At 32.8% G+C, this 62,939-nt stretch overlaps 9 protein-coding genes and 1 non-coding gene across 12 annotated transcripts; 8 read left to right on the plus strand and 2 right to left on the minus strand.

Moving 5' to 3' along the window:
* The first annotated feature begins 7,020 nt into the window (after positions 1–7,020).
* LOC11410094 (isoflavone reductase) lies at positions 7,021–8,895 on the plus strand. Its single transcript, XM_003612005.3, has 5 exons — positions 7,021–7,434; positions 7,516–7,650; positions 7,790–8,027; positions 8,125–8,328; positions 8,551–8,895. Exons 1-5 carry the CDS (start codon positions 7,219–7,221, stop codon positions 8,712–8,714), a joined length of 957 nt encoding a protein of 318 aa, XP_003612053.1. The 5' UTR covers positions 7,021–7,218; the 3' UTR covers positions 8,715–8,895.
* Positions 8,896–10,497: 1,602 nt separating this feature from the next.
* LOC120575764 (uncharacterized) lies at positions 10,498–12,713 on the plus strand. Its single transcript, XM_039834627.1, has 4 exons — positions 10,498–12,081; positions 12,173–12,283; positions 12,359–12,391; positions 12,531–12,713. The coding sequence occupies exons 1-4, from the start codon at positions 10,765–10,767 to the stop codon at positions 12,711–12,713; spliced, it is 1,644 nt and encodes a 547-aa protein (XP_039690561.1). The 5' UTR covers positions 10,498–10,764.
* Positions 12,714–12,773: 60 nt separating this feature from the next.
* On the plus strand, positions 12,774–14,654 carry LOC11405660 (replication factor C subunit 3; the record flags this gene model as incomplete). Its single annotated transcript, XM_024783504.2, has 7 exons — positions 12,774–12,980; positions 13,376–13,512; positions 13,613–13,708; positions 13,900–13,969; positions 14,064–14,138; positions 14,246–14,291; positions 14,485–14,654. Coding segments are annotated over 7 exons (693 nt in total), but the record flags the coding sequence as incomplete, so codon positions are not given.
* LOC11407543 (putative F-box/FBD/LRR-repeat protein At1g78760) lies at positions 13,537–18,169 on the minus strand. The gene is made up of 4 exons (XM_024784695.2): positions 18,116–18,169; positions 17,100–17,756; positions 16,711–17,003; positions 13,537–13,984 (listed from the first exon to the last, which is right to left on the minus strand). Exons 1-3 carry the CDS (start codon positions 18,167–18,169, stop codon positions 16,908–16,910), a joined length of 807 nt encoding a protein of 268 aa, XP_024640463.1. The 3' UTR covers positions 13,537–13,984; positions 16,711–16,907.
* A 6,311-nt stretch (positions 18,170–24,480) lies between these two features.
* Positions 24,481–29,347, plus strand: LOC11406524 (soluble inorganic pyrophosphatase PPA1). 2 transcript variants are annotated; one of them, XM_024784461.1, is made up of 9 exons: positions 24,481–24,721; positions 25,627–25,773; positions 26,279–26,307; positions 26,573–26,638; positions 27,438–27,545; positions 27,650–27,715; positions 28,228–28,348; positions 28,766–28,847; positions 28,996–29,347. In XM_024784461.1, exons 2-9 carry the CDS (start codon positions 25,647–25,649, stop codon positions 29,036–29,038), a joined length of 642 nt encoding a protein of 213 aa, XP_024640229.1. In that variant the 5' UTR covers positions 24,481–24,721; positions 25,627–25,646; the 3' UTR covers positions 29,039–29,347. The 2 variants fall into 2 exon arrangements, with proteins under 2 accessions (XP_024640229.1, XP_003612058.1); XM_003612010.4 differs by lacking the exon at positions 24,481–24,721 and adding an exon at positions 24,723–24,796.
* Positions 29,348–31,108: 1,761 nt separating this feature from the next.
* On the plus strand, positions 31,109–35,159 carry LOC11408072 (gamma carbonic anhydrase 1, mitochondrial). The gene is made up of 5 exons (XM_003612012.4): positions 31,109–31,349; positions 31,492–31,635; positions 33,958–34,083; positions 34,175–34,326; positions 34,557–35,159. The coding sequence occupies exons 1-5, from the start codon at positions 31,235–31,237 to the stop codon at positions 34,830–34,832; spliced, it is 813 nt and encodes a 270-aa protein (XP_003612060.1). The 5' UTR covers positions 31,109–31,234; the 3' UTR covers positions 34,833–35,159.
* A 749-nt stretch (positions 35,160–35,908) lies between these two features.
* TRNAE-UUC (transfer RNA glutamic acid (anticodon UUC)) lies at positions 35,909–35,980 on the minus strand. Its single transcript has one exon. It is a non-coding gene; the product is annotated as a tRNA-Glu (tRNA).
* A 987-nt stretch (positions 35,981–36,967) lies between these two features.
* Positions 36,968–37,770, plus strand: LOC11430932 (uncharacterized). Its single transcript, XM_003612014.4, has one exon. It carries the CDS (start codon positions 37,116–37,118, stop codon positions 37,491–37,493), a length of 378 nt encoding a protein of 125 aa, XP_003612062.1. The 5' UTR covers positions 36,968–37,115; the 3' UTR covers positions 37,494–37,770.
* A 1,600-nt stretch (positions 37,771–39,370) lies between these two features.
* On the plus strand, positions 39,371–44,024 carry LOC11410095 (uncharacterized). 2 transcript variants are annotated; one of them, XM_039834309.1, is made up of 4 exons: positions 39,371–39,667; positions 40,492–41,199; positions 41,433–41,867; positions 43,204–44,024. In XM_039834309.1, exons 2-4 carry the CDS (start codon positions 40,494–40,496, stop codon positions 43,380–43,382), a joined length of 1,320 nt encoding a protein of 439 aa, XP_039690243.1. In that variant the 5' UTR covers positions 39,371–39,667; positions 40,492–40,493; the 3' UTR covers positions 43,383–44,024. The 2 variants fall into 2 exon arrangements, with proteins under 2 accessions (XP_039690243.1, XP_003612063.1); XM_003612015.4 differs by having other exon boundaries at positions 39,372–39,667; positions 40,413–41,199.
* A 7,235-nt stretch (positions 44,025–51,259) lies between these two features.
* On the plus strand, positions 51,260–54,705 carry LOC11426465 (mannan endo-1,4-beta-mannosidase 7). Its single transcript, XM_003612017.4, has 5 exons — positions 51,260–51,762; positions 52,075–52,272; positions 52,660–52,782; positions 53,321–53,526; positions 53,947–54,705. Exons 1-5 carry the CDS (start codon positions 51,433–51,435, stop codon positions 54,404–54,406), a joined length of 1,317 nt encoding a protein of 438 aa, XP_003612065.1. The 5' UTR covers positions 51,260–51,432; the 3' UTR covers positions 54,407–54,705.
* The last annotated feature ends 8,234 nt before the right edge of the window (positions 54,706–62,939 follow it).

The following is a 62,939-nucleotide window of genomic DNA, read 5'->3' on the forward strand; positions in this document are numbered from 1 at the left end:
AATTAGAAGGCGTGCTTGTGTTATTTAAGAAAATCTCAAGGGATGTCAATGTAATTTACCCTTTTATCATTAATGTTGACTTTATCATTAGTTTTTTCTTATTTTTTCAATTCATATAGCATTGCAATGCGCTTTGATGCATACCCCCGCTTCAAATTAGCTCGTGCGGAGAGCACGGGTTTGTTGCTAGTTGATATAAATAATGTGATTGATGTCACTTTCAGTTAGCCCCCAAAACTTTGCATAAAGGGTGATTCACTGTCAATTAAAATTTCTGAAGATTTATACCAAGTAGGGTTGGAAAAATACAAGAACGAATTGCATGGTAGATTTAAGTTGTAAAGGAGGATATGCCACCATGGTCGTATCTGAGGTAGGATAAAGAGAACGACTGTACTAGACTTCAAAAAATAAGTTCAAAAAAATACAAAAATAATACTTAAAAGTTTAGTTCTTTGTTGGCACATATCTAGAAATGCTTGTAGAAATTGTTTTGTATGAGCATTTAAATATTAAATAAAAAATCATAATTTTATACGAAGTTTGATATTTTTATTAGATTATTTCTTAGCGTAATAAAAACCATCATTTTCAAGTAAATTATTTTCACACTTTAGAAATTCAATTTTTTTATATGCTTATTATTTAAGACTCAAATTGTAGATTTACCCTTAGGACACCAAAATCTTAGAAACGAACATGTATGTCACTCAAGTCGGATGACCTTCAATTCAAATTAGCCAAATTATTGAAATCATTATGTCATTGAAAAAATGATACCACTAGGTAAGGGTTTTTACGAAATTTCATTTAGTTTCTAAAGAGGGTTTAAGAAGGACATGGATTATGGGAGCACAATCTTTGCATTTGGGTATCTTGTCTTTGCTTCGATGGACACCAGATTTCAGTTTAAGGAAACGAAGACAAACAAATGTAGAATGTTGTTATCTCCAGTTATACTTCCTTCAATTTGTGAGTAAGTAAAATTATGGCTTAATTACCTATTTTGTTTCTTTCACTGAATTACATAAAACATGTGACATGTCTAAAAGAAATTCAATTTGGCTATCAACATTGTTGAATGTGACTTAAACTTTCATGTTTGAATGGTGAAAAAATGGTTTGCTATTGTCCAATATGAAAGGCATATCCGGTGGTGAGGCGCAAGGCATACTCTGGGTGTTTTTATCACATTTCGGTTCTGTCCCACATGCCTTGCGCATGGAGCAACATGCAAGGCGCATCCTGGATATGCTAACTTGATGCAAGGTGCCTACATCAGGTACATCATCTATGATTTCCAGTTTTCTCATTCTTTTGTGATTAATCTTATGAAACTAAAGAAGATAGCTCTTAAGTATCTTAGAGGCTAAAAGTAGAGGGTCTTTGTGTGAGATTTTTAGGTTGGGCGGGAAACACATTGTAAATTTGAATGTTGGCAACAAGTTATGCAAGCTGAACTTTCTGCTCTTGAGACTCCTGGTACATGGAAAATTGTGGATTTACCATAAAATGTGAAACAAATAGGTTACAGATGGATTTATAAGATCAAACATTATGTTGATGGATCTATTGAGAGGTACAAAGCCAGACTTATTGCAAAAGGGTACAATATTTGATAGAAAGACTTGATTATTTTATCGCATACTCACCAGTTGATGTAATATTTTAGAAAAATAACAATATTGTATTTTGTTCTATTGTTTGCACATTTCACATTTGTGTCACTAGTGTTCAGTTTTGAAAATTTTACATCACTCTATTATTTTATTGTTGCCCGTGAATGGGTGACTCAAAAACTTATTTAAAACACACGTCAGGATGGACCGATCTATACCACATGAAGCAATTTTATTTATTTATTTTAAACAATGTACCTTTTGGACATTGTGTGGTCACAAATTCTTCAAAAATAAAATTTAAATTATTTACACATATGCAAATGAAAAAATTAGAAAAAAAAGAAGCGATATCTTTTATTATCATTTTTTTGAAGAGACTAAAATGAATTATATTACCACCACGAAAGTCTTCCTAGCACAAGGGATGTCAAGGAATAAAAACCTCAAAGTCAAACAAAATAATAAATTACAACAAGGCAAAAGCCATCACCACAAAACAACCTGAAACAACACAACAATTATCCTATGCCTAGTAAAGTGAACGAACTAAGCCACCAACCATGATAGTTAAAATGAAGAGTAGCATACTTCGCCTTCAACCACTTGAATGTTAGCAACTTAATCCTATCCACCACCTGCATAATGGCGCTATCATTAGCATTAAAAATTATGTTGTTTCTTTCCTTCCATATTTCCCACATAGTCGCAAACCAAATCACCTGAAGAATAGATTGCCTCGACTTAGAGCCACCGCTTAAAAAACTGAATTGAATAAAATGCCCCGAAACATCTAAAGGCATCGCTGTAGCTATACCAATCCATTGATATATATAATTCCAAACCGATCCAAAAAGACTACAATGTAAGAATAAATGGTTTTATGTTTCAACAAAACCGCATCCACCAACACAAATTTGAGCGTCAAAATCTAAAACATGACGCCTATGAAGATTAACCTTTGTAGGAAGCCGGTCACGAAATACACGCCACGCAAAAAGCACCACCTTCAAAGGGACATCCTTATGCCAAAAAGAAGGCAAACGCACCACATTATCAACATGAACCTGCGCCATGAGAGTAGTGTCTGCACTTTTTACTGTATAACAGGAAGTAGGATCCGCGTTCCACTTCCAAAAATCCTTTATGTGAACCTGAAAAGAAACATTTTGAAGTAAAAGCCTAAGCTCCCCTACCGACTCTTCCTCCCAAGCCCACAGCCTACGCCTCCACCTCCACGCCCCACCCTCCTCCTCCCACCCTAACGCTCTCATCGCTGCAACAGACTCCTCCTTTAGAAGCGACAACTCATACAACCTACTAAATCTATCCCGAAGCGACACTCGCTTCACCCAAACATCCGTCCAAAACAAGACACTAGACCCATCACCCAAAGAACGACTAATATTATTATTAAACCAGCCCTCAGATCGCAAGGCCACTATACTTCGCCACCACGCGGAACCATCACGACCTCCACTACACAAGTGACCGCCCTCCAAACCATTTCGCGCCGCTAACACCCTAAACCACAGACTATCCCTATCCACCAACACCACTTCCCTAATAATGCTAAATTAAATTCTTTAATTCTCCTAACCCCCAAACCTCCAACTTCCTGACTCCGACAAACAGAATTCCAATCAACCCAAATAATTTTCCTGTGGTCTGCACTCCCCCCCCCCAAAAAAAATTATTTAAAATAGATTCAATAGAAGAAACAATACCTGACGGAGCCTTGAAAAAAGAAAGAGCATAAACAGGCAGGGACGATAGGACGGACTTCAGTAGAACCAACCGGCCACCCAAAGACAAGTGTTTCGACTTCCAACCCAACAATCTAGACTTAAGACGGAATGATTTATATTTTGTATATGTACCTAAATGATTTGAATTCGTGGTTGTGACCACACAAAACTTATCCGACAGAATGATCAATAGACTATGTAGACAATTGAAATATATTAAATAATCATTTTCGGATATCCCTTACTTTGTAGAGGTGTCAAATGAATTGATCCGACTCAGTCCGGACTGAGAGGTCCGACTACATAATTTGGTCAGAACGACCCAACCCATTTGTAACTGGACCGCATATTATAGAGCCCGACCTGATCTATAGGTCATGGACCAACCCGACCCGTTTATTTATTTATTCACTTTTTTTTCTTTCTTTTTTTTTATGTATTTTTTATATATTAGTTACCCACAACAATCTTTTTTCTCAAATATGATTGGATGAACATAGAAATGCAAATAATTTTTACATTAACATTAAATACTAATTAAACTTGAGATTTATTCCTTCAATTGATTCAATTAATAATTTATAAACTTTAGAATTTTAAATCTTTGAGCTAAATTTATCCGATTTTATTAAGTTTACTTATTTAATTTTTTTTTTTATTAATGACTATTAAAGCAGTTGATAAAGTCTTAAAAAATATAGCGTTTTTAACAAAAATCAAATGGAAATATTGATAGTGGACCGGTCCGAAGCCTGATAGGTTAGCCCGACTCGGCCTATTTTTATATGAAAATTACTCTTCTTCCTTTTAAAATTGTTTATTCTCTTAAGATCGGTTGACCCGACTGAAAATGTGATTGAATCGATTTTAAAAGTGTTAGCAAGAGTTAACTACCGCTGAAAAATACCTAACGTGAGTTAACTTCCGCTTATATAAGAGAATGATCAATTTTGAAAGGAATAAGAGCAATTTTCTTTTTATATGGGTCAAATGAGTTACGGTCAAAAAAGTCCGAAAAATGCTCTTCTCTCAAAAAGATTTGCTCACTTCCAACCAAACTTACAAAAATACTCCACATAAGTTAAGTCACACATATATTAAACTCAGCATGACTTAACTCACGTTAAAAATTTAAACTGAACTGCAACATAAATTAACTCACCTTAGTTTTCTTTCTCAAGTTTCACATGAAAATCTTGCTCCTGCTAAGATGCTTATTTAATTATTTAATATATTGCTGTTGATATGATTGTGTGTACCTGTCGCAGTAATGCAAAGTAGAAGGTATCCAGCATGACCCATACCATGATGCTAGCAGCAGTACACACGTGTGTTGTTAGGACAGCAAGAGATGCAATGGTCCATACACCCATTTAAACCATTATAAGCATTGGAGGAGCAAGATTTTCATGTGAAAATTGAGAAAGAAAACCAGCGTCAGTTAACTTACGATGGGATTTAGTGTGAGTTTTTAGCATGGCTTAAGTCACGTAGGTTGTATTCCAGTATGATTTAAGTAAGTTGGGTTTAACACTTGCGTGATTTAACTCACGCGAGGATATTTTCAAAAATTTGGTTGAGAATAAACAAATCTTGTTGAAAAAAGAGCATTTTTCAAAAAGTCCGAATGCATTTTGGGCCGTCTTTTTTAGATCCAGCCCAAAATGTGTTAGTTTTTGCAATCTCTACCTACTTGCCATCTCACTATTAACAACGATTTATCAACTAAACTAAACAATGCCATTTTTTATACATGCACTAAATAATGTGATTGATGTCACTGTCACACAACCCCCAAAACTTTGCATAAAGGGGGATTCATTGTCAATAAAAATTCCTAGGATTTATACCAACCAGGGTTGGAAAAATACAAAAACAAACTGCATGGTAGATTTACGCTGCAAAGAGGGATATGCCATGGCCGTATCTTAGGCAGGGCAAAGAGGACGATCATACTAGTTCTCACATAATAACTTCAAATTTAGATCTCAAAATTCAAAAATAATATTTAAATATTTAGTTCTTTGTTGGCACATATCTAAAAATGCTCATAGAAATTGTTTTGTATGAGTAATTAATATTAAATAAAAAATTTCAATATTTTATATGAAGTCCAATGTTTTATTAGATTATTTCTTAGCGTAATAAAAACTATTATTTTCAAGCAAATTTTTTTCACATTTTAGAAATTCAATTTTTTGTATATATTTATTAATTATGATCCAAATTGTAGGTTTATCTTTAAACCACCAAAATCTTAGAAACGGGCTTGTATGCATCTCAAGTCGGACGACCTTCAATTCAAATTAGTCAAATTATAGAAACCATTATGCCGTTGAAAAGAGGCTTTAAGAAGGACCTGAATTCTGAGAGCACAGACTTTATATTTGGGTATCTTGTGTTTGCTTCAGTGGACACCACACTTCAATCTATGGAAACAAAGACAAACAAATGTACAATGTTGTTATCACCAATTATATTTCCTTCAATTTGCAAAGAAGTAAAATCATGGCTTAATTACATATTTAGTTCCTTTCACTGAATTACATAAAACATTTGACATGTCTTAAAGAAATCCAATTTGGCTATCAACATTGTTGAATGTGACTTAAACTTTCATGTTTGAATGGTGAAAAAATGGTTTGTTATTGTCCAATATGCAAGGCATATGCGGTGGTGAGGCGCAAGGAGCATCCTGGATCTGCTGACTGTGCGCAAGGTGTCTGCATCAAGTCCAATATCTATGGAATTTCAGTTTTCTCATCCTTTTGTGGTTGTGAAACTAAACAAGATAGCTTTTAAGAATCTTAGAGACTAACAGTTGAGTTGAGGGTTTTAAGTAAGATTTTTAGGTTGTGAAACTCATTATAAATATTTTGGAGATTAAAAGTAGTTGAGTCTCTTGATCACAAAAAGATATAGAAAAATGGGTAAAAATTAGATTGTTCATAGAGAACTTGTTCAAGCTAATTTTTTATAACTTATTTTTATCATTTGTAAGAATTAAACTCATTTATTGGGAATTGGAGAGTTGCATTTTCCCATATGTAGGTTATTATTGTTGGACCAAACTGAAAACCAAATCTTGATGTGTTTATTTCTCTACTCTCTTTATTTTGTTGTTGTTGCTTTGATTGTGGATTTTCTTTACGCTTTTTTGTTACATCGACAATTATAAAAAATTAACAATCTATTGAAACTCATTTCAAGCGCTCTAAGTGTTTAAGAACAATTTATGTTGAGTGATTAAACACATTTTTTTTTGTAATAGCTGTATATATCTATCAAATGAAGACAAATTCTTTGTATTTTTTTCTTTTTATTTATTATATTTACTTTTTGCTTAAAAAAAACGAAGAGAAATTCAACATGCAGGTTGTGTGGTGTCATTGTTGAAAAATTGTGAAGTATAGGTTTCAAGTTGAATATTAAAAAATCCTTAAAAAGTTAGATGTATCATCGATAATTTGGATTATAGATGGATGATACGATGGATACATACTCAACCAAATTGTTTTCGTAAGCTGAGTTTTTTGTATATATATATTACAACTGACTAGTAGTATGTTTTATGCGGAGTTAATAGACTTAAGAGAAGGTGTCAATCTTGACCAACAGGGGCTACTTCTAATTCAACAATAATGGAATATTATTAAATTTGGTCACCAAAACACACAGAGAGTAGTAGATAGATGGAAGTTGGTGGCAATCCAAATTAGTCCTATAAATATCAAACAAAGTATAGTTTATTCATAACACACTCACTACTACTTTGGTAACTTACTCAGAACAAGAAAAAACAGACACACATAAACACACTTGTTTTTTTACTAAAGTTATTTTTTCTTCCAATGGCAACTGAAAACAAAATCCTGATCCTAGGACCAACAGGAGCTATTGGAAGACACATAGTTTGGGCAAGTATTAAAGCAGGAAATCCAACATATGCTTTGGTTAGAAAAACACCTGGCAATGTTAACAAGCCAAAGCTTATTACAGCTGCTAATCCTGAAACCAAGGAAGAGCTTATTGATAATTACCAATCTTTAGGAGTTATTCTACTTGAAGTAAGTGATTTCAATTTCTGAAATAATTTTATATTTTATACTAATTAAATTTTTCTAATCAATATGTCTTTGACTCTGCAGGGTGATATAAATGATCATGAAACTCTTGTTAAGGCAATCAAGCAAGTTGATATTGTGATTTGTGCTGCTGGTAGACTACTAATTGAGGATCAGGTCAAGATTATTAAAGCAATTAAAGAAGCTGGAAACGTTAAGGTGAGCAAATTTGTCACTACACCACACTAAATAAGTTCAAATAAGTCAATCTAAATAAACTATTAAGTAATAGCTCCTTTGCTGGTTAGATTTCGGCTTGTTATATTGAATGTTGGTACTAAATTTCTTGTGTCTACAGAAATTTTTCCCATCCGAATTTGGGCTAGACGTGGACCGTCACGAGGCAGTTGAGCCAGTTAGACAAGTTTTTGAAGAAAAAGCGAGTATCCGAAGAGTAATTGAAGCTGAAGGAGTTCCTTACACTTACCTTTGTTGCCACGCCTTTACCGGTTACTTCTTACGTAACTTGGCTCAACTCGACGTCACTGATCCTCCTCGGGATAAAGTTGTCATTCTTGGAGATGGAAATGTGAAAGGTAGCAAACTTATTCACAAAACAGTTTTAGTACTAGTATTCTACTAAACATACATCATTCAATTGTTTCAACATTTGCCTTAATTTTTTTTTTTCAGGAGCTTATGTCACTGAGGCTGATGTTGGGACTTTTACCATTAAAGCAGCAAATGATCCCAACACATTGAACAAAGCTGTCCATATAAGACTCCCCAAAAATTATTTGACCCAAAATGAGGTTATTGCTCTTTGGGAGAAAAAGATCGGAAAGACTCTTGAGAAAACTTATGTTTCAGAGGAACAAGTTCTCAAGGATATTCAAGGTCAGTAAAATAAACGCTTGACAAATATTGTTAAGAATTTTCACACCGTTAATCATAGTTGATAAATCGTTAAAAATATTTGATTTTAATTATATCTATTTTAATAGCGTACAATATCTGACGGTGCATCAAAATTAATCTTTGAGTGTTTATGAGTGACATGTATGTCATTTTACAACAATTTTGTAAAATTAATCATGAAATATGTTACTTGCTATGCAGAATCTTCATTTCCTCATAACTACTTGTTGGCATTGTATCATTCACAACAAATAAAAGGAGATGCAGTTTATGAGATTGATCCAACCAAAGATATTGAAGCTTCTGAAGCCTATCCTGATGTCACATACACCACTGCTGATGAATATTTGAATCAATTTGTCTAAGTTTGTCTTCCTGGGAATGTTCAAAAAGACAAAGATGATTTCTTTTTAATAGTTTCACAGACTGTGTCACATCTGTGTATGTTTCTTGTGTTTGTTTAGTTTTGTTCTCATTAAATCCCTCCCAATTGATGTAATATTTTGCAAAATTAAAATAATATTGTATTCTGTTCCACTGGTTGCACATCTTTGTCTCTTTGTTCAAAGTTTTACATCACTCTTCTATTATTTGTGGCTGCTCATTTTCTGCGTTATTGTAAAGGGCTAACTCCAAAAATAATCAAACGCACGCAAAATGGACTCACACTATGATCAATTCACTAATTAATTAGACAAGTAGAAATATAATAAGAACTAAAAAAATAAATAAGAACAAAAGAAATAGAAATATTAGGAATTTGTTTATATATATGCATTGACAATGTAAAAATATTTTTACACTCACCAAATCACAACTTTTAGATCAATAGAAGCATTTGACTTTTATCTTAACCACATTTAAAGTCACACACATAATATTTTTTTTTTTGTTACATGAGAGAAGGGAAAAAAAAACAAAAGAAAGAAGAAAAAAAAAAAAAAAAGCAAAGAAAAACTACGTCCTAATAAAGGACACTCCAATAGCATCAGCTAGTAAAGCTGAGGATAGACATGATAATGGTTGGTGTATCTGAGGTTTGAATCTCGACCCCTACATATATTATGCAATATCTCTACCAATTGAGTTAAATTCGGGGACAAAGAGACCAATGCATTTAATACACAACTTTTCATTAAAAACTTACTATTTAAAGTGCTTAAAGAGTGCCCCGGAGTGCCCCGGAGGCACTCTTTAACAAGACCTATACTTTAATATTATCACTAATTCATTCACTATAAGATCAACTTGGTCCATCAAAATTTCCTTCCGTACTTCTTCATTACATGTTCCTTACCTAAAGATTATTAATATTGTCCAACATTGTCTTCCAAACATCTTCTCAACCATTGTTATTTGTAAGTCTTGGAATGCTTTTCTGTTCTTTTAACAAATGTTGTTTACGTAATATTGTTACAGACAGTGGTTTGACATTTGGTAAAAGTAGTTGAGTTTTCAATCAAGTAGAAACCAATTCTGCTAATAAATTACTAACTACAAAATTAGTCACCATAATTTTCTAGTTATAGGCAAACTAGTCATTTACAGTTTAACAATAGAAAAATTCCACGAATATTTTCTGGTATAATGGCATCTATGATGTGGTGCCCGTGTGGGAATGTCACATTCATTTTAACATATACTCATCATACTCTCCAAATGAAAAACTTATCCAAGGGTCTAGAATGAACATATTTGCCTTTTAGTGACTAAATGACTAATGAGGAGTGTTAGCAAGTCATCCTACAACTTCTCGTACCAATGACTAAATGAGAAGTTGTAAGATGATTTGCTAACACTCCTCTCCAGTGGCTGTATCATTTAACATTTTAAATAGTGACTAAATGATCGATGAGGAGTGTTAGCAATTTACCATTTTAACATTTATCTCCGGTGGGAAATCCTATTTAAAATGATACAGCCGTTTTGAAAATGGTGCATTTGATACCATTACCAACCAAAAATATACACTAATGCAAAGTTGCACCACAATATTAGACTGAGGTATGGACAAAAGACAGTAAAATAAAAAGGTGAATTTATCTAAGCCTATTTATAAAAAAGGTTAAAGTAGCAAAATAGAACGTTAATAACCAAGTTTGTAGTTTCCTTAGCAAATGCTGGCACCTGACAAAAATGAGCCGAAATTCCCATGTAATCTACACTGTCCGAACCATAAAGGAAAAGGACAATAACATATACTAATTGCCAAAAATATGAAAGACCAAAAGACACATTTTTTTCATCAAACATCGTTGTCATCATTATCATCACCAATGCATATCATTTAGAAACCATCGCATCTCTATTCTCAAAACCCTCTTTTTTATTATTTGGCATTGTCACAAACTTTTGTTTCTCAGAAGTTTCATTAGCTCATTTTGATTGCAATCAATCTCAAAACCATTCTCTCTAATGGAGAAGACTCAACTGGATAACCTATTTCCTCTAACTCCAAGTGCCGTATTCTCTACAAAGAAGGGACGTAGCGGATATGAACCATCAGACACAGAGACGGAGTGGCAAGACACTCCACGTCATGAACGAGGAAGAAAGAACAACATGACTTTGAGTCCAGAAGAAACAAAAGCTTTGTATCTAAGGAACAAAAGTCCTATGACACTCCACAAGAGACACCCTTCAAGGTTTGAATTTGAAGTCCCATCATCACCTTCAATAACAGGTTCAGTTCTTAACCAACCAAGAAGAAGACATCTCAGTAAATCACCCTATAGGCCACGCGTAGCACATGATAATCATTATGATGTTGATGGTAATGATGATGATGCTTCGTTAACAAACATAACAGGTGTGAACTCACGTAGAAATATGAGTCCTTTGCCAAGGCCTGACATTGGAAGAACATTGTCTCCTTATAACAGAAACCGTGAGCAAAGAGCACCTTATAATGAAAATAGGAAAGCAAGTTCAGGGCTTCTAGAAATGGATAGAGTGGGTACAAAATCAAACTACAAGAGAGCAGTGACTGCTCCAAGATTGAGAGACCAACAACAAACAGTGCAAAACACTGCGAGAACTCTGAAACAAAGGGAAAAATCTCCTTTCAAAACAGGTTTAGTTAAAGAAAGAGAAATCAATGAAATGATAGCAGAGGTGAAACTATCAAAAAACCCTACTGATGATTATTCATCAGCACTCGAAAGTACAGACTCAATTCAAACAGGTGATCTTTTCTTTTCTCGTGAATGCAATGCCTTGCAAGCGAAGAATTCTTCAATGCCAAAAAAAGTTCAACAATACGAGTATTTTAGCCCTAGACAAGTGATCACCACCATTAATCCCATTACCAACCCATGTGAAAGTGGTAAACACGGTATGAATATGAATATGCCAAGAAACTATTCAAGTAATGTGTTGTTGTCTCGAACATCGGCAGCCACATCAATCAGAAAGGGAAGTGGAACTGGGAAGCCTAGTGCTAACTCTAGTGTGAAAAGTGATGCTAGTACAAAGACAACCGAAAGCATGAGGAAATTCACATCCAACAGAAAAAAGAACCAGAAAGATGCATGGTTTGCTTGTATGATGAGAACAGGAAACTGTAGGATTTCAAGAAAATCGCCTGAACGCAGACCCATTGATGAAGCTTCATTGATCGAGAGGGCAATAATTGTGGAAAGCATTCCACAATTATGGGCAGATAAACATAAACCAGCTTCACTTGATGGCTTCATTTGCAACAAACAAGAAGCTCAACTACTCAAGGAATTAGTATGTTTGTGTGTTTTCCAAAGTTTTCTGAAATTTAAGGCAAATTTGTTATTAATTGTAAATTTTGAACTCGGTGTACCTTGTTTTTCAGGTGTCACAGGGCTCTTGTCCTCATATTTTACTCAAAGGACCCTCTGGTTCTGGGAAAAGAGACCTAGCAATGGCTTTTCTTAGAGAAATATATGGTGATGCATGTTGTAATGTATGTTTCTTCTCATAATTTTCCTTCTACTTATGTTCTGGATTCCTATGCTGACCTTACCAAACCCTTTTGCAGCTGTCACATGATTTACGACATTTCCCTATTCAGGTAGAGCTTCCCTATTTTCTTATAGGTTTTAGTTTAGTCAAAAATAAAAAATAAAAACATTATTTATCATCAATTCAAAAAAGTTGCATCTCCAATCCATTGCCATAATATTACAGTATTTGTTTTACTACAATGATAGGACAAAAGGACCATGAAAGTATCGGTTCCAATAACGTCCAGTTCTCATCATATGGAGGTCAATGTAAATTCAGAACCAAATGCTAAATATGCTTTGATGGGATTAATCAAAGAAATTAGCAATATATATGCAATTACCCCTGAAGTAAGTAATGTGAATTTCAAGTCAGATTATAAAGGTTAGTTGTCTAAATGCATGTTTATCTTTTTAAACAGATTTATCCTTTCATGTGAGCCTGGCTAATGTGGTTGGATTCCCTTTATTTCAGTAATCATTATTTACGATGTCGAGAAAGCTGCAGAGAACATCCAACACTTGATCAAATGGATCATAGACCGTTATTCAGATATATGCAAATTAGTTCTCTGCTGTGAAGATGATGAAAACATTATTGCACAAGTGAAAAACCGGTTCAAAGTTATCAATGTTGATGCTCCTCAAACTCATGAAGTAAGCATAAAACAATTTAGAAACAGGCAGTATTCTGACATTTATAATTATTATATGATATACATTTTGTTATATTTCACTTCGAAGTAAGATTTATAACCTGATTATTTTACTTTTGCTTTGTTTGCAACATTTCAGATAATGAACTTATTTACAATTCTATATGTACTTCTTTTCTATACCATGGTGTTTTGCATTATTAAAAAAAAATAAAAAATACCATTGTGTTTTGCACAGCTTTCTTGAGTTGTCCTATGCTCCAGGTTGGAAAAGATCAAAATATTCTTTATTGATATCAAACCATCTTCTAGTAACTTTTAATAAATAATTAACTGCAGCCGGAGTTAAAAAAACAAAAAAAAAGTAATTAATTAATTGAACCCTCAACTCTACAGATTATTGAGGTTCTTACTCAGATAGCAAATAAAGAGGAAATGGATCTATCCATGAATTTTGCTATGAAGATTGCCACAAAATCTAAGCAGAACCTCAGGGAAGCAATCTTAGCTCTTGAAGCATGCAGAGCACACAAGTAAGAATTCCGAACAAGTAAATATTAGCGCAAAAAAAAGGTAAAATATTTATTTTGACATGTCTATAAAAAAGACTAATTGGTGCACCATGATGGGCAGCTATCCATTTTCAGAAGAACAACCAATTCCAGTCGGATGGGAGAAGATTGTAATAGAAGTTGCTACAGAGATCCTAACGGATCCATCATTTTCACGGCAAGAAATTTCACTTCCTATATTATTTTCTCTAATATAAAAAAGATAAATAGAAGCTAAATATCATCATATCATATTACTGGTGTTCTTCTAGAACTGACTTATTTCCAGACTGATATAGTAAGCAGCAATATTTTGTATCATGAAAGTTGTCGAATTTTTCACTTTAATTGTTCTTGTGGTTTTATCAGCTTACTCTCAATACGAGGGAAATTTCAAATGCTTCTCCTGGATTTTGTCCACCCCAGATTGATTCTCCTGGTAATGAATCAGTACCTGTTTCAAAAGAAGCCATGAAGAGTTTATTCAATTTATCCAACACTATTTTCTAATGGTATTTTGTTCAAACATTCAGAAACTTGTGGAGCAGCTCATAAGAAGAATTGAGGCTGGCTTAAAAAGGGAGCTCTACTACTGGCATGCTTATTATGTGAGTAATGACTTCCCCTTCTATAACTTGTCTTAAGGCGGTGATGGTAAGTTATAAAAGAGGACTTTTTCTAGTAAATTAGTAACCAAATACTCTATGATTAACAGGACAGAAGACTCCCACCAGGAACAACAGCTTTACTAAAATTAGAAGGTAATTTTACACACCAAACATTAAATAATTGCTTTTAAACTAACCATATAGACTAATTAGAAGGAATAACATGAGGATTAAGGAAAACAGCTATTGATTGTTCAAAAAAAAAAAGGAAAACAGCTATTAATCTGTATCCTAATAATCTGCTGCTTTTGACACAATATTGACTAATATATGCTTTTATATACAGAATTTGTAGCCAAGTTCATGAGCATATACAGAAGAAGCTCGGGCAGTAGGCAATATGTTTAGATTAACATGGATGTCACTATAGAATGAATTCCTACTCAAACAGAGTTAATAGTGTCCATATCATGTGAGCAACACCAATTAATTATTCAGTAAAAGAACATGATTCCATATCCCCTATCAAAAGGAAAATATTTTAGTAGAAATGATCAGAAAGAAAAGTACTGAAATCAGTTTCTTCTTCTAATATTGTGAACAATAATCTATCTTTTTTTCGCATCACAGGCTGATCAATTAGCTACTTGTGTAGGTAATATATGTAAGTTGCATCAGGAATTTATTTGTAAAATGCATGCACAGAAAATATAATAAGTTGAATGGCAGTTCTTGCTTCGGTAAAAAAAAAAATCAAATATAACCAAGCAATTAGGTTTAAGCGGTTAATGAGCTCCACCGTGAATCGTTCGAGGGGACCTGAGTTTGATTCCTGGGAGGAACAATTCTTGGTCAGGCTATTCTTACTTGAGTCCGAATTACCAGGGCCCCTTTCCCCTGGGAACTGGAGGTTAACACCCAAAACAAAATAGAAGTCAAATATCAACTTTAAAATCAAATGAGGTATGTTAAGAAGACTCTAGACAGAGAAGAAAAGAGAACAAGCTAGTGTTTACTTATAGGTACATCATGTCCAGGAGTTTGAAACAAGTCTATTAGTAAGATGTATCCTAATTAATCTCACCAAGAGGCCAGCAAAACAAACCTAAACTTGACAAATGTGGGAGCTACCAGACAAGTGAGAACTGATATTCAAACTATATTACCAGTTTTTTTATCTCTAAATTTCAGGAAGCAAGGCTTTGATTTCAATAAAATGATCAAAGACAGGTAAATGGTAATCATATTCGTAACACAAGCCCAAACACCCTTGGAAGAACATCAAATAACATATACACAAACAGCATTTGGCTTTTCTACCAGTATTGATATTGCAAAATAATTAATGTTAGGCTGGAACTGCAGAGCTTCTTCACCCGTGGTAATCAGTAATCACCTCTCATTTGGCTGTTATATACAGTCATAACCGAACTTTCAGGCCTAATCCAAAATTTGGTGGTGAATCAAAACTAACAACCAAACTAGAGGCCTTATAGGTCTTATTAGTTTTTACAATATTAAACACTACAAAAATAAATATTAAATTCTGCCAAAAAAAATATTAAATATAGTTAAATGATTGAGTAATGTTTTACTCAATTAATTAGTTGCTAAAGTAGTGAGTGAAATTAATACGATGAGGCATAAAATACTAATAAAATTAATTCCATTATTTGAATAATAAAAAATGAGGTCTGAACCAGTTGCTTTGTTTGCAAAGCCTTGGGCCGATTCTACATGTAAGAAGCAAGAAATCAATTGAATCGTATAGATATTTATGCTACGTACACAGACTCTTACATTTGCATTTACAAATGCACCAGAAGCTCCATTTTATGTTTCATAAGTAAAGTTCAAGTGGGGACTGACAACTTGAACTCAGATTGAGGACCAGTACGGTAGTGCAAGTTGTGAATACCAAAGTCGCATAGATAACATTATAAGCAAATCATATGATCAACAGTAAAGAATAGAATACTGTAAGTTAGTTTGCGTAAGTGTTTCAACAAGCAGGCACTTGTTTAAAAAGAAAAAAAGAAAGAGATAACCTTATAAAGGACAGGGAAATTTTTAAATAACTGCGCACAAAATAAAATGAACTTATGCAGCATTGTGCCTTAAATATTTCATAAGTTTCATTTTAACTTCTCCATGAATATCAATAAATTTTTAAGGACTTATTTGTTTGTTGGGAAAACTGATACTTATTTCAATTGTGAAATTCCTATAAGCTATATACTAAATCAAAATCGTTCTACAAGTGATTCAAGATGCACACAAGCTTTTTTACATGATGCCAGCTAATGCTCTCAGGCTGTGAACTACCTACAAGCTAGAAGTTAATTCAAATCGGTACAACAAATGATTAAAGAAGCAAAGCGCACACGCATACAGACACTTTTTCACATAGTATCGATAAGTTGAGACTAGACAAACAATCATGTCAGTATACATGTAAAATTTATTTCTTTATCCAAGAGACTCGTAATTTATCCACTAATAATTAGTTATAGCCAAAGAGACATTGGGAAACAGAAATAGAGAAGGAAACGGAAAAAAAAAAAAAAAATACCAATTATATATGTATTTCTCTAAGAGGTAGACTTGAGAAATCTATGTAGTCAACTTTTGCCGAAGGTGAATTTTGAAGCAAGAAGTCCACTATTCCATCAGGTATGAGTGAAGATGGTTTCAATCCATCTCTAAATGCTTTTCGTAACTTAGCAGCTTCTTTCTTTGACTTGATTTTCTGTAACATGACATCCCTAATTAACTTGAGAGTTTCACCATTTTCACTCTCAATGACTTCAAGTTACCCAATGAAGGGAGGTCAGTCTTCAACAGATCAGGAATTAAGTAGAGAACCTAAGCAATAATTAATTTTTGATCAAATTAGAATAAATAAAAAGGCGTCTTAAGAAGAAAGTAAAAATAGCCTAAAACATGGTAAGTTAAAAGTACCTGAAGAGTAGTTGAAGTGACCGTCAATGATTTTATATCAGGAAGCTCTTGCAGCCAGTTTAATAGAAACAAAGGAGGCTCTACTTTGTTTATCTCAATATCTACATGTTTAAGAGAAGAAACATAGCTCCTGGAGAGTTTCTGAGGACTACCGATAAAAGCAAACGTACAAAGACTTGGAGTACATAGCTCAATTGAGTCTAATCTTCGGAAACGAGTATACATAGTTAAGTTCATAAGCGTAGCACTTGATATGCAAAGGGTTCCTGCACCACTCAAGGTAGAATTGGTAATGATCAAACTATTCAACTTGTTAAATGTCGAAAAAGGCTCAGCACGATCATTATCACCAAGGCAAAATCCAAAACTCTCTAGTTGCAAGCTAGTTAGTGCCGGCAAATTGAAAGATTTTGGAAACAATGTTTCATGACCTCCATTAGGGTAAGTAGAAAGCTTAAGATGTGTTAAAGTATGACATGAAAACATCGTCGGTGGAATATGTGCAAGAACAGTATAGAACCAAAGTCCTAACCGCTGGACATTGTGTGAAATAGCATAATTCACAATCCTTTTGAGTAAGTGAGGCTCTAAGCGACCCCGTTCGCGCTTAAATTCGAGAGCCTGCAGTGTGATAGAGGAATTGCGAAGACATAAACCCTAGACACGAATTTGGTGAAATTCTTGTAAAGTCGAAAATCTGTAGAATAGAATCTAAGAGTGGGAAGAAGCTTCCAGAGATTCTTCCATCTGGTAGACAGAACGCAAGTTTGGCGTTCAAAAAGGAGAGAATGTGAAGGATAATGCATTCGGGTAAGTCGCTGAGCGTGTCTTTAGTTTCAATCTCTCTGAGTTTTGCTTTCTTTGGTATCTGAGTATCGGAATTTGACATTGTGATAAAGGACCTAAGCATGAAACAGAAACAAAATGGGATTATTTTCTGCAAGCGAAAGCGATTCTACGGTGAGTTTTCGAACAGATAAAAGCAACGGAAAAAGGTGGAAATGAATAAGACATACCTTGCGCGAATCTTGAGACTCAAGAAGTGGAATTGCACGGTGGTTATAGCTCATTGAAATCAACTACAAATAAAGTGTGAGTGTTCAATATGGTGGCAGTGGTAAGGGTAGTACCAGTAGAGAACCTCAACCTCTTCATAGTCTCTGAAGCCCCCGATAGTTTAAAATGCATAACGTACCGTGTATTCATTGAGTATCCTGCACCGATACTTGCCCGATACGTATTCGGAGAGTATCTAAATATTAAATTTTATTTTTTAAAAAATAATTATCCGATACATCACGATACGCATGGATACTTATGTTTTTTATATTATTTTGATTTCTGTTTTTTTTTTTAAAAAAAAATAAGAATAAAAACATTATATTACTATAATATATATACATTTCCTTTATCTTTCTTTGGTGCCCGTACGACCCACACCACACCACACAACCAATTGCATCTTTCCCTTTCTCTTAATCGTCAATATTATATTTATATTAATGTGCTACGAGCCTGGTTTCTTGTGTTTGTTAATATACTTGCATATTAAAAAATTGGTTATAATTATATAATACATTTAATTATATAATTTTTTTTTTATTAACGTATCACAGCCGTATCGTATCTTGATTTTTGAAATTTTTCTCTATCGGCGTATCGGTGCAGTATCGTATCCATATCGTATCACGTATTCGGGCTTCACAGTTCATAGTATAACGAGTAAACAGGGAATTACTCTGAAATTGTAAGTTTCGTTAATTACCCCTCTGAAATTAACAAAACTTTAATTACTTTCTTGAAAATTCACAACGTTAATCAATCTACCATTTCCGTTAGGGATGGCAATGGTTACCCAATGGGTAGGGTACTACAATGCCCATCCTCATACCTGCATTTTTAAAAATTACCCGTACCCGTGTCCGTACCCTCGTGGGCAACAACTTTAGTGCCCTTCCCCATACCCTATGGGTATCTAAGTGCTCATACCCGCACCCATTACCCGCACTTTAACTATGAAAAAACAATAAAAACATCACAATTGAAATAAAATTATGATCAAAATCTTTTAAAATTAACTAAAAAAATAATATGAATAATAGTATTTAGTCAAATTAAAAACATTCAAAATATCTCTAAAAAAATTGCACACCGGCAGAATGGAGTTGTTACTGTATTAAGCAGTTTATTGGTTTAAGTTTTAGTTTAGGCTTAAATAGTTAAATTAATTATTTAATTATACACTAAAATAAATAAATTACTTATGATATTAAATAAATATGTATATGCGGGGTTGCGGGGCTGGGCAGTATAGTACCCTTATCCGTGCCCATATCCATTTAAATTTGTGGGTATTACCCGGACTCGTCCCCAGACCCATGATAGCGGGGTTTTACCCTACCCATTGTGGGTATTTTATGCGGGTATCAATTGGGCCTGGGTCCAATTGTCATCCCTAATTTCCGTCAAATTTTTCTCTTAGGAACATGACATTTTGCAAATATCTCCATGAAGTTTTGCACTTATGTGCAAAATGTCCTCCAAACTTAAAAATTATATTATTTTTTCTTAAAAACAAACAATTAATCGTTAAATATTAAAACTAACTATTAATTTTAGAATTTGGAAAAACTACGTGCATTATACATCAAAATAGGCTTCAAAATGGGGGAAAATATGTATTTTTTAAAGTGAAAATAATGAGATGATTTATGGATTAATTTCAAAGGTAAAGAAATATATGTCTAAGTGTTTGACATTTCTCGATAAGTGTTTCTCTATACATACCGATCACATATTTCATTTGATGATGATTTGTGTCTTTTACATGAATATTAATTAATATGCTATATATGATATGTCGGTCTGATAGTATTGTGGTGTGAGCTAGATTGTATATGATGAATGATTGTTCCTGTCTGAAGCACAAATAAAAAGTTAGAATGAAGTTTTCTATAAAGTGTGTAAATAAGAACAAATCATATGAAAATATCCAATGTGAATCCTTTCAAAACAAATTGTGTAGAATTTCTAACAATTACTTGGCATCATTTAAAAAGAAAGGAAAAGCAATGCAATTATCCAAATCTTACTACTGGCAAGTAAAGGGGCAGAATATTTGGTTAAGCATTTTTAATTTTATTGATTGTAATGAGAAACCAAAATTCGTTTTGGTAAGTTACTAGTGGCATATGACACAAAACGCATGAAATTGCTGATGGTGACATGACCAGGCTTTTGCTCGTGAATTTTGCTCCACTAGTAACTATACTTATTTATTTCTCGTGTGAATCTAGGCCCTCTATTAAAAATTCATTTGGTATTAGCGAAGTGATTGAGCTCAAGTGGTTAATGAGATTTAGTTAATGACGAAATGCAATTTAAAAGATTTTGAGTCTAAATCCTGCTAGGAATAATTTTTTGCCAAAGTTTACTTACCTCTCGACCGATTTTATGATTATTAGAACTCCTTCCTTTAAAAATCAGATAGTTAAAGACAAAAAAAAAAAAAAAAGAGTTGATTTAATATCCCGGTTTGAATGAATGAAATGTACAATCATTGGTGGAGGCAAAGATGAACTAATAATAAAGATCAGCTTTTCAAACAATTAGGATTGAATTGGTGGTCATATCTTCTTTGCCAAAGTCTTTCTTTGTAGTGAAGGCACACTGTGATGAGAAAGCATGAAAACACAATTATATCAACAATGCAACAAATAGGACGGATCAGTGCATGAGGTTCCCACCGAGTGAATTTTGAAGAAAGTAAATATATGCAGTCTTATCTCCGCAAGTAGACAAGTCGTTGTGCAAGGCTCATTCTCATCAACAATGCAAAAAATTGATGTCAAACAACTAATATAATCACAAGATAATGTCGCTCCTAAAAAAATTCTGCATCTGTCATCACAATTCTTACATTCCAATGCTCCAAATGCATACCCTCCCAATCCCTTTATACCTGACAATATATGTAACATTTAAACACAAATAAGACAGCACTGTGTCACCAAGAACATCTAGAATTTGTTTGCATTCGCTTTTTCCATCAATCAGTTCTTCCACTCGATCCTCATACAAACTTCTTACACATTGTTGTCAAAGTTTGTCATGCATTGATCAGACCAGCAAATTCTTCCACATCAATTCATCGCTCCCAAACACACTAATGGGCTTAGACATCGTTCTAAAGGGAAACGGATTAGGTACAATTAGGCAGTTAGTTAGTAAGAGGATAGCTTAGTTTGTTAGAGGGGATATGTAAGTTTGTATGTTTGATAGCTTTTTTGTGAAAGGAGTAATCCTTTATAGAAGGGAACCCTTGGAAGAGACACCTCTCTCTTGTTCTTAATCATTTATTCAGTATAAGTTATTTTCTTCATTTTTTCTATTAGCTTTTTCTTCGGTTGCACTTGTTTATTAAGCATCCTAAGCCTTGTTACAAAGTAAAGCTTTATCTGAAGATCGACAGATAAAAGATCTTGTTAATTCTTGAAATTTTGTAACTCCTCGATCTATAAATTAATATTTTGATTCAGCATACACTCAGTCTTCTTGATGGTGAGAACACTCCCCGTTGATGGTGAGGACATTTTATGTGGAACCTCGGGTTTGAACCCGAATCACCATATTTTCCCCTCCCCGTGTGTGTTTATTCGAGTATGTGTTGTCCACTTGTATTTTTTGTATTCTTATTATTCTTTTATTTCAATTTTTGTGTTCCGAACAACTTATATTATGTGTGTTCTATAAATTGTAGTTGTACTGCTTTCTGCCATAGCATTAGTAATCTACTTTTGTGGATTGTATTTTTATTAGCAATACAATGCTTTTAATTTAGAACACTTTTTACATATGATTAATTTCTTTTGTTGATATTTTCAGAATACCATATTACTGGCGTATGGTAGGGAGATTAATTTTGGACATGGTTGGTATATGCACTTTATAAAGATGCCTTGACAATATTCACTTGCAAGTATGTAGGACAAGAGTTTGAATTGTAAGCTGCCATGTTTTCAAAAAGTATATGAAGAAGAGGGAAGGTGGTGGAACTGAACTCCACAGATCATCGTGTAACTTTTAAGTATTTTGAAATTATATGGTGTGAACAGTTATTTTCTTGCTTGTTGAAATCTAAGTGATAGATACTGTGAATCAATTTGGTGATGTGGCAAAACACTTTTCTAGCAGGCATTGTGGAATGAAAAGTTGGTTGGTAGTTTGTTATTTGAAACCAATATTTTCTCATCGTTGCCATTCATTATGTCCATTTTTGCTAAAATATTCACAGTTTCTATTCTATTCTATATTGATTGTTGACCATGTTTCTTTCATAAATAAGTTTTACGGGTCACTCTTTATATTACATATCCTCATCTTTAAAATAGGAGTGCTTATACATAGACACACATAGGTGGCATACACCCCTTAAACCTCCACATATAAATGCAACATGTGATAATGTAGGTCCAAAATAACTACTTATCCTTTGTTTCACATTACCAAAATAACCTCCCACATAAATGTATACAAAAGTGGTATGAAAAAAAGAGTGTTCATCTATATTTTACACGCATTTTTTTTATACACGTTTAAAATGCAAACTAGGTGGTTTAATAATTTTTAAAACTTTACGTTGTAAATAGTGTTTATAACTCGATATCTGCTTTTCTATATATAATTTGATTAATCAAGTCATGGGTGGCAAAAAATAAATATATTAAGGATACATCTCTTTTTGTATCATTTGGTTAATCAAGTTATCATGAGTAGCCAATATACTTATTGACTTTTGGATGGATGAAAGCTTAATATCAGTCTAACAAGTAAAAGTTATTTATATTTGAGATGGACACAACGTGCATAATAATGGTGAAAGAAAGAAGCAAGACACTCTTCCATTTTTGAAACGGAAGGAAAAAACCAAAATAAAGAAACGTCAATATCAAAAATGTCTTGCTTCGTAATGTAAAAGGGTGAATTGCCCTTATGTAACCAAAAAAAAAAGTAATGTAAAAGGGTGAATGTTTCTATTTTGGTACAAAGGTAAAATGGTTTCTTATTTTGGTTTTTTAATTGGTGAAGCTTATATTATCCTTGGATGAATTATGAGTAATTTACCATAATGATAAATATTATTCAATTCTGAAATGAAGGAGATAGAAATCACATGTTGAATGAAGGAGATGAAGAAACTTAAATGTTTTTGAGATAAAAATGATAACTAATTGTGAGAAAAATCAAAATAGTAATAACAAATATGATTCAATTATGAAACAAAGGAGATGAATATCACATGTTAAAAGAAAGAGTCGAAGAAATTTGATGTTCTCAAGATGAAAATGGTAACTGATTTTAACAATAAAGATTAAAAAGGTGAAAATTTTCTTTGAAAGGGGTAAATTACCCCCAAAACATCAAGGGGAAACGTAGAAAAAAACTTTTTTAATTATATTATTTGATTTTTTTTAAGGAATAATTATATTATTTGATCGGTAAACAAAATTAATAGTCTTAATTACAGTATTGGTCCCTCTATTTTGGTTCGTTCACGAAATTGGTCCCCTTATTTTAAAATCACACAGTTTTGATCCCCCAATATGAAATATGACACAATTAGATGAGTTGACATCCTTTTAATTAAATTTATATGTAGTTGATATGGCATAATCCTCACCGTAAACGCCATGTAAATTTGATTTACACATGTGGATTTTGCCATATCAGCGATATGTGTGACACATCATTAAAAAGATGATAACTTATCTAATTTGTGTCATATTTCATATTGGGGGACCAAAACTATGTGATTTTAAAATAATGTGATCAATTTTGTGAGCATACCAAAATAAAGGAATCAAAAATGTAATTAAACCATAATAATAGTAATAATTTAGTGAAAGAATAAAATTGAAAGAACTTTTTAACGACATTGGGTTCAACAATGAAAAATGCATTGTAGTAAAAAAAACATTTATACAAATGGTGGAATAAACGTATGAGCTCCGACCTCTACATTTATCATGTAATCATCATACATTTATTAGGTAATGTTTCTTATCAATAAGCTCACATGAACAATTTTTTTAAGGGGATGAACAAATTGTTAATGATTATAGATGGCTAAAATCAATAGTTTTCTTATTTTTGATAAGACTAATGATATTTGAATAATTATTTGATGATAACTTTTTGTAAGAAACTTATTTTTCTTTTATTTTATTGGTCTAAAACAATAGAAAAAATGCATCATCTGTATATAAGAAGTAGTTATTCAAAAGTTATCACAGAATAGAATAGTTATTGAAGGATCATTTCTCTTTGGATTTTGGATGAATAAATAAATGTGTGCTAACATCACTAGGCGGCGAAAAAGGAGCACTAGTAGTTTTAAATTTGTAGTGGGAAGTATAGGAAATGATGTATGCCTAACATCACTGAGACCGTGTCCGAAATATACGACCGAATATTTGGTATACCTCACATCTCCATTAACAACCGTCCGATTGAAAATCTGGTTTAATCACACGATACATATTTAATTCAACGTTCCGCCGCTGATCTAAGTCCTTGTTTCTTCTTCCCTAGTCGCCATCGCCAAACTCTCACTCACCCACTCTGTAAGTCATTTCTCTTCTCTACTCTTTAGATTCATACATCATTGAAATTATCACACTACAATTTTCATTGTTTCGGTACTTTTTTCTTTTCATTTCTTCTTGATTCAATATTAGTTACGCCTTTAAATCGCGTTATTTTTCAGATCATAACTAGTTAAAAAGGTGTTTTTGGCATCTAATGATGATCACGACTTTGTGCATGTTTAATATCACTGTGCCCCTTTCTCGTTGTGATTCTGACAAACTCATTGTGATACTGAAGACACACTTAATTGAATTACTTTGGCTCTTTTTATATGATCATTATCTGTGTATATCAAATTTGTTAATAGCTCTTTTGCAGCATCTAATTAATGGTCCGTTTTAATCGGCTTATTTTTTTAACTCATGCATAACAACTTATGCAAATAACTAAGTTTTTATGTATTATTCATAAGTTTGTCAAAGTTGTTTGAGAAAAAACAGTTTACAAAGATACAATTTTCATAAGTGAGAACTTATGAATTAACATTATTTATTTACATAAGCTAAAAAATAAGTCAATCCAATTCAGGCCCTAAGTTGTGTTTATCAAAAAATAATTAAATTGTATTTTTTATATACCAATATCTGTATACAATTGTATTCTTTACAGATTCATGGTTCTTTATTAGCTATATTTCAATTCTATACAGATTCATGAGTGAATTGATAAAATTTTGATTTTGATTGGATATTGTGTATCTCAATAAAGTAACCAATGTTGCGCCACTCACGGATATTTTGCTAGTTAAGTTTGTATATAAAAAAAGAAAGATGAAATGTATTCTTCTGACTACTGTTTTAACTGCAATATATAGTGCGGTGATTTAGACTTATAGCCTCTTCTATATGTATTTATGTGTGAGATTTTTATGCTCTTGTAGGTATTGTTTGCAAAGTTAATATGGCTAACCATGACGGATCAAATGAATGGTCTTCGAGTTTACCTCACCCTAAGCTCAATGAAAGAATACTTTCTTCAATGTCACGGAGAACTGTTGCTGCTCACCCTTGGCATGATGTAGAAATAGGTACAAGTACAACAGTAACCTTGTGGATATTTTTTTGGGTCACTTTTTTTAGTTTTTTTTTGAAGGAGGGTCACTTTTTTTAGTTATAATGAGTTTGTGCGTGAAAAACAACTTATTTGCAGCTTATAGTACATGCGCTTATCATGATAAGCGCTTATGTTTAAGCTACTTCTTTAGAAAAAGATAGATTTGTTTTTGCATAAAGCTATAAGCTTTTTTCATAAGCTATCTTGGAGAATTTATGAAAATAAGCTGAAAACAGCTTATGAACAACGTCACAAGCTGTTTTCTTAAGCTCTCCCAAATAGTCTCACAAAGCTTATGCCAGTAGATAATCTCAAATTAGCCAATCTAAACATTCCCATATTCTATGTTCCATTTTCTCCTCATAATGCAAAAGAAACAGTTGTGTAGTTTCAATAAGTCGTCTTTCTCTAACACTGATAAAAAGATATAGAAGTAGGATCATTTTGCTGAAAACTCAGATGTTTTTTTATAAATGCAGGGCCAGGAGCTCCATCAGTTTTCAACTGTGTAAGTTTTCATTTGCTGTTTTATAACTTGAATTATAAAATGTTAGAAAATTTCCTTGTAAGAAATGTTACTTGCAGCAACATTAAGCGCAGGGTTATTCAAGTTGTGGAGCTTATGCTAATTTATTTCTGGCAATTTATCAAACTATGGCTACCCAATAGCAATCTGGAACTTCAAATCTTACATTTTACCTGATAGATTGCTCCACTGAACTCTTGTTTCCTGTTCATATTTTCTTAGTGAAATAAATGTATTTCCATGGCAGGTGATTGAAATTGGCAAAGGAAGCAAGGTTAAGTATGAGTTGGACAAGACAAGTGGACTTATAAAGGTGTCATTTCCTATTTGCTACTTAAATTCGCCTTCTTCCATTCCATAAGCTTGATTCAATAGCTAGATATAAAGTAATTTCTTGCAAGGGGATAGTATTGTCATTTACCATTTTTTCACTCTCTGTTGGGACTTTTTCAACTTTGAAGCTAAAATGTTTAAAACTCCTACATGTTCTTTAGGAAAAAAAATCCATGATTATGAAGGGCCAACTGCCTTTGCAAGCTTCACTACTTAACATGTCAGAATTCTTAGGAGCAAACTTTTTTGTATTAAATATTAGTATTGGCTTATTAGGAAAATGACAAGATCCACTTTGGCTAGAGATAAGAGTCCTAAATAGAGTTTACAAAACTTACATGATCCTCATTTCACCTACCGGTTTTGTGGAGTTGTGTTAGACCTAAAACGTCAGATGATATCAAAACCTATAGTAGATCCGTAGATGGACCATTGTATAAACCGTGCACGAAGCCCAATAGTATGAAAGGGAAGAATTTGATATTCAAGTGGAATCACACAGAATAAGTTATAATGCAGCCCTCAAAATGCATTTCAGATGATATGAGTGCTATAACTGTTTACAAACACGTGTTGTTTGATATTGAAAACTTTTAACTGTAGCATCCGTGAATACTCAATAATGGATTATGATTGCATGTTATTGTGCTTTAGGTTTTAATCTGTGAATCATCTGCTGCCTTGCTATACATAGATAATAATATGCAACAGTTTCTAGTATTGAGTTTTTTTATCTGTCTTTACCGAAGCATAACTAACTCATGGGCTAAATACCTTAGGTTGATCGTATTCTTTACTCATCGGTTGTCTACCCACACAACTACGGTTTTATCCCACGAACCATTTGTGAAGACAGTGATCCTATGGATGTTCTGGTTCTGATGCAGGTAGCAACACTTATTATCATGTGATATTTAACAGAAATGCCTGCTTTCACTTTTATCCAAAATTTTGACTGAATTAAAAATTGAAAAAACTTTGTTATGAGCAGGAGCCTGTGCTGCCCGGTACCTTCCTCCGTGCTCGTGCTATTGGACTAATGCCGATGATTGACCAGGTAGAAGTTGCCTTGTACTCATCTTTGTATTTTATTCTGTTTGGGGAAATGAAAAAGAGCCGTGTGAGGGTGTTTGGAAGGGGGGATGGCTACCCAATAGCCTTTTTAATTTTTAGCTTGTTGGTTATTTGTTTGATTTGCTGTTATTGAATTAAAAAAATCATGGCTTAGTGGTTGTCCCATGATTGAAACGATAAAACATTGCTCTACCCTGTATGTGATATAACATGGTGAAATTTATCATCATTAACTTCTCAAACCATAGTTCTATTTTAATTAGGGAGGTGTTATGAATGAATGAGCTTGCAAGTTTTGGAGCTACAAAAGGAAATTTGTTATGTATGTGGTAACACCGTTAGAAGGATTAAATAAAAACAGTAGTGGACTGTAACTTTTACTCTCTCCTTTTTTCTGTCATTTGGTTATCAACGTTGTACAATTCAATCATTTTTTCTCCAATTAATCAAAATAACATTTAAGAAAAAGAATATTTATAATGAATTGTGGTGCAGGGTGAGAGGGATGACAAGATCATAGCAGTTTGTGCTGATGACCCTGAATTCCGCCATTACACAGACATCAAAGAGCTTCCTCCACATCGGTTGGCTGAAATAAGAAGATTCTTTGAGGATTGTATCCTGTTATTTGCATTTAGTTTATGGATCCTTCTAACAAATCTACTTGGGGCACTGGTTAAATTTGAAGAAATACTAGATTTTTTAATCAAAAACACGGTTAAATTTATTGATCATTTCAAAAAGTTATATGCTACAAAAATAATTGTTTTTAAAATTTTTACCGTTGCCATTTGCCATGTGTGCACACATTTGGATTAGTACACATACATATGCATGTCGTTACATAGTTGACAATTTTACCCATGATTGATTAGTTTTTCAGGTTGAAAGAGTTACGTCTCCCCTATTTTTCAATGATAATTTTTCCTTTCGAATATGACCTTTTTAAATACTTGAAAACTTTTTATTTTGTCAATGCTATCATTACCACATCCTCTAGTTTGATGCATGTGTCCTTAGCTAGCCACACTAGACAAGAAGAATGAGAACAAAAAAGTTGATGTTGACGATTTTCTACCAGCTGAGTCTGCCGTTGATGCCATCAAGTACTCCATGTGAGCTATTTTTCTTTGCCATGATCTCCACCTTTTTCGTACTACAAATCTAGTTTTGGATTCTCAGCCTTAATCTTGAACGATTTTACTTTTCCCTTGGGGATGAATTATTTTATCAATTTTCTTACATGAATATTTTCTTTTTCAGGGACCTCTATGCTTCTTACATAGTTGAAAGCTTAAGGAAGTGACTTCTTTAGAAACTGCATATCCAGTTGCAATGATCTCTAAATTACTATACAAATGAGAATAAAACTAAACTCCATACACAATGTTATTTCTGTATCATCGTTTTGTTGCACTTGTGCTGCTCTGTCTCTGGCACAAGCGCAAGCATCAGTATCTAAATCTTCTGATTTGAGGTTGCAGTTTTGCCATCGAGTACTGAGCTCATTTCTAGTATTTTGATGCATTGATTTATAAAAGTCATAATTATGTTCTTGTTTGTAATGTCATCGTTATTAAATCAATAATATTCTCACACTTTCTTTTGCCCTTTATCCTTTCTCTATTTTTTCTCTGTGTGTGTACACTCAAAAGAGATGTCAAAACAATATTTATCAAGTGACCATAACAATATTTTTCTCTCTGTGCTGGACAGTGGAGACTGTTGAAGATTTTGAAATATTTCTAACCACGTGACCATAACACACATGCATCATGCATATCAAGTGGGGTCTCTTGCATCTATTGAGCCATACTTTTATCTATCACCGGTTGAGTCGCATCACTCTCAACCAGACTCTTGCAAATCTCCTGTGTTTATCAGTCGGTATTTTGATCCATCATAACTTGGGTGCAATATAGGAAACCACACCATTCAGTACAAATGTATTATTTACATAAGCATTAGGAGATACAAACACATGAACTTCATTTTAAGACTGCCAAATAATAATATAAAATCATCTAGAGGCCTTGGTGTTATTCTCTGTCTTGGGGTTGGTCGAACTTTAGAAATCAGAATGGAAAAGCAATTTTCTTCATCTATAACGATGAAACCCTTTGTCCCTGTGAGCATAGCTCAGTTGGTAGGGACAAATATTATTATATGTAGGGTCGGGTTCGAACCTCGGACATCCCACTTATTCACTTTATAAAGTGAATTTTAGCCATTAGGCTACTAGACAAAAAAAAAAAAAATCAAACCCTTCAACCAGTCTCGTTCCCATTTCGAAATACATTTTCTACCTTTACTATGCGGCGACTTTTGTGTATAAAAGAGAAATTGGTGATAAAAAAATTATTTAGATTAGAGAAAATGATTGATTAATAGATAGATAAAGACAAATTTATCAAATATGGAGAAGCTTATCTTCTTGTTGTTGTTTTTTTTTTTTTTTTTTTGTTAATTCAAGCTTATCAAATGAGAGCAATTCTCTTTTGAATTTACCCAACTCAATTTATTATTTTTTAACTTGTCAAAATTTAAAATCATCAATATTCATAAATGGAGTAGTAACATTTAATGGGATATATGTATATAAAATTTAATTGACAATATCAATATCGTTAGATTGAACACTTTTATTTAGGTTCGTACTAAAGACGTCACAATTGTGCGTGTAACTTGGTGATGTTTGTCATTTCATCAGACAAAAAAAATATTAATTAAATATAACTAGTTAGTTTTTTTTTTTAATTCAGTTAAGTACTTATTTATTTACTAAACAAAGAAAGATGATTATTTTGTAAATATAGATAACAATGATTTCAGTTTATTCCGTATTTTTATTCTACGTCTTTTTTATTCTAATCCCGTTAAAAAATTTCTTCGATTTTTGGTCGACAATAAACTTTCTATCACCATTTTTAATCCTTACTTTTCAAGTCAACTCATGAGTAGTCTTCAATTTTTTTAATGAAATTTTGTAGAAATATGAACAATAATATAACAATCTCTCCCCAAAAAAATTTATAATTTCTAACAAAATATGAATTAAATATAAATTTTTTACATATCAATTTCAACCATTAAAGATTCAATCAATGACTAAGTGTTGTATATTTGAAGATATTTCAGTCATTTTTTATATTTTAATTTGGATTTTATAAGTTTATTCACATATTCATCATTTTTATTTTATAATGATATATTGAATTTGACGAGTTTGAATAAACGAAAATCGTGTTTTTTGAATTAAAAAAAAATGTCAAGTTTATTATTTTGGAAAATAAATTTTTAAACAATTTTTACCCACTCGTAAATTGAAAATTGAAATGTAGTAAAATGTAAATTCTGAAATGTTGTTGTACACAATTGTTCTGGAAAGCCATAATAGATGAAAAATAGAGAAAAAGAGTGAAGATCTGTGTGTGTAATATAAGCTGCGATTGAAGTAAGGTTACCACTACCACTACCTACCTCACCATCTTACAGACAGAAAATGGGAACGTTGGGAAGAGCTTTCTACACCGTCGGATTCTGGATCCGCGAAACTGGTCAAGCCATTGATCGTCTCGGTTCTCGTCTCCAAGGCAATTACTTCTTCCAAGAACAACGTACGTTCCATTTTTCAACCCTAATTCTTTAATTTGTTTGTGTTTATAGCTTGCTTTTGCATAATTAGGTTTCAAATTCAGACACTTTTTCTTCTATTCCGTTTATTGATTATGATTTTATGGGGTTTGGATTGAAATTCAGTGTCAAGACATCGACCTTTGATGAATGTATATGATAAAGTTCCTTATGTTCATAAGGATGCATTTATTGCTCCTAGTGCTTCCATTACCGGCGATGTTCAGATTGGTCATGCTTCTTCCATTTGGTATGGTTGTGTTCTCAGAGGTAAACCTACTAAACTCTTTATTAGATTTTATGATACTCTTTACGTCATTGAGAGATAATAGTTAACAGAGAATTGGGATTCATAGAGAAAGGACAAGAGAGAGCACACTGCCCACACTTCTGGTTGAAGGTGGGTCTTGTGTCCGACATGTGTATGTCTGAGACCGAGACATGTCATTACATTCAATCAATTCATTTTATTGAATTGCTACCGAAGTTGACATGTTTGTATTAGTGTTGTGCCTGATATTCGTATATGTGTCGGTGCTTCATAGTTAAGTGTCTGATCGAGCAATAATTATTATATAACCAAATGGATTAGGGTATGGGCCTCTCTCATCCATCATAATAGAATGGTCAAATTCATCACGCTATATTCAAAACAAATATGGATACATGTTCATCAATTGATTGGTGCTTGATAGCGATTGACCATGATTATTAATAATTCCTTCAACTCAGGGATTCCTTGTTTTGTTTATACATTACATTGTTTGATGTCAACAAATGCTTATGACGTTTATTGTGTTTCTAGGACTTATGACCATAACAATAGGGTTTGATATGCATCCCATCACATATTAAACGCAATTAAGATTCATAATTTAGGTTTCTACTTTTTGTTTTTCATAAATGTGTTTTGGAAAATGCATGATTAGACAATCATAACTGTAATCCAACATCATATAGGCTGACTTTTCTTATTAATTTCATTGTATGCAAAATAGAAAGTGTGACGGCAGGGGTGGGGGATTCCAAACTGGGCAAATTTGACATAGGGTTGCTTGGCTGATCTGATATTTGGCAATCAATTTATTGCATTGAAAATTTACTTTACACTTGATTGGTGCAACCAAAAAGGTAGATCGATAAGCTTACGTTTGTATTCAAGTTTGAAGTTGGATTCTCACGTCCCAATGCTTCACGAACGTGATGGTTGTGAAGCTCCAAATTGGCAAGTGAACAAATGTACAGAGAAATGAGTTACATTTCCACTGAGCATCCCAATGCTTCAGGACTGTAATTTTAAGCCTCTCCTCCCTTTGCTTGAAAATGATTTTCACTCCATTTGAATACCTTCACCTAGCGCCAAAACTGAATTTGAAAAACAAACCTTTGCACCCAACTCCATTTCTCTGTTCCATATGTCCTAATGTCCCCTCTTTCCATTTGTATACCTTTACCAAACATACTTATTTTAAGTGATGGAGTTAAAAATTTATTGCTTTCTACATATAGGAGTGTTCTAAAGTTGGTTTGATCAAACCTGTTAACTGAACTAATCAAAATCCTTTGGTTTGGGTTAGGTTTATGCAAAATAATTATCAAACCCAAACTAATCAATCCATTGAAGAACTGTTGGTTCAGGCCTGATCAAACGGGTCTTGAAGAAAAATACATTTGCAAATTCATTATAAATGTACTTTTTTCAATGACATTCCAACTCTTTATGTAGCCAAATACTATAAATTTAAATAATACAATAAACTAAGTAATTCTCCAAAACAATGTAGTCATGAACGAGTTCCTACGTAGGATCGGTCGGCCGGTGAAAGAACGTAAACACGAGGAACGTAACACGGTTCGTAAGTAGGATCGATAGGTTGTTGATAGAATTGAGAGAAATATATAGGGAAAATAGAGGGAAAACAGGGGAACCAAGCATAAAAACAGAGATATTAGAGGAAAAACAGAGGAACCAAGCAATAAAACAGAGAAAAACAGAGGAAAAACGGCAAAAAACAGAGAAAAGAGGGGAAACAGAGCAAAACAGAGAAAACACGGTTCGTAAGTAGGATCGAAGCACGGTCGAGGTGCTGTGGCACGTAAGATCGTGCGATCCTACGTGCTGGGACTCGTTCCTGACTACCTTGCTCCAAAATATCTCAATTAAAAAAGTTAGATGGTTTGAGTCGGGTAATGGGTTCACGACGTGTTAGAAATTCAAAACCCATTATCCAAATCAAACTATTTTGGGTTGTGTCATGTTGGATCGGGCGTTCTTGAATCGTTTAACACACCTAACCTAACTGCATTATACTCCCTTCTGATTTATTTGCATAAGATGGAGAGGACCGCACTTTGGATACTTATTTCGTTAATTTTTCAGTACTTCCACTATTAGTATTCAAATGGAATGTTAAGGACAACTGTTGTACATATGTAATTCATATTCATGCACTTATAATCATTTTATATGCATATTTCTGACTCCATATAAAATGGGGTTTAGTATGAATATTCCCAACCCCTTGTCTTTCAGATATTTGTGTTTCTGTTGCTGTGTTTTACCTTTAACTAAGTGATATTTTTCCTATGAAGGTGATGTTAACAACATTACTATTGGATCTTCAACTAATATACAAGACAATTCTCTTGTTCATGTTGCTAAGTCTAATTTGAGTGGAAGGGTATTACCTACTATCATTGGAGATAACGTCACTGTAGGTGAGTGAAATGAATACGTGATCAGTTTGTCAATAACTTACAAATGGTTTTAGTATGAACTTTATCTAAGGATTTGGTACTATAAATTTAGGTCACAGTGCTGTGTTACAAGGATGCACTGTTGAGGATGAGGCATTCATTGGCATGGGTGCAACCTTACTTGATGGTGTGCATGTTGAGAAACATGCCATGGTTGCTGCCGGAGCTCTTGTCAGGCAGAATACAAGAATCCCCTGTGGAGAGGTTTGTATGAACATGTTTTTCTTCAGAGAAGGGAGTGTGCTCTGTTCTGCTTCCTCTCTTAAAAACTGAAATTAAATTGTTTCAGATATTGTAATTTCCTAAAATTATCAATGGAAGCTGACATAGGGCATTAACCCCTATGCGTGATTCAATTAGACCTAAATTCAAACAAATTGTTCAGAAGGTTTTCAGCTTATTTACGATTATCATGTCTATCTTTCATTTTGCAGGTCTGGGGAGGTAATCCGGCAAGGTTCTTGAGGAAGCTCACAGAAGATGAAATGACCTTCTTCTCACAATCTGCTTTAAATTATTCCAATTTGGCTCAGGCTCATGCTGCTGAAAATGCAAAAAAGCTGGATGAGACTGAATTTGTGAAAGTTCTTGGCAAGAAATTTGTTCGTCCTGACGAAGTTGATTCCGTACTCAATGCTGTTGGCGACACACCTCCAGAGATTACCCCCCCTGATAATGCTGCGCTAGATAAAGCTCCAAAGGCTTCTTAATTTTATTTCTTGAGTATCTTTTATGTGCGATTTCTAGTATCTTTTATGTGCTCTTTGTTTCCAATAATTTTTGGGGGTGCATTGGTGTTCATACTGTTAGCTTGAACATCAGAACATGTTGGCGTATGGTTTTTCTCTCTTTCTTGATAATGATGACAATGCAACAATTTGGTTGTACTGAAATAGTCCGAGGACATATCTGCAGTTCTAAAGTACTGTAGTTGGGCATGTACTCTAAAATAAAGAATACTGTCAATTTAGGTTTTAGTAAAAAATGATCCTCTCTATTTCTTCTCAAGAACTTTTATTACTAAGATTTTTGGTTTACATTTTAATGGTGTCATAATTGAGTTTTTGTGTACTCAAAAATCAAAATTTCAATAATGGACCTCGAGAGAAGGACTCAAGTCAATTCAGATACACCAGCTATACTTTTTTTTTCATAGGATTTGTTATGTTTTATTTATTTTTGCTTCATGTCGCTGCAGTTTGTTTGTTATTATCGTTGTTTTTGGCATTTCGTGTTTCATTGTAATTCCTCATAGACGTGTCTTCTCTTGAACTTTTGACTTGGTAGTTTCATGTTCATTTTTCTGTTCAATCTAAATAAACAAGACATTGTAAACTACCCGTGAGGTGTTTATTAATTAATTACAATTTAAAACTGTAAATGAAAATTAAAACGACTAATCCAAAACGAATTTATGTAAACACAAATATTTATGAATTTAGCATGTAATTTGCATCTACATAATTATTTCTCTATGTATTAACAGCATTATCATATAATTTATATTCTTTTATGCAAAAAAAAAATGAGTGAAGTTAATATTGTTTTCTACACATTTGATTAAAACATACTTATTTTTTGTTACAGATTAAAACATACGTAAGTGAATACAAATAAATAATTGTAATTAAAGCTATTTCAATATAATTATATGATTGTGTGTATTTTTCAGTATGTGGATGAATTAAAATGTTTTACAAAAAGAAAAGTTATGATAATCTAATAATTTATCTACGTCGCTTTACATCACACACTGTTATAATAAAAAGGAAAATACTAAAAAAAGTTCCATTGCCGGGAATCGAACCCGGGTCTCCTGGGTGAAAGCCAGACATCCTAACCGCTGGACGACAATGGATTGATGTTAATGATCTCAATTTAATTCTATTAAAGTAAAGGAAGTGATAGTTTCACTTGTCAAACAACTTAAATTAAGCACCTGAACGATCTTTCATCATCTTAATTCATGTTAAAGGTTCCTATCACGATAGAAATGTTTTCTTTTATGATAAACAACTCATTTCCTAAGTCTTACAACCAGTGACTAATTTAACCATTTCACACATGCAAAATATATAGATGAAAAGAGACAAAAGTTTAACTAAATCTTCGTCATTAGATATTGAGGTTTTTTTTAAATTATTATTGATGACAGTTGGACTATATTTTTTAGTAAAATACGGTAGGAATATTGCCAATAGCACTGCACCTAAATGTTGTCCTAGAGGGGATAATTAACACGAGGTTATTTTAATAGATAGACGAAATAACAATAACTACTTGAAAATTTATACACACATAAGAGAATGACTCGGCTTCAAACACCTATCACATCGTTCTGTCTAGGATTTGTGGACCAAAGTTATTTTTTCTTTTTAATTTGGTCGTTTTTTATTTTTAAATTTTTACTAATTTTTTTATTGACTATTTGTACTAAGTATTTATTAGAAGCATCCAGCATATCCAACTCGTGAACATCACTTTTACTAATTTTTTAGTCATACTACAGTGCAACGAGCTTGTCTACTCTCTCCAGCAATTTATGTTGAATGTTTCATGTCAAAGCAATAAAAGTTTTAGGAAAAAAATAAATGCAGTTTGACTAAGGAAATCAAGCTTGGTGTACCATGAAAAAACTAAATCGTTATTCACACATTTGTTCTTTTAATATATTTTTTCCTTGGTCTACAATGTTATTTATGTAATTGTGGGCGAAATTTTGTTGGGCACGGCACAAAAAGTCAAACGAAATTGTAACAATGATATTGTTTTCAAACCACGTATACAGAAACACATTAAATCAAAACAAGAAAAATAAATCAAAACGTTACATCAAAAATACGAATATATAAAGCACTCTATTATGTTAAGTTCTACAAGTTATCTCATCCACAACTCTTACCAAGTCACCAACCATTTTCCTTTCAAATCTATACTTTCCAAATCCATCAACCAAACATTCAAAAGCATAAAATCTTGTTTTTCATACAACCATGTTTAAATCCAATAGTACTAGAAGAGGCCATGAGAAGTATGAGAAATTAGATAAAGAATTTGGTGGACATAATGAGACTTCAAATGAAGAGTATTTGAAGAGGAGCACAAGTGTTCCTTCAGGGCCATCAAATATAAAGACAAATATGGCTATGGCTTCAACCTTAGGGGATATTAATCTACAAAGAAACCCAACAAAGAAAGCAAGTAGTGATCATAAGGAGAAGAGTACTACTCATCCACTTCTCAATTTCTTTGATTTTCGGAGAAAGAAGAAAGCAACATCAAAGCCTGAATTTGCAAGATATGTTGAGTATTTGAAGGAAGGAGGCATGTGGGATTCTAATTCAAATAAACCTGTGATTTATTATAAATGATGTGTTTTGCTCAAATTTTGAATTCAATTGATGTTAGTGCTATTTCTTGTAAAAAATAGAGTTTGAATTTCATATCAAATTTGCATAAGAGGATGTGGATCAAAATATAAATGATTTTCTTCATCATTGATATGATGTATACATGCATTTTCATCTGCCTATTGAATCTAATTGGATATGATGATATAATAATGTCCTTAGCATTTCTCTTATGGATTTACCATACCATCATCAGGATCAAACTTTCATCATAAACAAATTTGAACTCCCAATAATACAGATTTGGCTTTACAAACGAAGTTTAGAAAATAAAAAGATAGAAAAAATATAGATCTTAGACTTGCAACTACCATTACCAATACTGATCTGCTCAAGAAATGGAATGTTGCAGATACGATACCATGCGGCTTGGAAAAATGTATATTATGTTGATGATTGTGGATATTATACTTGAATATTTTGATGTGTTATGCATGATTTTTTTATGTTTTGATATTATGTATGTATATTTTGATGTGGATGTATGTTAAGAGTACATGTATTGATCGATGTTAGATTACATACATAAACACCATTTTCCATTGCATTTTTGGTTCAGACTCTATACGAAGATCGTTTGAAAACAATGAAGCACAAACACTTCTCGAATTAGGTGTGTCCTGATGTCGGACACGCGTCAGTGTCCGACACGACACTTATAATTACACTGTATTATATCATTTTCTCAAATTATTATCCGTGTTGGCGTGTCAGTGTTCGGTATCCGTGTCTGTGTCTGTGCTTCATAGTTTGAAAATGAAACATGATCTTTGGGGATTCGACACAATTCGAATTCTATAATAGAAAAAAAAAATGCTTGTTAAAGTTTCGGATCTAAAATATGTATCACTCAAATATAAGAATTTTGTGGTCTACAATGCATCGATATATATTGTGGTCCACGACCCATATAAATATAAATTTCTATAAATATGTGTTATGTTCATTATTACTCTACAACACATAACAATAAACATTTTCCTTTTTCCATTTCGTTTTTAAAACAAAGTTTCTAGATTATTTTGATTTATTAAATCTCAAATATAATTTGAGTTTTTCAAAATACAGAAAAACTAAATGACAAGCAATATTGGTGGAAGAGATTTCTTATATGTATATATAGTTTTTTTTTACGCTATATGTGGTGCATGACCCACACAAACTTCCATAATTTGGTTTGTTTGATTTATCTTCATTTCACTACACATAACAATAATCATTTATCTGATTGACATGAATTCTAACCTCGCTGCAATTTACTATAATAAGGGAAAATTCAATTTGATTAGGATCGATGTTGATGTTATACTGTCCGATTTGAATGTCAACTCGACCATATTAATTGTCATCTTTACAATGTGACACGAGAATGTTAGTTAGTGTTAAATACCGTCGTACGTCAATAGATTCAAAGTGACGCGTTCAATTTACCTGTACGAAGCTTCAAAACAACGATAATGTGAGAACAACACTCTCTATATTATGATGTTGATGTATAATATAATTTAATAAAAAATTCTTGATCTTAGTTTCTTTTGAATATTTTCGGATTCTAAATATTCGAATTCTTATAAATACGCGCTTCAGATTATACAATAAATTTCTAATTATTTTCAAATTCAAGAATATCAAAATTAATAAAACACATTTTGAATTATAGAATTCAAAGGAAAGTAAAATTGAAAATTCAGAGAAAGAAGAGAAAACAATTTCACTAGAAAGAATCCAATCTTGTCATGGGTTGGACCAAATAAGGTCCACAGAACAAAGGACAGAACAGAACCCTAAAAAAGAATAGAATCATCCAAAGATTAGAGATTGATATAGAGAATAAGATGGTCATAGACTCATAGGTCCCCACCCACCCCTCAGAAAGTCCCAAACAATTGGGGAGGTAAAAATAGTGTCAAAAATTCTAGAAAAGAAGAGAAAATTCCAACGCGAAACTCAAATCAAATCAAATCTGCTAGAGGCGGTCATTGCAATAAAAAATACAAAGAATTTGTTCATATTTTCTTCTTTTTGAACAAAACGCAAACAGTTGGTAGGCATCGTTTGAAGCTTCGTTCTTTTTCTTCTCATATGCTTCTTCTCTTTCTCTCTTTCATGCTTAACCTTCGCTTTTCTCTCACCAGGTTTTTTCCTCTCTCTCTCTCTCTCTCTCTCTCTCTCTCTCTCTCTCTCTCTCTCTATCTATCTATTGTCTTTTTTATTGATATTTTTGCTGCAATTTTTTTGAACTTGTTTATGCTTTCTCATAGACTTTGGCGGTTTCAATTTTTGAATTTTTCCCCTAGTTTCTGGGAAAATTTATATGTTTTGTTTTTATTTTCCTTTAATATGTTGAAGGAAGGAGGAAAGATCAAAAGTGGTACCAAAAATTGTTTTTGAGAATATATCTAGTTATTGGGTATACGAAAAATGGTTTTTTTCTTACTTCAAGGAAGTTGCATCGAAGTAGATTGTTTTGGGGAGTTTTGCATTTTGTTTTTGTTTCCAAGTATTTGCAATTTTGTATATATTGCTCAAATTGTTTTTTTTTTTTTTTTAGATTTAATCATCATGTATTAATGGTAGCTGCAGTATTAGGATTAAGAATTTGGATATAAGCGCTTATGTATAAGCTTGCATAAGTTATTTTTATGGCAAAAGGTAAAATAATGTTAACTTAGCACATAAGCAGACAACTGCTAATGTTGAACAGCTCAGCACATGTTGATAAGCACTTGTCAAACTGTATGAGATAGCTTATGGGAACAGCTTAACATATGTCTATAAGCTGTTTTCAACTTATTCTCACAGGCTCTCCAAGACAGCTTATGAAAACTGCTTTTAACACAAAAAAGTCTGATTTTATTTATCTCTTGTTTATTCAAACAGGGTATAGATTGCTAAAAATTGTGCTTGGATGAGAAGTTGTATTGAAGTATTCAAGTTTATATGTCTCTGTAATTTACAGACATGCCGACATATACTGCAATAGCGTTTGATAGGTTTTTAGAGACTGGAGCTTCCAAGCCAATTGATAAACCTGCTCCAACTTCAATGCCTGTACCAAAAGTTCAAAAACTTGAGAGGACTACTAGTGCTCCACCTGTGAAAAATAAGGTTCCTCGTCCTCGGTTAAAGCCAGCACTTTATACTACACCTGAGGTGAAACAACTTCCAGTTGTAGATTCTCCTTCTTCATTCCCTCCTTCACCATACATCATTAACCATAAACGTCGTGGCCCGCGTCTCCACAAGAGTTCGTCTGAGGCCAGTGTGCTGTCCAAGAAGAATGTTTCCAGCGACGAAAAGGTTGATGATAAGAGCTTTGATACTTGTGCTGCAAGTTCAGCGGGTGATCTCCAATTCAGTTTTACAAATCCTGAACCTGTTGAAAAGGAGCTCTTGAATGGTGTCTGTGGTGGTGAATTTGATAGAAGCAATGGAAGTGAACTGATGAATGGACACAAAGAACCAGAGAATAGTAGCTTTGCAAATGGTTTGATCAGGGAAAATGGTCCTGCATTGAATACGGCAAGAGATACAGATATTGAAGACTTCTTTGACCCGCAAGATTCAATGAGTTTCACAAGTAACACTGACGTGGAAGAAAATGCAGGGACAGACCTATCTATGAAATTCAGCAGTCCTGGCGGGGAGTTTTATGATGCTTGGGAAGGTAAACTGGATTACCTTCACTCCAATTTTTCTGTCGCAAATGCACGTGGCAGTAGTGCATTTGTGATTATGGGGACATCCCAGTTTTTCATGGATATATCAATCTTATTGCATATTTCATATTCATATACTGATTCAATAGGGGAGCAAGAGAGGGTCGCTACTTCTGTAATGGAGTTCCATAGATATATTTCATGTCATATATTACCTTACTCGTTTCTTCTCTTTTTGTAGAACTATCATCCGACGCTGCTACTCAAAATTCTGCATCTGATGTTGAAGCTGAATTGCGTGAAATGAGATTGAGTCTATTGATGGAGATAGAGAAGCGGAAGCAAGCTGAAGAATCCCTGAACAACATGAGAAATCAATGGCAGAGTATTAGGCAGGGGTTGTATCTAGCAGGAATCATTTTGCCTGCAGATCTTACAGCTGTTGCTGAGGGTGAGCAGCTGAATTCTGATCCAGTGGAAGACCTATGTCAACAACTTTATGTTGCTAGGTTCATATCAAATACTATTGGGAGAGCAACTGTTAGGACTGAGGTAGAGATGGAGATGGAAGCTCAACTAGAGTCAAAGAACTTTGAGATTGCTCGGCTCATGGAACGTCTCCACTGTTATGAGACCATGAATCATGAGATGTCTCAGAGAAACCAGGAAGCAGTAGGTAAGACTTATGTCACATCTTTGGTCTCTAATTGTTTTGATCATGTGAACATTAATCGTTTTTCTTCTTCTAATTAGATAGATTTATTCAACTAGTGGACATTTGGTTTGTCATATTTCTCCTCGTAACAGTTAACTTGCTGTGCATTTAAATTTGGTCATTATATGTTTTAGAATCTGGATAGACCACAAGAGTGTATGTGTTGACTGAATATCATGTATTTTGTCAATAGCCGTGGTTGTGTTGGGGATAGTTGTTTTATTAGGAGTTCAGACTCGCATATCCATGGCAGGACATGGTATTATCTTAGATTGCTCCAGTCTGTCAATGGGTGTGATTGCACTTCTTAATCAACACCCGACTGACACATGTTGGACACTCATAACTGGGCTGCTAATTTTCTTTTCTTCCGAAAAGCTTAACCATCACTCATATATAGCATGACATGGAAGGATGCAACTGTTCAAAAAAGCCAATTTAAAATATAAATAGGAATGATTTTAAAAGACCTAAACTTTTATTAGGAAAGGCCGTCTTATGCGTTGTGACCCACTGGAAAAATTTAGACAATTGTCTGTTCCCGTGCTTTATAGATGGTAATTGGTGGTATAAAATTAGCCCTCCTCACCCACCAATATTTTATTATTTTTTTTTTTTGGAATGAAGGTACATCTTAACCGTCAAGGCTTTAAAGATTGGAAAAAAATTGATTTTTTGTGATAATAGCTAACTAAATGCCAAGATAGTATGAATTCATAGCTTAAAGCTTGCATTGAAGTCAGTGCTATAATATGAAAAATCACGTTATATATTTTAGTTATTGATATGTTCTGATGTCTCTTGGGAGTTGTTATTTGTTATTGGTTTATGTTGTATTAAGAGGACACACCCCAGATGCCGTAGTTAGGGAAACCATCACTGTTTGAAACTATTTTTATTGTAGTGGATCCAATTCCATTTTCCAATTGTTATAGGATTTTCCTAATAGCTTTTCTATGAGCGAGATGCTGCGATTTTTCACAGGCTAGATGGTATTCTGTTTGGACTAAAACACAAAAGTATAACATCCTTTTTGTGAATATTGCATTCCATAGTTAAATTACCTTTTTCCCAGCTTAAACTATGCCTTGTTTTACTTAGCATTGTATTAGTATTTTCTTAATGGCTTTGCTGTGATTTTTCCCTAACTACATGATATTCTGTTTGCACACAAACACAAAAGTATAACATCCTATTTTTAAGGTTTGCATTACCTTGTTCCCAGCTTAAAGAATGTTTTGTTCTAATGAACCTGCTTAATTTTAAATCTCATTTACGTGATTTTTGTCTTGTTTAGAGATGGCACGACGTGAGAGGCAGAGAAAGAGTAAGAAGCAGAAATGGATTTGGGGTTCCCTAACGACTGTGATCGCACTTGGTACGGCAGCAGTAGCATGGTCTTATCTTCCTGCTGGTGGAGAGTCGTACTCCGCAGAAGATCATCCAGTTCCCAAACATGATGATGCAGCTAAATAAATAATTCACCCTATACTCACTAACTCTGAATCCTTGTTACTCAGATACTTTAGGAGTGAAAAATAGAAGTTATACCTGCCATAGTGTGGTCAACTCATCTCCTTGATCAGTTACAAGTTTCTTGCATCCTCAGTTTGTGCATAATCCAGATATATAGAAGAATGTGTCCTTCACTGGAAGTCCTCGTAGGTAGTTTTTTTTATGGGAGTGTTTTGAACCACATGTTGGAGAAATATGCCATAGCATCCTATGCATTGGAGCCAACTGTTTTACTTGTCATGTTTAGCCATATGCTGCATCTGGCTCAGTGCATTTATAGTTATGGGAGTTTTTGTGAGCATTTCCACACACTAGAGAGTTTTATTGTCCGCTGAATGTAAGCTTGATTAACTTAAAGAGGTGAATTCGCTGAGCACTGATGAATGCCGAATTTTGTTTTTTGTGTTGTCTCTGTCAAATGGTGAACTACTCATATATCTTGATGCACCTTAGCATTGTCGATTGTAACAATGCTACTAGCTGTTGGATCATGCTGTTGTAGTCAGCCGTAGTTTTTGCATTTTCTACAACCATGAAGTGGTAGAAGGTTGTGGTTAGGAATTCATTTTTTATGGTATATATGAGTCATTCGTTGATTACCTATAAAGTTTTTTGGAATGGCTACAGCTATTAAGTTGTTTGGAGGTGAAAGGTGGAGTATTTGGGATGTAAGTTTAGCAGAAGGCTGAGTCTGCTCCAATCAGAGGTCGAAGTAAGAAGTTATATTATATCACAAAATAAACTAACATCTAAGAAATAACGGAGATAGTCCATTAGATTTTAGCAGTGCTGTCGAAATAGTGTTTTGTCACAAAATAAAACTATGTTTTATCTATTGTTGGGCAAAAAAATAGTTGATATACAAGAATAAAACCAGCTTTTTCTTTTTTTTGAGAGAAATAGAACCAGTTTATTAGAGATGAGAAACGACCGACAAATGAAAAGTACTAGAACCCTAACGATGTTGCAAACCAAGCTTCAATTTCCATACTCTTATTTAGTGTTTGACACCTCTTAAATATTTTTGGTTGGGATAACTTATTAGAAACCCAAAAAAACATTAACAGTGTGTTTGGTGGAAGAGAAATAAGAAAGAGAGAAAGAGGGGAGAGAGAAGTTGGGGAGAGAGGGACAATTTCTCCGGTTCGGTTAAGAAGACCCGCGCCTTTATCATTTCTCCATAAGTGAAGAAACAGAGCGGAGATGTAATTTTTGTTTAGTTTTCCACTTTTCCCCATTTTATATGTTAGGCGCAGAGCTACTATTATTTACTTGTTTTTACACAAACAAAAAGAAAATGCTAGTATACAGCACCAAAAAAATTTACTTCTTTTCAAGTTATTTTTGCTGTTGTAGCAGCAGGTCAGGAAACTAGAAAGCAATTAATTTAATGGATTAGAATGAACAACATGCATCTTTCTCTTTGTTCGAATTAATCTAGTCCAAATGAAAACTTTTTTTTTTTTTATGGAAATCCAAATGAAACTTTTGGAATTCACTAATTAGTTAACTAATAATTTAGTTTAATTGAATGACTATGTAAACAAGAATTAATTTAATAGCTAAATTTAAATATTTTAAAGTATTAATTAAGTAAATAATTTATTCAATTTCTATGTAAAAAATGTATTTTAATTAATTTTTGGTTAAATTGAAATAAAATAAAACTACATTTGTGTTTATATGAAATTAAATTCAGATATAATATCGTATATTAACATTTCTAGTATAAGGATGTTTTAGTCTTTTTAAAAATTAAACACACTTCTTTCTTTTCTATTTCTCTTCTTTCTCACTTATATCAAATAATATCTCAAATCTACTCTATTTCTCATCAATTTCTCTCTTCTCTTACTCTTTCTTACCTCTTTCTCTCTTCACATTTTCTTCACACAACCAAACATATCCTAAGAGATGTTAGTTTATTTGGAGATAGTAGAGTTTAATTGGTTTGATATGGGTCATCATATGGCAAGGGGACACGTATGAATAAATGTGTTGATATAAGATGATAATTAGGAGAAAGAATAACTTTTCTTAGTTCTTACTTCCGTCATTTCTAAATAATTAACATGTTTTTGGAAGTGTATTTTTCACTAGATAAATTTTGTATTTTGAGATTGCTTTTTAGCTGCACAAAATTCACGTTTTTGAATGTGTACATGGAAGTGATATTGAAGGTGTGAAAATCTCGTCTGTTAAAAAAATGCTAGTCTGGAGTCAAGGTTTGTTTTTAGTTTTTCTACCATTGGACTTCCATACGACGTCTTCTGAGAAAGTTCACTGTTCTTTGCTACGTGAAAGAAATCACATAAGAGAAAATAATCAATAGTTATGAGTACTTATGTTGGAATTTATTTACAACCTCTCAAGGAGGGGATGAATTCTCCCAAGTGAAATTTTCTTAAATTTTCTCAATTGTTACATCTATACATTATACAAAAGAGAGAAAAGAGATATAATAATATTATAAAGAAAATAAGATATTGAGTGTGTGGTTGAGATGTAACAATCGAGTAAAATGGAGAATTTCACTTATGAGAATTAGATCTATACCTATGCTTCGGAAACCTTCTTTCCAAGAGCTTAAGTTTTTGTATTTGCTTTTCTTTTTTTGTTCTTGATAGATTAGCTTTGTAACAAAAAATATTAGTATCGGGGAGAATCAAACATGAAACATTATAAAGTAGCACACTCTTAAGTCTCAGGTCAATAGTATATGGCAACTCAAGTGGGTTTAAAGACTTGATTAAATAAATAACTAACTACACATAAAATTAATGTAAATAATACTATTTGAATAAGCAATTAGATCTTGAGATTTAATTGTGGCAGTCATGGTCATGAAGAAACATGAACGTGACTTTGTTCACCCACGCGTCAACATATCCCTTCCCACACCCTACCTTAATTATTTGTCCCCACCATCTTCCGTGATTATTGCACGTATACATATACAATACCTACCATATCAATTCTGAGCCCACATGTATGTCTGAATCTATATCGAACAAATTGGTAAGAACTACTCAGAAGTTGTAGCAGTAGTAATTTTCCATTATGGATTCTACTTACTCACAACACAATCTTGGGGGACTTTAAGACATGTCCTAGGGCCAACCTTTGGCGGTGGCGTATCTAGGAGTTTGGATTATGTCTATACATTATTTTCCCTAAAAAAAAAAAAGTCTATAGACTATTTAATTTTTTATTTGATCAGATTTTATTTGCAAAGTCTAGTTCTATTTAAACTATTCTCACCTAAATTAATTAGGCACAATAAGTAGCATTATGAGATTGAGAAGGATGCTTGGTGATAAAAAATGGGAATACTCAAAAAATGATACCGATGTTTGGATATGAGCATATGCTGCTGCTACAAAAGCATGGGTCAAAATAAATAGGTTTTTTCACAACATGCCACGCGGTGGATCATATATGCTAGAGATTGCAAGACCACAAAGTGAAAAATACAAGTAATGTTTTTCAAAAGGACATAATTTTTTTCTTTTTATAAGGGAAGTAGATAGATTAATTTTCAAATTTTTTTCTGAACTTTGTTATTATTTTTTCTTTCTTAATTGTATTTTTGGCCCCCTATCTTTTTAAAAGTTATGATTTTAACCTCTAACTAACTAAAATACAAAACAACCTCTTATATATTGGATCTTTGGCAGTTTTGCCCCAAGGCCACTTTTGAGTTAGTCTTCGCTGACGTGGCACCCACATCCCTTAAGTGAGATGCCGCGTGTCGACCATTGTGGGTGCCACGTCAGCGAATACTAAGTCAAAAGTGGCCTTAGGGGCCAAAACTGCCAAAGATCCAATACATAGGGGACTGTTTTGTATTTTAATTAGGTATGGGGCCAAAATCGCAACTTTTGAAAAGATAGGAGGCCAAAAGTGCAATTAAAGCTATTTTTTCTTAATAACAAAACCTTGTTTACTCTTGTTTCCCTTTGTCATGGAATGGATGAGTAAGCTAATGTGCACAAAAAATTGTCATGTTTATCATAAACTTGCAAATAGCTAAAGTTTTCGTCTTTTATTATTTTTAGTTCATTTGCTCCTGCTCATTATGAATGGTTCTGGTTGTTTGAGATACAGTGCCAGACAAGTGCAGTGCTTGTAACCTTGTATGCATGTATGTACTCCATATAAACCTGCCCCATATTTTGATCCATTGAACTTTGGTTATTGTCGGTGCACTTCAAACAAGTAATTTTCGTTTTTAAGGCTTAAGCTTCGTCTTAGAAGCTCATTTAAGTAAAAAGTGCTTAATCAGAAAACCGTTGCAACAATTTGAGAAATTTAAAAAGAAAGAAATAATATGGTTTTCAATGACAGAAATTGTTCAATTCCGCTGATGGTGATAAAATTAAGTCATTAATTTTCATGTGATTTAAGGAGAAATTCGTCAGTCTTCCCTTCAATTATCATGGTTGGTGGCTCAGTCCATTTACTATCCTAGACATTGACTAATTGTTAGTTATTTCTTGTTTTATTTACGTGGTTTGGTGTGTGCCTTGTAATTATTGTTCCGACTCTGTTTGTATTTTGGTGTTTCTTCCTTAGCACACCTTGTGTTACGAAGACCTTTTTGATATGGTAATATATTTTATTTTAGCCTCTTTAAAAAAGATTAGAGTAAATTACACTTCTCTCCCCTCAAAGATGCTTGAATTACACCGTTCTCCCCTCTTATGTTAAAATATACACTCTTCTCCTCTCTTATTCAAAATATATTATAAAATATTTCACTCTCCTCCCCTAAGAGAAGCTTGAATTACATTCCTCTTCCCTCTTATGTTAAAATCTACACTTTAATCCCTCAATATTTTTTCTTATTTCTAATAATCTAGGAAAAAAAGTCTAACATACTTTAGAAAGAAAAAAAACATTACAAGTCTATTTTAATATAATCAAAATTTGAATACATGTTTTTCACTATTATTTATTGACAATTTCATTAATATATAGCTTTAAACCCTAATATAAAATATGAAACAACCCAAAATAAAATTAAAATATGTGAAAATTTACTATAGACAATAAAGTATGGTTATTTACAATTTAATTTTATAATATAAAATATAAAATTAATAGCAAAATATTTAAATTTAATTATCATTGACATTTAAATTATAAAGAAATGATTTTTTTTTTCCTCAAATGGTGGTTCAAAATTAGTATATATCATAATCATATTTATTTAAGTTAAAATAGATTAAAGTGGAGTGCACATTTAATTAAGGGAGGAGTTTGTAATTCAAACATCTTATAAGGGAGGGGAGTATAAATTTTTCTTTTCAGGGGAGGGGAGTCTATATTTTAACACAAGAGGAAAGAGGTGTTTAATTCAAGCATCTTTAAAGGGAGGGGATGTAATTTACTCAAAATATTACTATGTATGTACTATTAATTTTTTTTTTTTGGTTACATATGTACTATTAATGTCAAACAAATTAATTAGATAAGCATGTAATAATATTATTTTATCCTAGATAATAGTTACATTAAATTTTAAGTATATTTATTACAGCAGTTTAAAAATTTGAAGTTCAGATTTTGGTTTTGTCCTTTTTCGTTGTTCATAAAGCCACATCTAAAAAGTGTGGCAGTTGGTTTACCTGCCTTCCATATTATATACCAGTTGAGTGTCGGTACTCGGGGACTCATAGATTAGTCATTAGTGGACCATTTTATAGTTTTTTTTTTTCCTTTTTCAATATTAGTTCATCATAAAATATTTATTGAGGCTGATATTATTCTTATTTTAGGTGAAGCTCGTATTATTCGTTTAAATTAAAAAAGATTTATATCTTTTTTAGGCGAGGCTTATATTTTTTTTTATTTCTCAATATACACACATTGATATTTAGGGAAATGTTAACCCGGAGCACCGGTTAAGAAAATAAATACAGTAGTTTTTGTATTGAAAATTGTGTAATTAACTTTTCAAAAGTCAAAAAAGTTTTATTTTTAATTTAAATTTTCATTTTTTAGATTTCTTAACGCGTGCCCCAAGACATCGGTTAACAGGGCTCTAATATTTATAGAGAAATAAAATAAACAATTAACTATGAATATTATATTAATCTGTGTATTTTTTTTTATCAAAGCAGAAAAATATTAATGATCAATCTGTATAGAATTGTACCCAAATCTTATAAACAATTTTAGTTCGAACCTTCTGGATGAAAATATATGGTTTAAATAGGATATCTCATTGTAGGTGACCAACTAGATTATCCCACAAAAATTAGTTATCAAAGTTGATGAATATTTTGCAACAATAACATGTTTCAAAAAGTTATGTAATTAAGATATAATAATTATCAGGGGAGTTACGCGATCCCTTTGGTTAAGATATAGTAATTAGTTATTAGGTTTGTATTTGGTGCATCCCTTTGAGTTACGCGATCACCACATACATTTTTGTTATATGGCGGGACTCCCTAAATGTATTCATGCTTTCTTGCAAGGTATCTGGTATTCTTGTGTTTGGGTTATTTGGAAGAATCGGAACATATGTTTTTTTCAAAACGAGCCTTCCGATATTCACGGTTTACTTGACAAAGTTAAGCGCTATTCATTTTTATGGATGAAAGCCAAGTGTAAATCTTGTAGTTATAGCTGGGTTGATTGGTGGACACATCCGCTTCTTTGTATGGGTGTTCCTCTTTGAATTATTTTGTTTTTTGGTAGGGTGGTGTTTGTGTTCAGGTACTTTGTACTTATAATTTTTTTCCGGTAATCCACTCTGTGCACACCTTGTGCAGGGTGTATTGTCGGCGTTATTAATATATCTCATTTTAGCTTGTGAAAAAAAATAATTATCAGGGGAGTTAAGACATAATTTAGAAGTTAATTCAATTTAGAGTTTTATTTGTGCAATCATTGTGGACAATTAGATACCTAGTCATAGTTCACTTCTCTTAGTAGATCGTATTTATATAGACTACCCTTGCACAATTGTAGATAGTTTAGTTACTTGAAAAAAAAAATTTGTAAGTGGTATTCTACAAACTAACTTTTACTCCACTAATAAATTTGTTTATGCACTAATTTTCATTAGCTATTGAGTTAATTATTGGTAATTGGTCATAATTTTGAAGAAACCAAAACATTATTTATGTTTTTTTTATGAATCGAACTCATTATCCAGAACAATTTGTTTTCTATTGGAGTTTATTAACCACTTCAACTCAATTGTTTAGTTAATAAAGTACGTGTTAGATAAGAGTTTGACTTCAATAAAAGGACGGTGTTTAAATCGTATTTAAAAAACCATTGTAAATTGGTTATTAATAATTCAGTTAATATTAATTTTCATTTCTTTACTTTATATAGTAAAAGTTAGACTCTATGATTTATGCTATTCTTTAAAAAGAAAAATCATAATTAGCATAGGACTATTTTTGTAATTGTATTCATAAAAGAAAAATTAAGCAAACTGACAGTTTATTATTTGCTTCTTTTTTTTTTTTTTTAGAAATGATATTTATACAACCATTTTCTTACAACTTTTGGGATAACCTTCTCTCTCATACATTTATTATGCTCTTGCTTTCTCTCTATTGCTTTAGTTTTCGTATCAACATACATTTCTTTCTATATTCTTGATTATCCCATAAATTATACAAAAAAAACATACCTCTTTTTACACCTCAAAATAATTTAGAAGTGGGATTGCTTTAACTTCACTACTTTAGTTGATTAGGTATAGAATATCTATCCCACCCTAAAAAAAAGGTCTAGAATAATAATTACAATTTTCAAAAGAATTTTCTTTTTCTTTCAAATCTTCAAATTTATTTTCCTCACTTGTAATTTCCTTTGACAAACTTCCTTTTCACTTTTCATGGTCCAACAACTTCCCATTAAAGAGATGCACTTTTGCCTTTCCTCTTAAGTCTTACCACTCACTCACTCACTATAACAAAATAATTCCCATACACATTGATAGTGTGGTAAGTGTATCTAACAGAAACTAAGAGATTGAATATCAATGATGAAGCATTTTGCTTGGTTATTTCTTTTGGCCATTTTGGTCCATCAAGAGTGTTTCAATATCAATGTAGAAGCTGCTGGTGATGGTTTTGTCAGAACAAGAGGCATTCACTTTATGTTAAATGGAAATCCTTACTATGCAAATGGCTTTAATGCTTACTGGTTAATGTATACAGCTTCTGATCCATCTCAGAGATTCAAGGTTTCTAATGCTTTCCGTGAAGCAACTAGTCATGGACTTACTGTTGCTAGAACTTGGGCTTTCAGTGATGGTGGTTATAGTCCTTTGCAATATTCTCCTGGCTTCTACAATGAACAAATGTTTAAGGTACTTTATCTCATAAATTATTCAAGGTAAAAAAACCTTGAAAATCTTTCAATTTTTTTTTTTTTTTTTTTTTGTATTAATTGTATAGTTAAAAGGAAAGTGACCCTAGTAATCTAGAGTTCAAACACACTAAATAAAGTCTGACCAATTATTGTTTCAGTTAAAAAAATTGAAAGTTGTAAATTTTTTTGGTCTTAAACTTCCGTTTCCGGTCCTCCCCCGGGAAAAAGGGGCGAAAAAAGTTCAATTTAATATGTCATTTGGTAGTTGGATGTATTTTGTTTCTGATTTTCTATGTTTGTTTGTTTGAAGGGATTGGATTTTGTTATATCTGAGGCTAGAAAGCATGGGATTAAGCTGATACTGAGCTTGGTGAACAATTATGAGAGTTTTGGAGGGAAGAAGCAGTATGTGAACTGGGCTAGAAGTAATAATGGACAGTATTTGACATCAGATGATGATTTCTTTAGGAACCCTGTTGTTAAAGGTTTCTACATCAATCATGTTAAGGTCAGTAGAGCCCCTTTTGTCTTGTTTGGTAAAAAATGTATATGGAGATTATCATAAGGATAAAGCATTAGGAAATGAAATTTGCTTCCTTTTATTTTACATACATAAATATATGTTTGTAGGAATGAAAACTCATTTTGAGAATTTTTAATAAAATCCGTGACTTTGATTGAGACTGCATCAATGGTGCTATTAATGCAGTCTCAATCACAGTCACAAATTTGCTAGCAATTGGCTGCAATTTAATACTTCACTCTTATTTATGAGTTACCATAATTAATCTTGCTTTTGAAATCTGATGATAATTATATAATATATAGGAGGATTATAGTTTTGTTGTTAGGATTAGATAATTTGATGTGATTTATTTTCTTGCATCTTCCACAGACTGTTCTTAACAGGTACAACAGTTTTACTGGAATTCATTATAAAGATGATCCAACAATCATGGCATGGGAGCTTATGAATGAACCTAGGTGTACATCAGATCCTTCAGGAAGGACTATTCAGGTCAAGTATTATTCTTTTACTTGTTTCTTGCTCTTTCTTGATTCTTCCACCCCTTTTTCTTTTTTCTTTTTTTCTCTCTTTTCCTTTTGACTTTCCCCCCACTGCTTTTATTCCTCTTATTGATAGATCAAAACCTTGCACCGAAAGTACAGAATTAGCCAAATAAATTACACTTTAATTATTTTACAGATTTAATTATGTACATATTTTACATATGCAATCGATCGATCATAATTGTTAAATCATTTGAAACTTTGATTTTTATCATAACTATTTTTAAAGTCACGTATATGATTGATTGTGATTTGTTGACTATCTGCGTATCATAACTAAACCTATTTTTTAATCTTAAACAACTGGTTTCTAGTAGAAAAGTGTCTTATAATCTAAAGTCTTCCCAGTAGAAACTTTTGCGATAGTTTAAATGTGGCTTAATATGATTTAGACAAGTTTCACAAATCACGGGCCTGATTTTAAGGCCATGCCATACTTTCCATGAGCTGACTCTGACTGTTTAACTTTTGATTATAATTTATAGGGTTGGATCACGGAAATGGCTTCTTTAGTGAAGTCCATTGACAGGAATCACTTATTGGAAGCTGGACTTGAAGGGTTTTATGGCCAATCAACACCACAAAGGACCAAATTTAATCCTACTATTAACAACATTGGGACAGACTTCATTGCCAACAATCGCATCCCAGGCATCGATTTTGCAACCGTTCATTGTTATCCCGACCAATGGTAACTAAAAATATAGTAGTGCCAAAATTTGAAAACTCGGATTTTTTAATTTGTTTACAACGCAATTTTGGGAGCATCCAAAGTTAATAATTCTTTATCACATTAGATTGTGAGCATATTCTAAGATTTAACTGATCAATACAATCAAATAAATCATTTTGAAATTTCATTAATTTTAGAAACAAATCATTTAACTTCTAACTATGTACATGTTGAGAATCACGATGAGTTTCACGAAATCACGGTATTACCATGATTTTGTTGAAGCTTTAAAGAGTAACTTTTGTTAGAACAACGAACGATAGCTCACCATGATTCTGCCAAATTCATTGTTAGTCCAAATATACATGATTTAATTGGATTAACTTTTCATATGCATCAATTACAATATAACAACTGTTTATTTCATTGCACAAACAGGGTACAAAGTTCAAATGAACAAGATCAGCTATCATTTTTGAACAACTGGCTTAGTGCTCATTTCCTAGACGCACAATATGCACTAAAAAAACCAATTCTAGTTGCAGAATTTGGAAAATCATTTAAAGATTCAGGTTTCAGTAGTAACCAGAGAGATCAACTTTTCAATACCGTGTACTACAAGATATATGCGTCTGCGAAAAGAGGCGGTCCTGCGAGTGGAGCATTGTTCTGGCAACTTCTTACAGAAGGAATGGAATCTTTCGACGATGGCTATGGAATATTGCTTGGTCAGAGTACTTCTACCGCTAATGTCATTGCTCAGCAATCTCATAAACTATACCTTATTCGGAAGATTTATGCAAAGATCGCTAATGAACGACGATGGAAAAGAGCTAGATTTAACGGAAGAAGGTCTTCACGCGATGGTGGAAATAGAGGAGGACAAATTGGGTTTTGAAATTGGACTTTGGACTAGTAGTTACTTATTATTTGTGTTGTGTTGGGAAGACATTTACAAAGTATAGGTTTCTCTCTTTGAGATGAATCGGAATGTTTTTACGTCCAAGAGGGTAACTAAATTATATATACATGTTTTTATCGCCATGTTATGCTTTCGGCTTCACGTTTGTTTATTAGAGAAAGCTGAGGCTGCTTGAGTTTTTCTTTTGCATCTACTTGTGTTTTGGTTATCTAACAAGCACAGTAATGTTGTGTAATAGTACTGTTAGTTTTATTACATGTTTTTCTTGATCTTAATGAGTATTGAGATATTAAAAGATTATAATAACAAAAGCTTTCTTAATTGTGATTTCAAATTATAGTCCGCAACTACAATTGCGGCCACAATATAAAGCATTTTGAGGTCTATGCAACGACATTGCAACTGTAATTTCAATCACTTCATGCCATACTTTCCCGAAATATAAATATTCGTAGCATAACTAGAAACGCAATTTTAAAACATCGACATTATTGTATTGGTCGAAGAAACCAAAAACTTGTTTTAGTTAAATTTAAGTAGTTCTGTAGCTAATGACAAATTCTAACCATAAGGAAACCTAAGCAAAATCCTGCAAATCTCAAAACAACAATAACTCTAACCAACAGATAAGATACAAATCATTCAGCACAAAACTGTTCCATAGCCAGTACCACGAAATAGACAAAAAGACCCTAGAGCTGCTCCATAACTTTGTTTTCGTGTTCATGTAGATCATATGATCAATTATAATCGATTCGTACATGACCACATGATAGCATTTGAAAGGAAAGACAATCTTGTTGAAAGCTGCATTTCATTCAGATTTCAGGGTTGTGGAATGGAGTGGGCTGCTTTCTTGTCCTGTTGGACATGGGCCTCATATGTGTGGACTTCACTTTGTGTAGAACTTTTTTCTCTCTATTTTGAGAAAATTTTATTTCATACCCCTTAACTTTACTCCTATCCCTACACACACATTTTCTTTGACATTTTGAAAAAATAAATATCTCCTACCTCACTCCACGAGATTCCAGCAAACTCAAACTTCGTATGAGCAATTGAATTATAGAGCGTTGTGGATTTAGATAATCCATTTTCTTAATATAATTAGTAGATCATATGATTAATTATATAGATTCGTACTCGTACATGATCACATCAAGGTCTACAATTGCGGTTATAGTTACACCGTGATTCTTAATATCGCGTAAAATTTTGAACAAATGAAACCATTACATCCGCAATTGCACTCCAACGTGATAAACACAAAAACCTTGATGTTGCAACAATTGTCTTTTGGACATCATCATAGTTTAAAACCATAATTGTATTATGTTAATGAAGAATACAATAACATCTGTATCCTATGACTATTAGTTGGTTGATGATAAATTGATTTTGATGTGCTTTATACACTACTTTAGATTTGGTCTAAATACTTTATGGACTAAATATTAAAAGTACTGAATGTGTTTTGCATTTGTTGACTTCATAGGGCTTAAATATTGTTAAATTGGGTAATTTTCAAATTTTATTTTTACTTGACATTTAGATCTTGTGAAGACCATATATCTTGGGCTGCAAATATCTGAATTGGGTGATTTATGTGGCCATGGAAAGCTATGAGACATAGAGTAGGTAAGAAGAAAAAAAAACTACGAGACAGAACTATAGTTATTACAATTTACATATACAATTACAAGCATCGTCAAATTCAGTCAGATTTAACTTGAAAATAAGTCTCAAAGTCAAGGTGCAGCAAATGTTACCAACTCATGACATTTATTTGCTTGGTTTTGGGCACAGAATTTGAACAAGTAATTTAGTACATTACCGTCCTTTTCTTTGATTGAAGAAAAAGAATGCACGAGTGATGGTACTTTAAGCTGATTCAGAGGCTCACGTGAAATGCCACATCTTATCTAACAACTACTCTTTCACGCATATTCTCATAACTTATTTCTTGACTAATTAAAATGAACTGATAAATAACCAATGCATATTATAAATACCACAAATAAATAAAAGTACGTATATATGATGTGTATACGAATAAAACCACTTTTTGAATTGAAAAGAAGCAAATACTGCAAAGAGATACTGGAGGAGAGTAGATAGCAGCAGGTCCAATAATACAATTTCAGTACGCCAGTTGTTAGAGCAGTTTTGATTCTGTTCTACTTCAATACATGCACGATTGGAATTAGTCAATTTTTCAGTGTATACTGTATTTCCAAAGCTTGACTTTTCTGTGGATAACTTTTTAGGAAAATTCTTGGTTATCCTCATAATTATTTTGGATATTTCTCTATACTTTGAAATTTATTTGAAATAATTAAAAATAAAAAATAATATTATATGGATTGATTGAATGTTGAGTATTCTATTCAATTAAATTTTAGAACAGGGTCCCGTGAGCATATCTCAGTCGGTAGGATAATGCATTATTACATGCAGGGGCCGGGGTTCGAACCCCGGACACCCCACTTATTCACCTTATAAGGTGAATTCTACCCACTAGATTAACCGACAAAAAATAAAAAAATTTAGAATGGTGAAGTGTTATCCTTTCCTAAAAGAAAATTGTTAACCTAATTTTTTTTTATATGAATATGTTATCTCTACGCACAACTAGGACAAAGATTAATTGTTGGATTCAAATAGAACCGCAATCATAACAAAGCTATGTCTCAAAAGATTTAATACATTGCATTGCCAAACTAGATAAAATCAAGCACTGTTGAGTATAAAAGAGGCTCTCAAGTCTCATCTTCCCCCTCTCCTCCTCTTAAAAAAACTTCCCTATTTCTCTCTCTATTGCTCCATTATTTCCATGGAAGCATTCAACTTGAGCAACTTCAAAACAGAGAAACAAAGCTTCATGTCAACACACAATCTTTTCACCAGCATTACCAAAACGCTTCGCCTTCTTGAGTTATGCTTAGCTCTCCTCTTCCTCTTATGGCTCCTCACTCGTCTCCCTTTCTTCCTCAATATCTCGTCTGACTTCCTCCGAAGCCCTCTCTTCGTCTTCGCCCTCTCCAACGCTATCATCGCCGCCCTCCTCGTTCAGTCTGACCTCCTCTCCTCCTCTTCATCCGCCAATTCTGCAGCTCCAGTGGATGAACAGATTAAGGACAGTTCTAAGGATGATATAGATTCATGCTATGCAACAGGTTCTGGTAACTTGGGAAGAAAGGTTTATAGTCGAAGTCAGTCTCTGCCGGAGAAGGAGAAGGTGAGGGAAGTTTTGTATCCGGAGGATAAGCTAAGTAATGAAGAGTTTCAGCGTACGATAGAAGCTTTCATTGCAAAGCAAATGAGGTATCTAAGGGAGGAATCATGTTAACATATACTACTATTATTAACATTGAATTTGAAATAATAGGAAGAAAGGAAATTCGGTTTTGAAATCAAAATTACTATTCCTTTTACAAGTTTTAGGCTTGTGTTATGTGTAATAGCATTAGCCACTGATTGATAAATGTTGTTAAAGATAAATTAGATACGGTTATTGTTAACTAGTGCTTACAATTTCTTACCTGAGTCTACTCAAAAAATTCAAAGTTTTAGTTTGACATTAGACCTAAATCTTACCTTGTTTAATAAGGTTATGTTAACAAGTGCTCTAAAAACATTTGTTAAGAAAAATAAAAGTAGTAAATTTACATTAAAATCAATAAGTTTTTAATTTTTAAAAACTGAATTCACTATTTTTCACTCAACTTCGCTCATGATTTCATATCGTTGCTTTTAATTTTAGACTCAATTTTTATCTTAAAATATTAACCTCAATTTCATTGTCTTCGTTTGATAATATTTATAAGAAGAATGATAATAAGTGTCCTTATGACACTGTCTAAACAATTAAAAATAGTAACTTTTACACAAAAAATTATGTAATTATGATTTTCTTTTATGTGTATAATTTGTATTTCCAAGTCAAAATTTCTTTTTATGGATTTTTTAAACAATGTCTTTAAAAACACTTGCTAGCTTGAAAATATTAAGCTTGAAGAGGGATGTTCAGAAAAAAAAAACCTTGAGAACTACTCACAAGAGGTAAAGATACATATCTTATTCAATCATAGTTCAATGTTTGAAAGAACTCAGTTGTGAGAGTTGATAAGAAAATACATATAGTTTTTGGTTAAGAATCGCTATCAATTATAACTTGTATCATGAGCAGTCATGTTGGGTTATACAAACAAGTTACTTAGGGGGAAAAAAGCAGAAGCTCGGAGAAGAACGTCATGATCAAAGCACGTGTTTTTTCCCCTCAAGATGAAGGCCTGTTCGGACCAAGGAGGAGGCTACCAAAGCTCTTGCTTTAGGTTCTCAAAAGATAAAACATTTGCTTTAGAACAAAGATACCATGAAATGGTTGCTCGATGTACCCATACAAATTGCTGACCTGGTTGACAAAGGTCGATCAGGGTTGCTATCCGCTCAAATTTTACACACAAAAACAAACAATCGGAAGTTATGACTAAATCGAGGGCAAAATTGAAGTGTTTATTGAACATCTTTCTATGATAAAATACTTAAAAATTCTAATTATAAGCCTCTTTTTTGCGGTACTTAGCAACCTCTAGTTGGGTCAGTATTGCATAGCGTGAAGATACAACTAATCGGGGTTCTTTAGGAAATGTGATTTCCTGCTGTTACAACAAGGTGTTGTAATCCATACTAATTGTCCGATCAAATGTGTACAATTGTTTTAATTTAAAAATTAAAAAAAAAAACACAATTTTTAATCTTAATTATTCAATTTAAGATAAATGGCAACGATCAAAAACTGCATGAAACTACTTAAAACTATTACAAGAGCAAATCTAGGTCCATTCTTAGATACTCATGAAATGTCTTAAAAGTTTGGGTTGACATTGTATGTTCCAACAACAACAAAAATCAATTTAATTGAGTCTTACTACTTTCTTTGTTTTTATTTTTTTATGGTAAATTTCTTTATCACTTTCACAATTCATGCAAAAGAGAAGTTTTTAGTTTTTTTTTTTTTTTTAATTCTAAAAAGTTATTGCCATGAAAATATATAAGGCTATATCATACACTAATTCGTCCATTTTCAATTAAAAATATGCATCTTGAATTTTTACATTATTAAAATCTGTATAATATTGAGATAAAAAAAAATTGTATATTTTTTTTGGTCAAGTAGTTTAGTGACTAAAATTTACATTTTTCAGGAAGAATAAGTGGGGTGTTCAGGATTCGAACTCCGACCTCTACATATAATAATGCATGTCCCTGCGAACTGAGTTAAGTTTATAGGCACATATGTATAATTTTGTTTGTGTTACAAAAGGTTGTTTTGTGAGGAGGATATATGGTTGGTTTGGGCATAAATGTAACTCAAAAAAATGTTGGCTGGGGAGGTTTGATTCATTCTTCTGTCCATTATTACAAATAAATTAACTTTAATGTATTAATATATTTTTTGATTTGGTCAAGTAGTCTAATTGTTGGACCTTACACATTTTAAATATAGAGAAATGTTGAGTTTGAGATTCGAACTCTAACCCATGCATAATATTATCCTTACAGCTATCAACTAAGTTATGCTCACATGCCAACACATTAACATTCCTTCCCAAAAAAAAAACCACAATAACATAAATGTAATTAAAAATATCAATATATAATCCAATATCAAATATAACAATACAACACAACACAAAATTCATAATAGCATAAAATATGTCTTCGGCTATAAGGGATATCATCACAACTAAACATACAATTAATATCACTCTTGTTCAACCTCCCAAATAACAAATTCGACATCGTACCAAGTATTGTTTGATATTTGATATAAAACCATAAGACTATAATATATAATCTTAATTGTAATCGAAAAAGATTAGATGTTGCCTCCATCATCTCGCGTTCAAAGGTGAATTAGGTTCACTTACAATATCAGTCGACTGAAGTTGAAAAAGTAAACACTTCATTAGTTAAAATACTTGGGAAACACGTGAGATCAGGGTCTTTTTTAGCATCTTTGGTGAATCTTGGGAGGTTCAAAAGTGAAGATCCTTAGAAAATCAAAGGCTAAGGTTGGTTATTTTTGGGGGTTAGATTCTATAGTTGGGAAATAATTAGGAAACACCTTGGGTAGTTAAATCAGTGAGAAACCGGAAACCAACCAAAAAATTGAAAAACCTAACATTTGAGATGATTCTCATGGTGAGACCCACGGGTTGGATTGAGGTTTTGAGCTCACTCCGTATAGTTGGTCCGCCTCGTTTAGCCCGTTGAAAAAATAGGCCATGATGGGCTGGCCCGGCCCGTAGGTTCATCAAAAAATATTTATTTAATTTTTTATTAAGTGACCCAATTTTTAAGTTTTTGCCTTTTATAACAATTGAACAATTCTTTATTAAACAATTGTTTTTTTCTTTCGATAGGATTAGAATGAGAATAAAATGATATGAGAAAATAAAAATGACTTTTTACAACGGTAACATTTTTTTAATAACATTTGTCAAATAAAAAATATTTTGGGAAAAAATTATTAGACGGGTCAACCTACCAACCCGCCTCAAGTTGGCCCGCCCCAGCCTCATTTTTTTATGTGCTAATAGCGGACTTGACATAAACAGGACGAACTAGTCCACATTGCCATATCTAGTTAGATCGTGCTACTCTGGTACTATTTTGAAAAATAAAATAAAAAATGAAAAAGACTCTAGCAAGCTCATAGTAAGTGATCGCAACAAGTTATCTCAGACTATTAAGGCAGGAAAGACAACAAAAGATAATGAGCAGTAGGCATGGTAATGGGGTGGGGTGGGGACAGGTTTTACCTTCCCAGTCTCCGTATCCAACGGAGATGAGAAATCAAATCTCATCCCCGTCTCCGACGGGTTCGGGGTATCCCCGACCCATCCTCATCCCCACAATGGATAATTTTCTTCTAATAAAAATAAATGTATTTTTTAGCCACGAGTACAATGCTGTAATGCATTATCCAACAAAGAGATAATGATGATCGATGACTATGGTGATTGAGAAGAAAGAGGTTGAGAGTGTGATATTTGGTAGGAGAAAAAAAAGAACTATGATGAGTGTCATTTGAAAGACTGAGACTCTGACTGTTTGAGTGGAATAATTTAGGGTTTAGGTTTTCCTTTATATAAAAGGGGTAGTAAATTGATTTTCTACATTCAGAACGGGTTTGCGTATGAGTTCGAGATGAGTACCTATATCCCTGTTACCCATTCAGTACCCGTGTTTTGAAATCGGGGAAAACTCTCAAATCCAGTTTATACGGGAAAAACCTATCAAATTGGATTTGGTTCAGATGTATGCCCGCATGCATTAGTTTTGTTGTCATGCCTAATTGAGCAGAGATAATCCAAATTTGTAGGATGTGTTAGTTGCATTAAAAATCGGGAAAAAAAAATGAACAAAGCACACACAACAATTTTTTTTTTTTTGGTAGTAACACACACAACAAATTTTATTATTATTATTTTTTTGTTTGTGCTCAATGACATTAAAGCTAATCCTACAAATTGGTGGCAATCAAAGGACGACCATCAACCGAAATATTTTGCAAAGGTGTCTGGAGGGAAGAGTTTAAAACTTCATCATAAAAAAATAAACAATATTAAATTAAAGATTTTACGTGGACTTTAATTTTTAGTGGTGTAAAACTATGAAAATTATGTATTTGTTACATGATACTTCGAGAGAAGTACATTTTAAAATTTCAAGTTAACATTATTATGTCAACGTAAATGAATTTTGAAAATTTAAAAATTTAATATTATTGTCAAGTTTTTTATATTTATTAAAAAATGGAATTTCAGTTTTTTGTTTTTTATTTAAATTGCTCGAATTACTTCATATGTTCCATATATTTACACTAGAAGACGTGTAAGCGACAAATGTGATATTTAGAGAGAAAAAAACTGTCCATATAAACATAACTCATTTGGTAAAGATAATGCATTGTTGTATGCATGGACCGGATTCAAACCTCGGAAGAAAAAAACATGCAGGTGTAGAGACTAGATGAGGGTTACCGAATATACTTTTATTGCACATGTTATTACAATCTTTTTTTTGTTACATTATGATATTTTTTGGTTACACATGTTGTTAGAATCTTATATAATGCATCACAAGAAAAAAGAAATCTTACGTAATGCAATTAGAAACTCAAGGGATTCGAAAAAAAATCTTACATAATCCAATTAAAAACTAAAATTAGCTTCTAACTAACTTCAAAGAGCTTCAAGTCTACAATGAAGTGTATTTTATTTTTTTGAAGTACTCGTTTATTTTTTTATTTTTTGGTCAAGAAGGAATACGTACTCGTTTATATAATAAATATATATTTTTGATCAAGATATTATTAAATTTTTACGGACGTTTATATTATAAGTGGACTCATTTTAATATTTGTTCCCACCGTCCTTTGATTAGTGATACTTTCCACAAGAATCTCGTCAAAAACAGATGGTTCACCTTTGCTGTACGT

The sequence above is a fragment of the Medicago truncatula genome, chromosome 5, assembly GCF_003473485.1.
Source record: "Medicago truncatula cultivar Jemalong A17 chromosome 5, MtrunA17r5.0-ANR, whole genome shotgun sequence".
NCBI lineage: Eukaryota > Viridiplantae > Streptophyta > Magnoliopsida > Fabales > Fabaceae > Medicago > Medicago truncatula.

Bases quoted from the DNA above. Each gene is read 5' to 3' on its own strand.
- LOC11410094 (XM_003612005.3), top strand. From the start codon at position 7,219: ATGGCAACTGAAAACAAAATCCTGATCCTAGGACCAACAGGAGCTATT. The intron at 7,435-7,515 runs GTAAGTGATTTC...TTGACTCTGCAG, and splicing joins TAGGAGTTATTCTACTTGAA to GGTGATATAAATGATCATGA. The intron at 8,028-8,124 runs GTAGCAAACTTA...TTTTTTTTTCAG, and splicing joins TGGAGATGGAAATGTGAAAG to GAGCTTATGTCACTGAGGCT.
- LOC120575764 (XM_039834627.1), top strand. From the start codon at position 10,765: ATGGAGAAGACTCAACTGGATAACCTATTTCCTCTAACTCCAAGTGCC. The intron at 12,284-12,358 runs GTATGTTTCTTC...ACCCTTTTGCAG, and splicing joins ATGGTGATGCATGTTGTAAT to CTGTCACATGATTTACGACA. The intron at 12,392-12,530 runs GTAGAGCTTCCC...CTACAATGATAG, and splicing joins TACGACATTTCCCTATTCAG to GACAAAAGGACCATGAAAGT.
- LOC11407543 (XM_024784695.2), bottom strand. From the start codon at position 18,169: ATGAGCTATAACCACCGTGCAATTCCACTTCTTGAGTCTCAAGATTCG. The intron at 17,757-18,115 runs GTATGTCTTATT...ATTCGTGTCTAG, and splicing joins AGTCTCAAGATTCGCGCAAG to GGTTTATGTCTTCGCAATTC. The intron at 17,004-17,099 runs GTACTTTTAACT...ATTATTGCTTAG, and splicing joins TCACTTCAACTACTCTTCAG to GTTCTCTACTTAATTCCTGA.
- LOC11406524 (XM_024784461.1), top strand. From the start codon at position 25,647: ATGGCTAACCATGACGGATCAAATGAATGGTCTTCGAGTTTACCTCAC. The intron at 26,308-26,572 runs GTAAGTTTTCAT...TTTCCATGGCAG, and splicing joins CTCCATCAGTTTTCAACTGT to GTGATTGAAATTGGCAAAGG. The intron at 27,546-27,649 runs GTAGCAACACTT...TGTTATGAGCAG, and splicing joins ATGTTCTGGTTCTGATGCAG to GAGCCTGTGCTGCCCGGTAC.
- LOC11408072 (XM_003612012.4), top strand. From the start codon at position 31,235: ATGGGAACGTTGGGAAGAGCTTTCTACACCGTCGGATTCTGGATCCGC. The intron at 31,350-31,491 runs GTACGTTCCATT...ATTGAAATTCAG, and splicing joins TTACTTCTTCCAAGAACAAC to TGTCAAGACATCGACCTTTG. The intron at 31,636-33,957 runs GTAAACCTACTA...TTTCCTATGAAG, and splicing joins GTATGGTTGTGTTCTCAGAG to GTGATGTTAACAACATTACT.
- LOC11430932 (XM_003612014.4), top strand. From the start codon at position 37,116: ATGTTTAAATCCAATAGTACTAGAAGAGGCCATGAGAAGTATGAGAAA.
- LOC11410095 (XM_039834309.1), top strand. From the start codon at position 40,494: ATGCCGACATATACTGCAATAGCGTTTGATAGGTTTTTAGAGACTGGA. The intron at 41,200-41,432 runs GTAAACTGGATT...CTCTTTTTGTAG, and splicing joins GTTTTATGATGCTTGGGAAG to AACTATCATCCGACGCTGCT. The intron at 41,868-43,203 runs GTAAGACTTATG...TGTCTTGTTTAG, and splicing joins GAGAAACCAGGAAGCAGTAG to AGATGGCACGACGTGAGAGG.
- LOC11426465 (XM_003612017.4), top strand. From the start codon at position 51,433: ATGATGAAGCATTTTGCTTGGTTATTTCTTTTGGCCATTTTGGTCCAT. The intron at 51,763-52,074 runs GTACTTTATCTC...GTTTGTTTGAAG, and splicing joins ACAATGAACAAATGTTTAAG to GGATTGGATTTTGTTATATC. The intron at 52,783-53,320 runs GTCAAGTATTAT...TATAATTTATAG, and splicing joins CTTCAGGAAGGACTATTCAG to GGTTGGATCACGGAAATGGC.